General features: G+C 37.0%; 5 protein-coding genes across 12 annotated transcripts; 4 read left to right on the top strand and 1 right to left on the bottom strand.

Moving 5' to 3' along the window:
• Positions 1-21,960: 21,960 nt before the first annotated feature.
• Positions 21,961-24,708, top strand: LOC113762733 (peptidyl-prolyl cis-trans isomerase CYP18-1). The gene is made up of 5 exons (XM_027306304.1): positions 21,961-22,134; positions 22,257-22,331; positions 23,004-23,165; positions 23,933-24,091; positions 24,411-24,708. Exons 1-5 carry the CDS (start codon positions 22,132-22,134, stop codon positions 24,492-24,494), a joined length of 483 nt encoding a protein of 160 aa, XP_027162105.1. The 5' UTR covers positions 21,961-22,131; the 3' UTR covers positions 24,495-24,708.
• Positions 24,709-25,397: 689 nt separating this feature from the next.
• On the top strand, positions 25,398-35,849 carry LOC113763588 (myosin-9). 3 transcript variants are annotated; one of them, XM_027307434.1, is made up of 13 exons: positions 25,398-25,776; positions 26,685-26,869; positions 26,956-27,059; positions 28,296-28,376; positions 28,704-28,807; positions 28,924-29,010; positions 30,656-30,858; positions 31,691-31,892; positions 32,026-32,076; positions 32,229-32,327; positions 32,445-32,504; positions 32,931-33,052; positions 34,376-35,849. In XM_027307434.1, the coding sequence occupies exons 1-13, from the start codon at positions 25,477-25,479 to the stop codon at positions 35,592-35,594; spliced, it is 2,817 nt and encodes a 938-aa protein (XP_027163235.1). In that variant the 5' UTR covers positions 25,398-25,476; the 3' UTR covers positions 35,595-35,849. The 3 variants fall into 3 exon arrangements, with proteins under 3 accessions (XP_027163235.1, XP_027163234.1, XP_027163236.1); XM_027307433.1 differs by having other exon boundaries at positions 32,928-33,052; XM_027307435.1 differs by lacking the exon at positions 28,296-28,376 and having other exon boundaries at positions 32,928-33,052.
• Positions 35,850-37,053: 1,204 nt separating this feature from the next.
• LOC113754054 (protein LITTLE ZIPPER 1-like) lies at positions 37,054-37,693 on the top strand. Its single transcript, XM_027298376.1, has 2 exons — positions 37,054-37,257; positions 37,361-37,693. Exons 1-2 carry the CDS (start codon positions 37,148-37,150, stop codon positions 37,581-37,583), a joined length of 333 nt encoding a protein of 110 aa, XP_027154177.1. The 5' UTR covers positions 37,054-37,147; the 3' UTR covers positions 37,584-37,693.
• A 2,531-nt stretch (positions 37,694-40,224) lies between these two features.
• LOC113763377 (kinesin-like protein KIN-UB) lies at positions 40,225-51,336 on the top strand. Of its 4 annotated transcripts, none has more exons than XM_027307153.1 (19): positions 40,225-40,474; positions 42,250-42,350; positions 42,475-42,597; positions 43,282-43,467; positions 43,607-43,828; positions 43,933-44,089; positions 45,189-45,338; positions 45,558-45,646; positions 45,858-46,061; positions 46,688-46,810; positions 47,351-47,485; positions 47,620-47,754; positions 47,979-48,114; positions 48,200-48,292; positions 49,539-49,664; positions 49,800-49,925; positions 50,341-50,484; positions 50,638-50,781; positions 50,868-51,336. In XM_027307153.1, exons 1-19 carry the CDS (start codon positions 40,354-40,356, stop codon positions 51,026-51,028), a joined length of 2,676 nt encoding a protein of 891 aa, XP_027162954.1. In that variant the 5' UTR covers positions 40,225-40,353; the 3' UTR covers positions 51,029-51,336. The 4 variants fall into 4 exon arrangements, with proteins under 4 accessions (XP_027162954.1, XP_027162953.1, XP_027162955.1 ...); XM_027307152.1 differs by having other exon boundaries at positions 40,225-40,486; positions 49,542-49,664; XM_027307154.1 differs by having other exon boundaries at positions 40,225-40,486; positions 50,653-50,781.
• Positions 51,337-59,477: 8,141 nt separating this feature from the next.
• Positions 59,478-60,473, bottom strand: LOC113763989 (AT-hook motif nuclear-localized protein 22-like). 3 transcript variants are annotated; one of them, XM_027308001.1, is made up of 2 exons: positions 60,218-60,473; positions 59,478-60,148 (listed from the first exon to the last, which is right to left on the bottom strand). In XM_027308001.1, exons 1-2 carry the CDS (start codon positions 60,471-60,473, stop codon positions 59,478-59,480), a joined length of 927 nt encoding a protein of 308 aa, XP_027163802.1. The 3 variants fall into 3 exon arrangements, with proteins under 3 accessions (XP_027163802.1, XP_027163803.1, XP_027163801.1); XM_027308002.1 differs by having other exon boundaries at positions 59,478-60,220; positions 60,293-60,473; XM_027308000.1 differs by having other exon boundaries at positions 59,478-60,473.
• Positions 60,474-66,967: the final 6,494 nt, after the last annotated feature.

Genomic DNA, 66,967 nt, shown 5'->3' with positions numbered 1-66,967 from the left:
TTTACTAATGGAATCTGCTTGTTTCTCAGGTCCTTCACCTTCCGATCCAATATTTGAATGAGTCGTTCTTCATAGGTTAAGGACTCGTCGAGTTCAATATCTTCTGGTGGCAAAATGTGAGTCAGATCCGGATGGTATTTCTTAAGTAAAGAAACATGGAAAACGTCATGGATCCGAGACAAACTAGCTGGTAATTCAAGTCGATAAGCCACCTTTCCTATTCGCTGGAGTATATTGAAAGATCCTATGTACCGTGGTTGCAACTTTTTCCCTTTTCCTCCTCTAATCTTTCCTTTCAACGGGGTAATTCGAAGAAACACCTTATCTCCTATCTCGAACTCCAAATCCTTCCTCCGATGATCGGCATAACTTTTCTGTCGGCTTTGGGCTGTTTGAAGTCTTTGGCGGATCACCTTTACCCGTTCGTAGGCTTTCTCAACCCATGGTATTGTAGCCGGATCTATAATCTTTCTCTCTCCTACTTCATCCCAATGGATTGGGGATCGACATCGTCGTCCATACAAGGCTTCATACTTGACTTGTGGCTATTGCGGAAAGGCCAATCATACCGAGAACGATTGTTGGTGGAAAGGGCGGAAGTGCTTGATTTGTGGGAGTGTGACATCACACACACACGGAGACAGTCACGCGGAGGTAGTATTCCGTAACTGGAGGGAGCTAAAACAAAACAAGCAAATGAAAGAGGAAACCGAACTAGTGGGCCAGCAAAAGCTTATGCATTAGGCACCCAAACAGTTCCGGACTCGTTTGACGCAAATGAAGGTAAAATTTCGAGGGCGAAATTTTTTTAAGGGGGAGAGGGTGTGAGACCCCGTAATTTTCTCATTTTCTGGGTTTTATTCTATTTAATGGCATATTTTCTGCATTTTCTTTATTAGGAACATTTCTAGATAATTTTGATGAGAAAATATTCTTTTTTAGATGATTTTCTAGTATCGGTTAGTTTTTGAGAAATTAAGAGCGTATACCGGACGTGGGAGCCGCTAGTGCCGAAAGTTCGGAAAAATTCGGCCAGTTAGGTTAAGTTTTGGATACCGAATTTATTTTATCAGGTGTTAAGAGATAATTAAAGGTTGTTATATGGATGAGAGTGGAGAGACAAAAGGATAACTCTAAGTTAAAAAGGTGACAAGTGTCACTTTCTTACTAAAGGGTGGACTATGACCATTTTATCACCTTTACTAAATCACCAAAAATTGACCCAAAATTCATCTTCTTCACAAGCTCCTTGGCCGAATTCCATAGTGTGAGAAAAGAAAGAAAGCTTCAACCTTCAACTTCCATTTCTTGCACAAATCTTGCAATCCAACCATCCAAACTTGAAATTATTCCATACAAACCTCTAGCTAGGTAGGATTGAGGAAGTTGGTGGAGTTGTTTTGGAAGCAAGAGACTTAAGCTACTACCTTTTGTGAGTTATCAAGGTATGGTGTGTAAATATTCATTGTTTGTTTCCAATAATGGTGAATTCATGACTTGTGAAGGTTAGTTAAGTGATTTTGTGGAGGTTTTCATGACTTTTGGTGGTGTTTGATGAATTTTTGATTTTATGCAATAATTTTTCTGTTTTTATATGTTTCATGTTGATTGGCCATGTATGATGGTCTATTATGGGTTAGAATGAAGCTTTGGTATGATAATTGTAAGGATTAGTGGAAAATTTCTGGTTTGAAGCAAAAATTCCAGATTAGGGATTTCTTTGAGAACTGATTGTCTGGCCTGGTACTATTTGCGAATCAGGTTAGGAGGACCTGAATTAGCCATTACGTTAAGAAACCATGAAAAGTTTTAGAGAGAAATTCCTATAGTCTGTCTACAAAATTCACCTCAATCGGAGTAACTTAGCCTGTGAAAAGACTGAAATACCCCTGCTACCCTGTTTCTACCCGAACTTGAGAATTGCTTCTGTGATTGGCTAATTTGATTGGGAATGCTTCTGATTTGGTTGTTGATGTCTTCTTAAGAATTGTAACCTTGTATCTTAGCTGTTGGATGGCTATGGAATCACTTGATTTGGACTTAGGTAACCTGACTTATGATGTTTGAACCAGAATGCGGTTGGTGAACCTGTTTTTGCGGTTCTGGTTAGCGGTTAGCGGACTGCCTGCCCAGCTCTCGCCAGGACTAACGGTTCAGTTTAGAGCGATCTAATGTGTTCCGGGACTTACAAACGCGCGTAAACGAGTCAAAATGTCAAAATAAAAAAAAACGAAACCGGAGTCTGCCATGAATAGTAACGGACACGTCAAAACCCAACCAAACATCAAGCAAATATTTACATGTTGAAATTTAGCAGATACAATCCAAAGTGGCATACCCAAGTGATTCAAAAGTGGATACAAGTACGGTTTGCCAAATCAAAAGGGAAATGGACCCAAAAGTACATTTAGAGTTTCAATCAATGAGCTATACAAAAGATATGTCCAACTAGCTGAATTCGGCAACCAACTATCAATTGCAATCCAAAAGTATTTATTTTCCTGTAAGGAAAACAAAAGGAATAGGGTGAGATTACGCCCAGTGAGATAATACCACTCAAGCAGCAAAATTCACATAAGCATAAAGCTTTTCATTCCAATTCATCAAAAATAAGCAAAGGCACACATCAAAAGTGGTGATAAAAGGATACGGGCGGCTCTCAAGAGCCCTTTTCCTCGTTTGAATTCTTGATCGAACCTCATTGACTCTCCGTCAATGTTTAAAAGTAACCAACCGTAGACTCCACTTTACTTCCATTCCTTCCACCCAACATACCCCTACCAGGCCCGAACTCCAAACACTTGCACTGTGGTATTACTCGAGTATACTGGAATCGAGAGTCTCTCATACTACAAGATTCCATATAACAGTCCCCAAGGTTCATTAATTGGCACGACCAAGCCCTCGCCGGCTCGATTCAATCAACTACCAATGGGGTTGAACTCAATGGTAACAATCATGGTCGTTGGATACTCGTCCAAACGACACCAAGTCATGTACTTTCATTTCATGTAACATTCCATGTAACATTCCAATAACATGAGAAATAAGTGAGAGTGATAACGTACACCCTCACTTCAATCATTATCGATGGTGCAATAAACATTTAACTCATCAAGTTCAAGTATCAAAGCCATATAGTAACACATAAGTGAGTAGTACACTCACCAAACTTGAAAATGATATTTCATACACCTCCGTCAAAGGAGCGTCGTGAACCACCGTCACGCCCTAAAATATGCAAACAAGTACAATGAGACTCGATAACGAGTCATAAACCAGTACCAAATACGACCAAAATAGGATTCCATAAGCATACATAAGCATTAGAGGAAACGAGAAAAATCCGGAAATGGAGTAAGTGTTAACCCGGAAAAAAAATAGTTTTTGACATCATTTTACGGTTTTGGTACCAATGGCACTACGATTATCCGATGAAGGTACAAGATCCACCGTTTCGAAGCTCAGAGACAGGGCTACAATATTACAGAAGGTCACACAGCCCAGTTTTGAGTGTAACCAGGTCAAAAATGCAATATACTACACCAGAACCGGAAAAACAGATTCACAGAACGCATTCTAGTGCAAACATCATAAATCAAGCTACCTAAGTCCAAATCCAGAAATTCCAAAGCCATCCGAAAGCTAAGGAACAGGGATACATTTCATCAGAAGACCTCAACAACCAATTCGGAAGCATTCCCAACCCAAATGACCAATTACAGAAGCAATTCTCAATTTCGGGTAAAACCAGCGTAGCAAGGGTAATTCCATCTTTTCTCAAGCTACGCTACTCCGATTGACCTGAAATTTTGTAGGAACCTCTAAAATATCATTCCCTAATGTTTTAACCCAAGGCCAATTCGGCCTCTAAATATGAACTACAAAATCGGGCAGAATGTAATTCAAAGAACCCTAACTTTCCAATTTTTCTTCCAAAACAGAAATTGCTTGCAATTTACCACCTTTTCCACCTTCTAGCTTCTTTAAATACCATTTCCAATCTTCATACATGACCACATAATCATATTCATATGAAAACAGGAAAATCCCCAAAAATTATAAAACTTCATTAATTCAACCAAAAATCAAGATATAATCCATAAAAGTGCATCTTATACTACCACCAATCATGATTTAAGCATCATTAGAGGGAGGAGAGGGGTCCTTCTCAACTTACCTTAGCAACACAAGAGAGAGAGCAACTAGTCACTTTAGCCTTCCAAACAACTCCACAAAACAACTCACTATCACTCCCTTAAGTGTTTTTATGGAGCAAAAACAAGATTCAATGGTTGATTTGGTAGATTGGAGCAAGATTGAAGCCAAAAACTTGAAGAGTTTTCTTTCTTTTGTTGCTTGAAGAGGCCGGCTATGAGGAGGAAGAAAAATGGTGAATTTTTGGTATTTTTTTGATTTATTTGGTCAATTGGTAAGAAAATGAATAGTGGTCATAAGGTACAACCAACCAAATGGTGACACTTGTCACCCTATTTAATGCATACATATCCTTTTGTTCCCTCTCACACCAATCCATATAACAACCTCTAATAATCTCTTAGCACCCGATAATTTAAACCCAGTATCCAAAACTTAACCTAGTTGGCCGAATTTTTCCGAACTTTTCGCCCTAGTGGGTCCCACGTCCGGTATACGCTCTTAATTTCTCAAAACCTATTCGATACTATAAAAATCATCTAAAAACTATATCTACTCATAAAATTTATCTAGAAACTTTTTGAATAAAGAAAATGCAGAAAACATGCCAGTAACCCGAATAAAACCTAGAAAATGGGAAAATTACGGGTTCTCACACTCTCTCCCCCTTAAAAGAATTTCGCCCTCGAAATTTCTCACCTTGATTCGCAAACAGTTCAGGGTATTTCTTTTCCACCTCCCAGGTAACCTCCTCTATCCCATGATTTCTCCACTTTTCCCGAGCGGAAACAACTGTGACTAACTCCAGATCGTGGGTTGGATAGTTTTTGTTCGTGGGGTTTCAATTTCTTAGCGGCAAAAGATTTTACATTCTGATTTTGCGTCAACACACACCCCAAACCTTCTCTCCTACCCAAACGCGGCAATCCTTACAAACCATACCAGTGCTCAAATGAATGAGTAACACTGGGATCTACTAAGATTTTCGCAAATCGGTGAAATACCGAAATCGTACCTTCCTCAATTTCAGAAAAATCGGGGACCTGTTGTGGCTCCAGTGAATACACTCGAGCCGCTACCTTAGGTTTGGTCCTCTCCACCATGGCGGGTTCGGAAGTAGTCCTAGTCGATTGCTGACTCCCCTTTCCATCTCGTGATAGGACTGGACAAGTAGCGAGTTGATGGTTTGCACTTCCACAGCGCAAACATTTTCCCTCCTTCTTCCAGCAATTGTTCTCCGAGTGGTTTGACTTTCCGCAATACCCGCAAGGTCCGCATTCTGCAGAAGCCAAGCCTCCTCTCTGGCCTTTCCCCACTTGGCCGCCTCGTGACGGGCCCTCTCGTGACACTCCCGGCATCCTTTCTCCTCCCGTTCCCCGCCCAAACTTGGAAGGGGTACTTCACCCCCCTGCCCGAACTACTTCCAGGAAATCCTCGCTTTTTCGCCTGGAAGTTCCGGACTTGCAATCGAGCACTCTCTACCGTTGGGCCTTCTCCACGACCTCGCTAAAAGCGTTGATTTGAGCCACTGCGAGGTCTTTCTGAATTTCGACATTCAAGCCCTGGATAAACCGCCTGATCCGCCGTTGCTCGGTCATGATCAGCTCAGGCGCAAATTTGGACAGGCGGGTGAACTGGCTCTCGTATTCTGCCACCGATTGAGCCCCTTTGGCGGGAGTCGGATGAACTCGTCTTCCTTCCTCTCCTGAACTAGAGGAGGGAAAAATTTCGCGTTGAATTCTCTTATGAAATTTACCCAAGTCCTGGGCGTTTGTTCCCGCCCCATTTTTGCCGGGAACGGGCCGCCCCTTCCAGCTGGAAACGGCAAAAGTCACCTGTCATTCTTCGGTATAGTGCAAGGCAGTGAAAATATCGACCATCTTCTCGAGCCACCTTTCGGCGACATCCGGATCGGGTCCCCCAATAAACTTGGGTGGAGCAACCTTTTGAAATCGTTCGAGAGCTCTGTCTTCGCTCTCGATGTGGTTGCCAGGGTTTCCAGGATTAGGGTTTGGGTTTTCGCCCTGTTGCTGCACCACTTGTGCCAGCAAATTGGTCATTTGCTGCATAGCGGCAGCGATTTGCACATTGGGGTCAGGATTAGGTCCAGATGAGGGTTCCCCAGTACCCCTGTCCGGTGTCGGTTGTCTATTTCCGCGCCCACGTCCCCGTCCACTCCGTGTACCTTCCATGAAATCTACTTGGTCTAGGCAAATGTATTAAACCAATATAATATCAATGCATGTAAGTAAAACCCAAAAACTTTTACAATAACATATATATACATTCCAAACAAGGTTAAACAACACACATATCAACAACCAGTCACGTCAAGTACAGTCAAGTCAAGTACAAACATGGACAATCCGCGAGGGAATGGCCTCATCAAAAGAAATATACACGAAGCTAATCCAAACGTACAAAACGATTAGCTAAGGCTCTTTTCCCTATCGGCCCTATATACAGGAACAAAACCATCCCAAAACCTAGGAGTCGAGACCTAGTCCGTCGATGGGCTAGTAGACCTACCCGACGGGGTGGATTCAACCCCAGCCTCGGGTCCCGCACACGAGTCCTCGTCACTCACGCCCTCGACTACGTCGGCGCAGAGGTTTAGGATCGATGCGGCTCGAACCTTAATCTTTCGAGCTCGCTTAGTCTCGCGCTCACGTGCTTCCCTAAGGTGAGTGCAGAGGTCATAGGAAAAGAAAACAAGTCTTAGGTGTGAATTTCTCCATGTACCCGACAATCTAGTTCTCCTCCAGAAAACCCTAGCCAGACGAGTATGAGATCCGTCCATGATAACACTTCCATCTCCAATCCTCTCAATCGGTCTAATTACTAGGTCAAATGTAAAGACCTTCCGTACCTTGACCTTTGCCATCAAGACTTGCCTCAAATTCAATCAAGATACCAACTCTCATTCTAGCGCTCTCCACCCTTTAGTACTCAGGTCCAAGAATCTAAAATAAGATAATTCCCAACTCGAGCCGGCCGGTCCCAAGAGTAAATCATCAATATTATAGATTCCTACCCGACATACATATCTATCTTCCTCAAGTTTCATGATAAAGATTTTTACACTTATAACATGCCCGGTTCATAACTTTTGCTCAAAGAGCACTTAACCCTTTTAGACACATTCACCAAAAGCAGGACCATAACACCACTTGGCCCCAAACTCACTCCGCGCAGAGACCACGCGAAGTAGCTCTGATACCACCTGTGACAGCCCCACCTTCCCCTAAGGCGAACCAAAGGGGTTAGCGGACTGCCTGCCCAGCTCTCGCCAGGACTAATGGTTCAGTTTAGAGCGATCTAATGCGTTCCGAGACTTACAAACGCGCGTAAACGAGTCAAAATGTCAAAATAAAAAAAATGAAACCGGAGTCGGCCATAAATAGTAACCGACACGTCAAAACCCAACCAAACATCAAGCAAATATTTACATGTTGAAATTTAGCAGATACAATCCAAAGTGGCATACCAAAGTGATTCAAAAGTGGATACAAGTACGGTTTGCCAAATCAAAAGGGAAATGGACCCAAAAGTACATTTAGGGTTTCAATCAATGAGCTATACAAAAGATATGTCCAACTAGCTCAATTCGGCAACCAACTATCAATTGCAGTCCAAAAGTATTTATTTTCCTGTAAGGAAAACAAAAGGAATAGGGTGAGCTTACGCCCAGTGAGATAATACCACTCAAGCAGCAAAATTCACATAAGCATAAAGCTTTTCATTCCAATTCATCAAAAATAAGCAAAGGCACACATCAAAAGTGGTGATAAAAGGATACGGGCGGCTCTCAAGAGCCCTTTTCCTCGTTTGCATTCTTGATCGAACCTCATTGACTCTCCGTCAATGTTTAAAAGTAACCGACCGTAGACTCCACTTTACTTCCATTCCTTCCACCCAACATACCCCTACTGTGAGAACCCGTAATTTTTCCCATTTTCTAGGTTTTATTATCTTTCATGGCTTGTTTTCTGCATTTTCGTGATTAGGAAAAATTCTACATACTTTTAAGGAGCAGATATAGTTTTTAGATGATTTTTCTAGTATCGAATAGGTTTTGAGAAATTAAGAGCGTATACCGGACGTGGGACCCACTAGTGCGATAAGTTCGGAAAAATTCGGCCAACTAGGTTAAGTTTTGGATACTGAAATTAATTTACCGGGTGTTAAGAGATAAGTAGAGGTTGCAATTTGGATTGGTGTGAGAGGAAACAAAGTGATAGACTTGCATTAAATAAGTGACAAGTGTCACCATTTGGTTGGATGACTTGTATGACCACTATTCCATGTCTTACCAATTGACCAAATAAATAAAAAAAATACCAAAAATTCACCATTTTCTCCTTCATCTTGGCCGAGCTCTTCAAGCAACAAAAGAAAGAAAACTCTTCAAGTTTTTGGCTTCAATCTTGCTTCAATCAACTCACTCAACCATCCAATCTTGTTTTTGCTCCATAAAACCACTTAAGGGAGTGATAGTGAGGTGTTGTGTGGAGTTATTTGGAAAGCTAAGAGGACTAGTTGCTCTCTCTCTCTTGTTTCTAAGGTGAGTTGTGAAGAACCCCTCTCCTCCCTCTAATGATGCTTAATTTATGCTTAGTGGTGGAATAAGATGCAACTTTATGGATTATATTGTGATTTTGGTTGAATTGATGAAGTTTTGTAATTATTGGGGATTTTTTTCTGTTTTAATATGAATATGATTGTGTGGCTATGTATGATGATTGGAAATGGTATGTAAGGGATATAGGAGGTGGAAAAAGTGGATAATTGCAAGCAATTTCTGTTTTGGAAGAAAATTGAAAAATTAGGGTTCTAATGTTTTACATTCTGCCCGGTTTGTAGCTCATAGTTAGAGGCCGAATTGGCCTTGGGTTAAAACATTAATGTTGTAGGGAATGATATTTTAGAGGTGCCTGAAAAATTTCAGGTCAATCGGAGTAGCGTAGCTTGAGAAAAGTCGAAATTACCTTTGCTGTTCTGGTTTTACCCGAAATTGAGAATTGCTTCTGTAATTGGTTATTTTTGCCAGGAATGCTTCCGAATTGGTTGTTGAGGTCTTCTGATGAAATGTATCCCTATTTCTTAGATTTCAGATGACTTTGGAATTTCTGGATTTGGATTTAGGTAGGCTGATTTATGATGTTTTCACTAGAATGCGTTCTGTGAATCTGTTTTTGCGGTTCTGGTGTAGTAGATTGCATTTTTGACCTGGTTACACTCGAAACTGGGTTGAGTGACCTTCTGTAATATTGTAGCCCTATCTCTTAGCTTCGAAACGGTGGGTCTTGCACCTTCATCCGATAATCGTAGTGCCTTTGGTGCCATTACCATAAAATGACGTCAAAAACTATTTTTTTTCAGGGTTAAAGCTAGTTCCATTTCCGGATTTTCTGGTTTCCCCTAATGCTTGTATATGCTTATGGAACCCTATTCGGGTCGTATTTGGCATTGGTTTATGACTCGTTATCGAGTCTCATTGTACCTGTTTGCATGTTTTAGGGCGTGACGGTGGTTCACGACGTTCTTTTGACGGAAGTGCATGAAACACCATTTGCAAGCTTGGTGAGTGTACTACTCACTTGTGTGTTACTATATAGCTTTGATACTTGAACTTGATGAGTTGAATGTTAATTGATTGAAGTGAGGGTGTACTTTATCACTCTCACTTATTTCTCATGTTATTGGAATGTTACATGAAATGTTACATGAAATGAAAAGTACTTGACTTGGTGTCGTTTGGACGAGTATCCAACGACCGTGATTGTTACCATTGAGCTCAACCCCATTGGTAGTTGATTGAATCGAGCCGGCGAGGGCTTGGTCGTGCCAATTAATGAACCTTGGGGACTGTTATATGGAATCTTGTAGTATGAGAGACTCTCGATTCCGGTATACTCGAGTAATACCACAGTGCAAGTGTTTGGAGTTCGGGCCCGGTAGGGGTATGTTGGGTGGAAGGAATGGAAGTAAAGTGGAGTCTACGGTTGGTTACTTTTAAACATTGACGGAGAGTCAATGAGGTTCGATCAAGAATACAAACGAGGAAAAGGGCTCTTGAGAGCCGCCCGTATCCTTTTATCATCATTATTGATGTGTGTCTTTATTTACTTTTGATGAATTGGACTGAAAAGCTTGATGCATCTATGAACTTGGTTGCTTGAGTAGTATTATCTCACTGGGCAATTAGCTCACTCTATTCCTTTTGTTTTCCTTACAGAAAAATAAATACTTTTGGACTGCAATTGATAATTGGTTGCCGAAATGAGCTAGTTGGACATATCTTTTGTATAGCTCATTTATTGAACCCTAAATGTACTTTTGGGACCGTTTCTCTTTTGATTTGGCAAACCAGACATGTATCCACTTTTGAATACTTTTGTATGCCACTTTGGCTTGTAAATGCTAAGTTTCAAGATGTGAATGTTTGCTTGATATTTGGTTGGGTTCTGACAGGTCAGTTACTATTCATGGCCGACTCCGGATTTCATTTTTTTTTATTTTGACATTTTGACTTGTTTAAGCGCGTTTGTAAGTCCCGGAACGCAATAGATCGCTCTAACTGCACCGTTAGTCCTGGCGAGAGCTGGGCAGGCAGTCCGCTAACCCCTTTGGTTTGCCTTAGGGGAAGGTGGGGCTGTCACACCTACCGGGCCCGAACTCCAAACACTTGCACTGTGGTATTACTCGAGTATACCGGAATCGAGAGTCTCTCATACTACAAGATTCCATATAACAGTCCCCAAGGTTCATTAATTGGCACGACCAAGCCCTCGCCGGCTCAATTCAATCAACTACCAATGGGGTTGAGCTCAATGGTAACAATCATGGTCGTTGGATACTCGTCCAAACGACACCAAGTCATGTACTTTCATTTCATGTAACATTCCATGTAACATTCCAATAACATGAGAAATAAGTGAGAGTGATAACGTACACCCTCACTTCAATCATTATCGATGGTGCAATAAACATTTAACTCATCAAGTTCAAGTATCAAAGCCATATAGTAACACATAAGTGAGTAGTACACTCACCAAACTTGAAAATGATATTTCATACACCTCCGTCAAAGGAGCGTCGTGAACCACCGTCACGCCCTAAAATATGCAAACAAGTACAATGAGACTCGATAACGAGTCATAAACCAGTACCAAATACGACCAAAATAGGATTCCATAAGCATACATAAGCATTAGAGGAAACGAGAAAAATCCGGAAATGGAGTAAGTGTTAACCCGGAAAAAAAATAGTTTTTGACATCATTTTACGGTTTTGGTACCAATGGCACTACGATTATCCGATGAAGGTACAAGATCCACCGTTTCGAAGCTCAGAGACAGGGCTACAATATTACAGAAGGTCACACAGCCCAGTTTTGAGTGTAACCAGGTCAAAAATGCAATATACTACACCAGAACCGGAAAAACAGATTCACAGAACGCATTCTAGTGCAAACATCATAAATCAAGCTACCTAAGTCCAAATCCAGAAATTCCAAAGCCATCCGAAAGCTAAGGAACAGGGATACATTTCATCAGAAGACCTCAACAACTAATTCGGAAGCATTCCCAACCCAAATGACCAATTACAGAAGCAATTCTCAATTTCGGGTAAAACCAGCGTAGCAAGGGTAATTCCATCTTTTCTCAAGCTACGCTACTCCGATTGACCTGAAATTTTGTAGGAACCTCTAAAATATCATTCCCTACAACTTCAATGTTTTAACCCAAGGCCAATTCGGCCTCTAAATATGAACTACAAAATCGGGCAGAATGTAATTCAAAGAACCCTAACTTTCCAATTTTTCTTCCAAAACAGAAATTGCTTGCAATTTACCACCTTTTCCACCTTCTAGCTTCTTTAAATACCATTTCCAATCTTCATACATGACCACATAATCATATTCATATGAAAACAGAAAAATCCCCAAAAATTATAAAACTTCATCAATTCAACCAAAAATCAAGATATAATCCATAAAAGTGCATCTTATACTACCACCAATCATGATTTAAGCATCATTAGAGGGAGGAGAGGGGTCCTTCTCAACTTACCTTAGCAACACAAGAGAGAGAGCAACTAGTCACTTTAGCCTTCCAAACAACTCCACAAAACAACTCACTATCACTCCCTTAAGTGTTTTTATGGAGCAAAAACAAGATTCAATGGTTGATTTGGTAGATTGGAGCAAGATTGAAGCCAAAAACTTGAAGAGTTTTCTTTCTTTTGTTGCTTGAAGAGGCCGGCTATGAGGAGGAAGAAAAATGGTGAATTTTTGGTATTTTTTTGATTTATTTGGTCAATTGGTAAGAAAATGAATAGTGGTCATAAGGTACAACCAACCAAATGGTGACACTTGTCACCCTATTTAATGCATACATATCCTTTTGTTCCCTCTCACACCAATCCATATAACAACCTCTAATAATCTCTTAGCACCAGATAATTTAAACCCAGTATCCAAAACTTAACCTAGTTGGCCGAATTTTTCCAAACTTTTCGCCCTAGTGGGTGCCACGTCCGGTATACGCTCTTAATTTCTCAAAACCTATTTGATACTAGAAAAATCATCTAAAAACTATATCTACTCATAAAATTTATCTAGAAACTTTTTGAATAAAGAAAATGTAGAAAACATGCCAGTAACCCGAATAAAACCTAGAAAATGGGAAAATTACGGGTTCTCACAAAATGGACTGAGTAGCCTTCTTCAACATTGTAGCACTATCTCTTAGCTTCGAAACGGTGTATCTTGCACCTCCATCCGATAATCGTAGTGCCAATGGTGCCAAAACCGTAAAAATGATGTCAAAAACTGTTTTTATGGTTTAGAGCTTAAGTCCATTTCCGGATTTCCCTGGTTTACTCTAGTGCTTATACATTCTTATGGAGCCCTATTTTGGTAGTATGTGGAATTGGTTTATGACTTGTAATCGAGTCTTATTGTGCTTATTTGAATATTTTAGGGTGTGACTTTCATTTCCGGTCATTTTCCTAGCTAAATTTTGTACTTGAATGACTTTGAGCCTATTGAACGGCTATTGAACTTAGATTGTTGTGTGTGTACCTTTGGGTTTGAATGAGGAAAATAATGAAGCCATAAATGGCTGGAAAATAGGTAAATACAAAGGGCGTGCTGCCCAAATTTTTGCTCGAGGGCTAAGTTTCGATTTGAACTTGTATACTTTTGTTTGGCCAATACCATGACCGGTTTTCCATTTTATATCATGACGTTTTGTCTATACTAGCTGCTTGGGTATGAGTTGATTTTGAACTATATAAACGATTCCGAAAACAATATTTTTAGCCTATCTCGTTGGAGTCCGAGTTGTCTTTGGTCCAAGTGTTTTCCGCCGGACATTTTATAACCCGTTTGAGTTCGTTTTGCATTTGGTTTATCAAACCCTGGTTATTTCCGTCTGTGACGACCCCACTTCCCCCTAAGGCGAACCAGAGGGTTGGTGGGCCGTCTGCCTAGCTCTCGCCAGGACTCACGCAAGCACACTAACCCAAATCCTTCCGAAGATTAACCTAAGCTATTGCAATAGCGATTCTTCCAAAATAAATCGATTGCTAACACCACATTAACTTCAAAGATAACAGCATCCGAAGTTAGCCAATCGACGGCTCTTAATCACTTCACGCGTTACTTACAAGGATTAAAGCCATACCATCCCAAATACATATAATTTCACGCAGACCGAATATATACATACCAGCCAAATGACAGAATTAGGGTTTACACATTTTCCAGCTTCAAGTGGCAACCCAAAACAAAACTATATCGTTTAATTCAAATACATTACAAGCCACAAAACGAAGTAATGAAGTCCAAATACATTCTTAAGAAGATATAAGTAGCTCAAATTTCTCAAACCTCAAGACCTGTCAAGGAAAACAAATAAACGTGGGGTGAGCTAAAGCTCAGTGGTGCCCCAAAACATGCAATCAAATAAACAAATAGCAAGTATTGATTTCGATTAACGTAAACAAACAGGAAAGCGAATAACAGTACAAGGTAGGATACAGGGGCTCTCAGCAGCCATTTGCCTTGCTTGATCAAAAGTTATCGTAGTTGACCCTCCGTCAACTCTCACTACTTACGGTCCATCTAGATTCTCTTATTTTTCTTACTCCGGCCACCAGACATACCCCAGCTCCGGGCCCGCACGACAAAATAAAGGAAGCAGTATACTCGAGATATACCCTTAGGAAATTGGGAGCAGTATACTTGCGTATACCCTCAGGAAATTGGGAGCAGTATACTTGCGTATACCCTCAGGAAATTGGTCGAGGGATTCACCCAGCGACGTCCAACACGTGGTTACCAGGTCAGGATAAGAGGCCCTCCCACCATTAAGGTGTGGTACATTCCCCTGCCTAGTGATTTAGTACTTGAGATAGGATAAGAGGCCCTCCCACCCTCAGGTGTGGTACATTCCCCTACTCAGTACTTAGCACGTGAGATAGGATAAGAGGCCCTCCCACCCTAAGGTGTGGTACATTCCCCTACTCAGTGCTTAGCAAGTGCAAGCATGATGCTCACGAAAACATTTCAAACAAGTCACCACTCGAAAGGCTAGTGTGATAAAGTACACACTGCTCACTTCGATGGATCAGAAAAACCATTTTTCGATTATCACATATCAAGTCAAGAAAGCACTTTAATCAAGTAGACATAGAACAGGCAGGGACACTCACCAAGAGTGAAGTTACAGATCAAGCTGGGAATCGAAATCCGCGTCCTCGCTAAACCCTAAAATTTCAAATTTAGAAACTATAAGCTGGCTATACCATTTCTAAGGTTGCGTAGGAAAGTTACTCGTATGTACAACTAATTTATTTTCTTGAGATAAGTCGGCTACCATTTAATATTGGAACTAGAAAAATACTTTGTAAAGTTTCCTTAAAGTTCCCTTTTCTTGTAAAAATGTTACTAGAATTATTTTACGTGAGATAAGGTTTCTTGCCGAACAAGTCTTCTACGCTTTTAGTTAAAGTTAGTAAAAACTCACATTTTTTTTGGAACTTTTCCTATAGACAACTAGCCAAGGACAAGTCTTAAAGAAAGAAAAGGAAATAAGACAAGATTTAGGGTTTTAAAAACTAGAAAAGTCATTTTCTATAAATATTAAGGCTAGTTTAAGCTAAAGGAAACTTGTCGGGTTGGCAAAGTTTAGGCAAAGTACTAAATACTGAATTTTATCGTTTAATTTTAGCGTAAAAATATTTTTGATTAGCTTGACCAAAATTGCTCGAGCTCACAGGGTCAAAACGACTTTCACAATTTTGATTCCCTTTCGAAATCACAATTATGGCTCAAATTTGTCGATATGGTAAAATCACTTATCAAATAGCAAATCACTAGGGCTTCTTCAATCATTAGCCCTAGATTTCAACAGATTCATTTCTGCTATAAAAGTAAAACAAGTGACCAAGGCTTCGTCAATCATTAGCTCTTGGTTTTGGCAAGCTCATATCACATCTCAACTTAATCAAAATAAACATAAGGCCTCCCAGCAATTCCAGCAGTTTAATTTCATCAACTTTGACACTTATATAAAATCATTCAAATGGCCAAGAGCTTCATCAATCATTAGCTCTTGACATCAAATACTCAATTTAAATCACAACTCCATTCAAGACAAAAGAGAACTATATCCAGCTTGAGTCCCAAATGACTCTAAGAGTTCAAAATATTTTTCTTTTTTTGTTTCGATAGTCAAGAAAAATCTCAGCAAATAATTCTATCAAAACCGTAATGCACGTAGAATTTACTCAAATAGCCAAGGGTTTCATCAAGCATTAACCCTTAGCATCCAACAATCATTTCTTATAACAATATGGCCAACATTTCCACTAAACTTTTATTATTCAGAAACAAGGATAACTTGAACATTTTCCAGCAGTTGTTATTCCAAACTATCACGAATTCCATCTCAACATTTTTGATTAAATCCTCCAACATATCAAATGTTTCATAGCGAAACAACTTACACTGCTTAAAATACACATCTCTCATGCATTTCTAAACCATTACATTCCAAGGGAAAATTCCAGAAATCAAATGAAGAATTTCTGCTCAACCTCTCGGTCATTAATATTTCCAGCACTTGCGTGGTCATAATCTAGCTTTTCTTTCGGCTAAACCAGTGTTTTAAGTACTCAAATTCCTCATGCAGATGCTTGACCAATTGATTAACATTTCTAGCTCAGAATTAAGTTCAAACACGGTTATAATTATCCCCAAAATTCCAGAAATTTCCCAGCTGTCCTCGGATGATCATGAATGCAACTGATTTCATTTCATTTTTATTTTCTTGGTTAGCCGAGCTACTTAGCCCCATGAAGCCTTAATCATCATGTTGGTTAGCTAGATAATCATAGGTATCAACTTTAATATCACAATGTAGCAGATTAGGAACTACATTTCCAATTTATGCTCACGGAAGTTCCATTTCATCAAAACAGAATTTCTTATACTCCTTAACTCATCATCCGAATGCACAAAATTAACATGCAAAGCCATAGTCAGGTAAATCAACTAGTGATTAGTCGTATAATCCCCAATACAGGTTCAGATTATCAAATTTAAGCAGATTACAACTGCATATCAGTCCAAGCTCGCGGCAGAAATTATTCTACCAAACAGATTTCCCTTTTCTTTCTCATTTCATCATCCGAGCATATAAACATGGCATGCATGTCCTAATCATCATGTTTTCACTTAACTAATCTAAGTTTCGAATTTACCTCGGCTAGGAACTCAGCTCACGCACAAGAAATCTGAAAAAAAATTTATGTTCTCCCTCTCGGCTCTCGGCTCGCTCGTGACTGGAGGTTGGTTTGGATTTCAGTGGTTGCGACTGGTGGAGGTTGAAGCTGGATTGCAGCTGGTTGATGGTGCAGAAATGGATGGAACTCCCACGATATCTCTCCCTCTCTTCCTCCTAGCTCGCGGCCAGAAATGGAAGATGTGTGCAGCTCACAGTTTTCCCTCTTGCTCTCGGATGAAGCTGATCTCCCTCTCTCTCACTCTTTCGCGTCGATGTTAACGAGGTGAAGGTGAAGTGTGGTGGTGTCGCGGTATTGAGGAAGGAGAGAAAATGGCTTGCGGATGGAGGAGGTTGAGTGCATGAGAGGGTTGAGTGTGGAATTGGAGAAGATAGTGCATTGGCCGGATAGGGTGGTGAGTGATCATGCTGTCCGAAAATGTGTTTGGATTGCATGGAAATTTTGAGATTGTATGGAGGGCATTTTAGTCTTTTCACATCTCTTCCTAATATCCACTTGAGTTCCTTAATTCTAACTTAACTCCAAAATTTATCCCGAATATAAATTAAGCTCCTAATAATACACTAATCTTGCAAGGCTTCAATTATCATAATTTTATGTCTTAAGTATGTTTAGTATACTTGTGTCATTTTTATCTATAATTTGTTGATTGCATCTTAATAACCTTTAACATTATTAACGATTAAAGTTTAGCTATCGGAATTTAAAGAAATTAATTGTTAAATCAATGGAATAATTTACCTTCGAAGTATTAATTTTAGCATAACAAGACCAAGTAGTTTATTAGTTTAGCGGAAGTGTATTATTTTTCACTTAAAATTATGATCATGCACTTATTTACGAGCAAATAGATAAATAAAATCATTATATATTTATATAGTTTGTCGACGCGATAATTTCTATTTTACATATGCTCCTATTCTACACTAGGAGAAAGGGATAGATTCAAAAGGGTCAATGAAAATTTGACGGAGATTAAATCGTCATTAAATCAGACGGGTGCATAGTGAAATTTTCAAGAAGGCACTTTCGAAAATTTCTTGAACACGTTACCACACTATCTTTTTATGAATCACATCATAAAATGATAATTTGTTAAAGAAATGCAATCCGAATGATTAACGTCAGTCTCCAAACCAGTAAAAAGAAAGATTAACATTAGACTCCAAAGGCCATCCACATCCCCGTTTTGAAACGCCAAAACAAGAAAGCAAAACGGGATAGTAGTAACTAGGGGTGGCAAAAGACTTAAAAACTGGAAAAATTGGAAAATTGGTTCATTGGGCAGTAATTCTTAAACACGTAATTACCTGTAGTAATTTAACCTCTATGCTCAATCCCTTATAAGTTCTCATCTCAAGTCACCCCAATCAATCTTTTTATTTCTTGTTCAATCCCGAATTTTGAAGATAATTTTTCAAATTCCAAAGTGATTGCAAGACCGGGTAAGCGATCAACTCGTTACTGGACTGGAAAGGATCGATTAACAATTTACCTAAACCGACACGACCGGTTTAACCAGTAATAATAACGCAGAGGAAGGGAATTTGCCTTCATTATAAGCTTCAGAAAACTCTGGAGTCTGGACGCTATCTTAAGGCGGGCAAAAGAAACTGACCTGTACAATTGCAAATAAAAGCCAATGCTCTTGGCAACAGCTAAAACAAAAACTAAAGACTGTGGCAGCAACTAACGATTTTTATCAGCAAACTAGAAAACGACTTCTGATGTCGGTGCATTTCCTTATACTATATAAGAATGAGTTGTGGTTAAAGAGAGTTTGAATTTCAATTGTGTGGATAAAGGTTTTTGGAAATATGGAATGTTGTGTAGTTTTTTAAAAAGTTTTTGGTATAACTGAGGGAAGCATGTGTTTAGATATATTTATCAAAATACCCTCATTTTGATACATTTAAAACTTTGATTTATGAAGACATCTGGGTATTTTTGGAATATGAAATTATTTTGTAACCGTTTTTGCATCAAGTACAACTCATATAAGCTTATGTATTGGTATAATTACTGAAATGTGTGATAGACACATTTAATTGAAGTGTGTCTTTTGTTGTACAATTAACACAGAGACATATTAACACGTTGTGCAATTAACAAGTTACTACAACTAGCCGTTGGAGGATATTCCTTTGTTTGAAAACAACTTATATCTGCTCTTAAATGATTTTCAACTGACATCTGTAGGGATTTTTTGGGAATGATAAAATTGTAAAAGTATTGATAAAGTAAAGTATACAAGTGTGTGCTATAATTAGCATGTACTATTATTAGTCTTGTCATATTTGATGACTATTTCTTTCTAGAATGTATTATTATTTATTCAATGAAAAATCCTCTCTAATTACACGCACCAAACAAGATAGTTTCTACCTATTGTTACTATCAAGCTAGTTTCTATCCCTTTTTACTGTCTAGGCAGTATATTATGCTAAAACCAAATTAATTTGAATAAATTTACCAAAAACTCTTTCTATAATTCATTAACGAGTTGCAACATTGTAAGTTAGCCATTAGCATTAAAACGTATTAAATTGCCAATACTTATATTATATAGCCGAGTTAAGAATATGCACAATGCATAGAGTAGTTTCAACACTCGATTGCCTCTTTCTCAATATCTTATATGTCAAAACTCAGTCAGGAAACCAATTGAGAGGTAAATTTGGACAAGATCGTTGCCTTGAATATTTATAAAAATTATTATTTTTCCACTAAGAGATATATTCTTTCGTCCTTAAAAAAAATTTGATGAGTTAAAATGTTTTTCAAATGCTGAATAACTAGCCAAATGATAGGATGCATATTTTTGTACAGATTTGTTTTGATGGCATATGCTAAAAATCACATTGCACACGATGCTAAGGAGCTGGAACTATTTGGAGTAGGGGGTTTCATTTTGGCCATAGACTCGCACCTATTACATAAATGAACAAGCATTAGAATGCATTAAATCTGTAGATCCATTAACTAGGATCCTAGTTACAACTAAGACAAGCATTAGAATGCATCAAACCTCTTCTGCATCTTTAAGCAAAACTCTTTTACAATACATAACTGAACAAGCATTAGAATGAATTAAAACTGCAGATCCGTTAACTAGGATCCTAATTACAACTAAGACAAGCATTAGAATGCATTAAACCTCTTCTACATCTTTAAGCAAAACTCTTTTTGGACTTTGTGAGACAAGCATTATGATGTATTAAATCTCTTTGAAGGAATTGAAACCTAAATACTTAAAAAAGACGGTACAATCTAAAGAGTTAAAAGAGAGCCATGTAAAAGCATCTCTCCTAGTAGCAGCATATAAATACACCCTTAGTCCCACAAAGTTGGCAACAAACTCATCAGCCCACCACTACAAAGTAGCAGTATCCCTTGAAGAGAAAACCACAACAATGGCTATCTCAACCATGACACTAGTTGTTGTTTGGCTATCCATCTTGGCTGCACCGTGTTTTGGAGACGATGGTACAATAAGCATCGGGGTGCCATGGAATATCCCATGCTTGCAAGCCGTGGTGAATACCCAAGGCTGTATTGATGAAATTGTGAATTCTTTCTTCAGTCTACAGCCCCATATACTTGGTCCTGCATGTTGTAGGTCTGCCCTTAGCATTGATGACAATTGCTGGCCTAAAATCTTCCCTTTTAACCCTTTTTTCCCACCACTGCTCAAGAGCTTCTGCAGCACACAATTACTCCCACCACAGCCATTGCATCCATGAGTTCTCGCGGCCTTCCAAATTTACAGGCTATTATTGGAAATAAGATCACGTAATATTGCTCGATTAATCTTATGGTTTCCCTTGTTACAAGTTACTTGGAATAACATTGGAAAAAAAAAAAGACCAAAGTAACTTTAATTTTATAAGATGATAAATATTTTCGTGCATCCCAGAATAAAAATTATAACATTTTCAATGACACAGAAGGAATAACAAAAGAAAAGTTAAACTTTATGTACTATTTTAATTTTAATATTATTGGGCTTCATTGAGCTAATGCAAAGTCATATCATAGTAGATATGATTGCTTATAGTAGGCCACCATCAAACTTGTATCGTACCTTAACCTTGGAATGGCTAAACTTTCTCTAATCCTAAATTTTTTGTAAACAAAATAAAAAAAATTAAGTCAGATCAGAAGCAATCAAGCAAAAGCATCAGCAGCAATCAAAATATTGTTTGAATATATCATTCGTTTAATTTTTTAAGTAATAAACGATTTCCTTGTGGTCTTTTAGTCAATTTCTTTTTCTTATTATTCTGCTATTTCATTGGATCATATTTGATTAGATCATTTCCCATCATTGATGACAGCAGTTCTATACTCAACTTTGACTTGATTTTTCCTGCAAAGAAATTCATGTTGTCCTGTTATTTTCTAGATAAATCAAAACTATTAAGAAAAAGAGAAAATTCACATAGCTATAAACTCTTTCTTATTTATTCTTTTTATTTTTAAGTTTTGCACAAACATACTTGTATCTATATACTTTCTTTCTCACACACGTAAAAGTAGATATTGCAGGTAGTCTTTGACTCATTGATTCTTCAGTTTAGAACACAAATTGTTAGGGGGTATCTGCATATATACTTCACATGTAATTTGCCTATTACAATTTTATAACAAGCACAAAATTGTTTTAGATGTATACCGAGTTTGAACAAGAAAAATTTAATCCACGATGATCTCAACGAGAAGCATTTTAAAGATGAACTTTTTTCTTTTTCTTTAGTGTTAGTAAGAGATTTCAAATTCGAAACCTCTTATTTACACTCCTCTTCTCGTACCATCCAATCAATTCCTCCGCTCTTTTAGAGACGATTAAAAACAAACTTCCAAATTTTATCATGAAAAAAAAATGTAGTAGCAGTCAAGAAAGAAAGAAAAGAAAAAGGATAAATTTCTTAATTAGTTAATCTAGAGGCTCACCTAAAATACCATGCAAGAAGGAAATGACTCGACAATTTGTTACCCGCAAACCACTTCTCTTTCCTTTTTGTTAGTTTATGACCAAAGGAGCTTTATATCCGTCGCATGGTTTTGGATTATTAATAGTTTCATTTCTAGGATTCGGACAAGCAAGCGAAAGTCACCAACCAATCCAATCGTCTGGTTCTAGTCTTGCTTAATAACATGGTACTGCTTACCATGCTTAGCGTAAACTAGTTTGCTATTAGATTCTTTGTGGCATTTCATCGAACAGTTTGACTTCGTTCTTACGCAGTCTGCAAATACTTTTTTTTGTTCTCCCTTTTCAGTCAGTGACGCTTCATACGAATCTCGGGGACATCAAGTGTGAAATCTTCTGTGATGAGGTTCCTAAAGCTGCCGAGGTTGATACTCATGTCTAATGTTCTTAACTAATGTGCAACTTCAACAGTTTGATCGTTCTCATGTATCTCAGTTGAATTAAATTTCAATTCGCACGATTAAAGTAAATAGTATGAAGTTGGCTTTGTATGTATAGCTTTTAACTGCAGGTAGTTACCTTTCATTTTTTTGGATCCAAGAATTGTCTGGTTAGGTGGTTAGTAGAATTCCTTGGGTTTGTTTTTTCTTTGGGGGAAAACGAGCTTCTTTTTTTTTTTGTGGGAGGGGTTTGTGTCTGTGTGTGCGAGGAGAAGGGACATAGGCAGAGGAATTTGTCCCAATATTGACAAGCAATAAACAGTAACTGAATTTTCTGATGGATTATGTCAAGACTAGGGGATTCAGGAAAAATATCCATCTTTTTTTTTTTTGTGGCAGTGATTGATTGCATGCCTCAACATAGCAGCTTAATTTGTATTGGGTGCTTTTTTTTTTTTTGTTTTTAATAAGGCTGTATTGTACTGGCTACTTTTATTAGCAACAGATTTATGGACTGATTAATGTGTCTTAATGGATGAAAATATTTGCATATTTGCATTTGGTACTCAACTATAATGTGTGAAGCAAGTAGTCTACTGATCAGACTCTTTTTTGTCAATTGATGAGTTGCAATAAGATTGCTCCTTTTGATGCAGAATTTTATGGCGCTATGTGCTAGTGGCTATTATGATGGAACCATATTTCACAGAAATATAAAGGGGTTCATGATCCAAGGTGGTGATCCAACTGGTACAGGCAAAGGTGGGACAAGCATTTGGGGTAAAAAGTTCAATGATGAGATAAGAGAGTCTCTCAAGGTAATTGCTTAAAGAACTCATCTGCTATGACTATCTGTCGTAGTTCGTTAGTTTGTGCATTTCTGTTTGAGTGTAACTAAAGGAAATAATAAACTTCAGATAACAATTAACATCTGTTTTCCATTTTAGCTAATTTGAATTTGCTGTGATTACTTAAAAAAAAATGCTAAGCATGGAAGATACAGAATAGGAACAGAATTGGTCTCTCACATTATTTGATTCTCTGAGTACTCTCAGACCTTCAAAGAATGCACTAATGTTGCTTCAACTGATCAAATCAAATTAAGATGGTGTATTATTTGTGTGGATGAATTTGACTGGTGAATGGAGTAAAGCCTGTATGTAAGTAGAAAAAAAGGTGTGAAGACAGGGATAGGTCACTCAAACTACATTGAAGTCAAAAAAAGAAGACAATAGATTGCACATTCGTGTTATTGTTGCCCTTTTATTTCTTTATGTTGTCGTCCTCCTGTCTGTTTTTGCTGTTAATTCTATATATGGGAGTTGTACCTCTGTTGCTTTATTTGTTGTTGACAAGATACTGATTGAAAACGTAGGAAACTATTCTGAGGCCCATGTAATAGAATGCTCAGGTTATTCAGTACAGTATACACGACATGCAACCACTTGGCCATTTAGATACTAAAGAATCCATTATCCGCTTAGCTATAGCTGGGATTAAGATCATTATGCTTTTAACATCCTCCAAGCCTAATGTTGATTTTGTAATTTTATAGTTTTTGCTCATCACTTTGTTCATGTTCCAGCACAATGCTAGAGGAATACTATCAATGGCTAACAGTGGGGCTAATACTAATGGAAGCCAATTCTTTATAACTTATACAAAGCAACCTCATCTCAATGGGCTTTATACTATCTTTGGGAAAGTGATCCATGGGTTTGAAGTCCTTGATATAATGGAAAAGGTGAGCTTCAGAGTTTGACGTGTTCCCTCTATAGGAGTTCATTGCACTAAGTAATACTGGCAATTTCCTTCCTCTTAGTTTTCTTTTTTCTGTATATTTTTCTTCCATAGTTTTGCTTCCTGGAATGTGGTTCACGCACAATGAACAACTTGTTTCTATATCCTCATCTTTGATAGTGTTCTGCTGATGCTTGAAAAGCTAGTAGTACTTATCATGAACTTGTAACAAGAATGTTCAAGTATCATATTTTGCAAGGCTAGTGGCTGTTTGAGAAAACTTAAAATTGTGACAATTCTCAACTTCTTGTGGAACTATGCAGACACCAACAGGACCAGGAGACCGACCTCTGGCAGAGATTCGGATGAATCGAGTGACCATACATGCCAACCCACTTGCTGGCTGATACTATCTTAAGATCATCATTTTGGTGTGAGCTTAACTGCTATCGGGTCTCATTAGATTTATGTGTCCATAATGGAGGTGAAAACTGATTATTGATGATCAGAGGGAGAGAGAGGTCTCTGGTTTGAATTTGTTAATCTGAACTCCGCAGAATCATTTCTAATGTAAATTTTCTATCTGAAACGAAACTTTGGATCTAAACAGTTTTGTGGCTCCCTCATTTGTTTCTAGTGTTGAGAGATTTCTTTCGGAAGTATGAAGCGGTTCATCCACTTCCTGTCTAGATGGCATGCCAAATACGTAGTAGCCCTTCATGCCAGAATCCTCAATTTTGAAGTGAATTAGTTAGAATGCGCAGTATGCTCGAGCGAAAAACTATCGTACTTCAGTTGTAAATACCAAATACTCTATCTGCTCTTTTCCCTCAATGAAATGACGTACTAATCTACTATCCTAATTGTGCTTTTGGCACGGGGGCCGTCCATAGTTTTTATGTATTTGCATAGCTATGGCCACAGAAATGTTGCCGAGTTATGATTATGTATTGAAGTAAAATTTGACATTTTCACGGCAAATGAATGCCTGAATTTGGACTAAAGTCTAAACAATATATTGCCTTTTTTTTTGGATGTTAATGGGAAATATTTGTCCATATAATTTTATATGGATACTTTATAAGCAACATTTTTATTTTTTTAACTAATTTTTTGTCTCGCATATACCTCATTATGGAAAATATTACGCTGAATGATTTCTCTAAGTAATGTTTTAGCCAAATTAAGGGTGATCTTGATGTTCGTCATCAGGCCAAATTCCATTACCTTTAGAAGGGTAGAAGTGTTACCATTCTATTACTCTCAAAATGCAAACCTTCCTAGATACGCTCCCTAGAAACCGTTGTATATTAGGGTTCAACGACAAAATTTTGCGCCATTTTTAACCTCTTCCCCTCAACACACAAATCTCTCCACTCTTATGGTTCAATGGCGAAGGAAGACGAAAACCCAGCGACCCCAATTGCCTCAAAACCCAGTCCCAACCTTAAGAAAGACCAATCTCCGGCAACTGTGAACTCCCAATCCAGTTCTTCCCATCCCATGAATAACACTTGCGCCAACAAAAATGCCAATGATGATTCCACCCCGCCCAAAAATCCCCTGACCCCAAAAGAGTTTATAGTTTCTGTGGCTGCTAAAATTGCCTCTCAGCCTCTTCACTACTCTGATCCTGATGTCTGGGGCGTCCTTACTGCCATTTCTGAAACCGCCCGGAAACGCCAGCAGGTTACATTATGTTTACTTCTCTCAAAACCCGCTTAAATAAATAAAACCCTGTTTTTTTTTTCCAATTGTTGTTGCCTTCTTTGTGTGTTTATTTGTTTGGTTTGCATGTTGGTGGGCTTGACTTGTCGATTGATGTAAAGGAAATGTCGAAGAGGTTGATTTGTTGGGATGCTGTAGATGACCGTGTGTTTTTGGTGTAAAGAAAGAAATTTTATCCAATTAAGAATAATTATTTTCACAGATTTCGATGAGCAAATTGGGATGAATGCTACTTAATACATGTGATTAATCGAGTTCAATTGACGTATTTATTTTAATGTGCATGTGTATCACGTATGTAGCATAAAGTTGTGGGATACATGTTTTTTAGGAGTGTCTTAACAATGTCATTTCTGTGTCTAGAAAAAGGTTCTGTTGCTCCAATATGCTCCCGATGCTTGTAGTTCTGTATTGTAGCTTTGGATGGTTTGGTTGTAATTGTCAAGTACTAGCTTTTGCAATTATATGTGTTATCATTTGATCCTTTGACTACGCTAGTGATCAAGCTGGCAAGTTTGATCCTTTGACTACGCTAGTGATCAAGCTGGCAAAGTTCGGATCTTTTGACTATGTAATCTATCCCCGCCTGGTGTGTGCTTAACTAAGTAGCAAAATATTCATAGTTAAGTGGTTTTGTTGCTTAATATTCAATGGCTGGTTATCTTTCAATCCTCTTGCATTTATGTCTTCTAAAATTTGTAAAAGAATCCCATGTTGTTCTCAAATGGTAAGCAAAAAAGATCCTGGTGGAGTTTATTTGGACCAGAGGTGGTTTCTCTTGTCTGTCAGATACCCTGCTCTTCATGGTTAATCTACTCTTTTAGCTGTCAAATTTTGGAACTTTACTGACTTTGGAAGTGGTGTACCAGGGTATTAATATGCTTTTAACCTCTGATGAACACTGCATTGGGCGAGTAGTCAAGGATGTCACTTTCCAGATTGTATCACCGGCAGTTAGTGCAAATCACTGCAAGATATATAGGAAAATAGTTGCTGCTGGAGATGGGAATAATTCCTCAAGTTTTTTCACTTCTGTCTTCTTGAAGGATTCTAGGTTCTTGACTAGCATTGTTAATGGAGCTTATCTGATGCACTTTTGTTTTACCTTTTCTGATTTTTTTCTTTTGGGGACATTGGCAGTACAAATGGGACTTATCTTAACTGGGAAAAGTTGAATAAAGGTAGCTCTGAAGCTACACTACGTCACGGTGACATCATCTCATTTGCATTTCCTCCGGATCATGGTAAGTTGAATGGTCGCATCATGTAGTCATGCTTCCTACTTTAGTTTAAACAAGTGCTTGGGTATATAATCACATTACTGGTCACTTTTAATATCGTTCAGATCTTGAAGAGTAGCATATTGGTAATTTAATTAACTCTCCTTTCTTTCTTGAAACCAGTTAGGTGTCTGCTCAATTTTTCCTTTGTTCCTGGAGAGGAACTTTTGGTGTTTCTGGTCAGTTAGCCTGTAGTTCTAGGTACTGTTATCTAAAGGCAACCTAATTAGAGGTGCTCATGTTTGATGAAATTCTGTGAGTTGCTTCCTGGTTCATTGTCATAGCCTGCTTTTTCTCAGATATGTGCTTGTTATAATATCATGCTAAATGCCCTTTTGCCATGAACAAGTTTTCAGGATTGTTAAATTATGAAAGTTGAGCATTCTTTTTATGAGAAATTTGTTTGACTTTAAGTCAATTACGGTCTTTAGTGGCTTTTTTTTTCCAATTATGATGCGTCCCCTTTTAAATTATAGAGAGGATTCTGTTTCACTGAGTGCTTAATAAGCATTTGTCACTTCTCTATATTATCGTCTTTTACAAGTAGCATTTCGTCCTTTCTGTATCTATAAACTACTACTTAGATTGAAATTTACTCCTTAATGCTTCTTCACTATTAATATGTTGTCTCTAGCATTTTGTTCAACTTTTGTTGTACTGTATCTGCAGTCATTCTAACTGTTCTTGAAGCCTTTCAATTAGACATATGCCCATGAGTTGGATTCTCTAGCTCAAGGAATATTGTTTGAGTTGGAAATTCACTGCAATTGTTCTCTCAAGGATATCCCTAAAGGAAAATTAGATGATGGCTCAAGTCATCCTTCTATCTTCTCTTCATGTAACATAATTTTGTTTTTTAATACCAATGTATCAGAAATGTGCATTTCCTAATTTCTGAAACATTCCTGCAGCTCCTGGCCAGGGCAGAGGTTTTTGGTAGTTCAAAAATTCTACTTGTACAGTTATCCGTGGCTGGGAAAGAAAGTGTTTTAGCTCAGGACCTTTATTTTTCTCACATTTTTAATTTCTAACTTTTGCTTGTAGAATAGCATATGTTGTTTTTCAGCACAACTTTTGCATTTTGTTTTCCCATTTGGATAAATCTGTCTGCTGTCTAGCTGCTTTTTTCTCTATCCAATTCTTTATTGTGCTCATTGGAAGCTAAAATATTGTCATATGTATTCTTGTTGGATTCTACAGTGTCTGCAATTGCTTTTGTATTTCGAGAAATTCTAAAATTGTCTAACCAAGGGGACGGTGCATCTCTGAAGAGAAAAGCAGGTATATGATTTCCAGGATAATTGACAAATGATGTATCTTGCATGTACTGTTGAGACATAGAAGACAAAACTGTGAAAGTTTGGATACTTATATGTGAGATTTAGTGAATCTTAAGAACGGTTTATCTGGCTAAACTTGTATCTGATGATTGAGCTGCTGAAGTTTTAATTTTTGTTACACTTGGTATTTCAAAATAGTATATTAGTACAGACCAGATTTTCTTTTAAGGATGGAAAATTTCTCAGATATGTTTGGTCTGATAATCTGTGCATGAGTTGTGCTTGATTTGTAATATTATGCTTATGGGTTTAATGTCGCAATCTGAAGAGGAGCCTGGATCTGAGAGCAAGAGGCTTAAAGGAATTGGAATTGGTGCTTTGGAAGGCCCAATTTCCCTTGATGATTTTCGGAGCCTGCAACGGTCGAACACGGTATTGTGCTCTAAATTGTTGAATCTTTGTAATTGATTATTTAGTTTAGTTTATGTTTGCTATTGGTCAAATGGCTTTCCTTGTCTTAGGACTTCTTTGTAATCTACCACTGACAGGAACTGAGGAAGATGCTAGAAGATCAGGTTGTGACAATTGAGTCGTTGCGCACTGAAAATCGTGCAAGCATTGAGCGCCGTGAAATCGTATGCTGTTCTTTGCTTATTTAGTGCCTTCCCCCTGCAAAAGTCCTCTTTCCCTGTCTTTCAAGCTTTTAATGTGTTCGTTCAACAAGGCCTGTCTATAGCTAATTAAGCTTGCTTAGTGTGATTCCTCATGCTTTATGTTTTGAATCCAGTTACACCATGGAAACAATATGAAACCATGTAATGTGTTCTGTGGTCCTCTAAATTAAAGTTTTTGGGTGATATTAGCCTCCAATTTGCTTTAAAAGATCAATGGTTTTGCATTAAGCGAGATCAGTTAGTCTTGGATTCTGTCCCTAAAGATAGCTGGAAGACTTTGTAGTCATCCTTAATGTGAACAGATGACTGTTAAATGACTTTTACATGCTTGGTTTTATTCCTTTAAAGTTTTGTAGGTTTGTAGTTGCTTGTGCTGCAATTTTTTTTTCTGGAAAGTATAACGGGATGGATCTTGTAAGTATACTACACCTGGATGGCATGATTGGTACACTTTAAAATGTTTGACGTGTGGGATCTACATTTGTGTTGTTTGTACAAGAAGGTGCTGTATATGCTTTCTCAAGTGCAAGGTGGTTCTGATGGCGAGAGAGAGGGAGGGAGGGAGGGAGGATGGGAGAGAGAAAGATGCATCTGAGATGGATCTATGGCACCTGAGAAATCAGAGATGCGTGTACTAAAGAGGGAGTGATTTTCAGAAGAAGGCATCCTGTTTGTACGAATAGACGTTGGCTTGGGGTTTGTGCATCTAAGTGTCTAGCAATATAACATGGAAATTAAGGATTCCTGTTGTGTTGGTTCTCCGTGGCCCAGGAAGTATTTTGTAATAAGCCAACAGGAATAGACCTTGGTATTGGACTTGTGTATGTAAGTGCCAATGTGCGTGCATGGTTTTCGGTCAGCTGGATGTATCTCAATAGTTTCTTCTTAGCTGGGTGACTCCGGTGAGCTGCCATTTGGAATGTAACTTATAGTCTGAGCTATTGCCAGCATGGGTTGATAGCTTGTGCCCCATATGTTATGGCTTAGGGCTTGGGTGACTGACTTCAATCAATTGGTGAATGTGCAATATGCCAGTCTTGTTGATAACTTGGCAGGCCCATTTCCTGTTTGTCATGCATGATAGGAGGATGCCCTTCTAAAAGAATTTTTTGTACTCATTTTACAGCATTCTCATGTTATTGGCATACATAAAAAGGTGCTGCGCAATTGAATATATGAAGTGGAATTTGGCTGTCATTGTTTTGCAGAGTTGTTTTGGTTTTTCCGCAAGGGATTTTAAAGTTTTGAGATCTCTCTGCTTAAATGCATATTTTAGGTGTTGCTCCTCCCTTCCCCCCCCCCCCCCCCCCCCCCCCCCCAAAAAAAAAAAAACCTTAAGTAAACATCATATTTGACTTAGTAACAACAATATTTGTGAGAAGGAGTCTAGTATGAGATGTTTTGCACAGAAACAGTGATAGACATGGATGACATATATAGGCTTGTCGTCTGTGCCATGACACACTTGAAGACATATGCTTCAGTCCCCAAGTGGGCTGGGGTTTGGGGATTTAGCTAGAGGGAGCCAGAGATGACCCAAAGTTCAATTTTCCAAGATTTCTTGCCCATTTAATCTTATTAAATTTTTGTTTTAAAACTTCCACAGGAAATGAAAGATCTGAAAGAGTCAATTTCAGAAAGTTACCTTGGTCAACTTAAAGAATTGCAACAATTGTTGGAGGCCAAAGAGAATGAACTAATAGAATCAAACAGAATATCTTCTGAGCAGAAGCATGCTGTAGAGGACCTTAATGAAAGACTTGGTGCATCGATGCAGTCATGTGCTGAAGCTAATGAAGTAATAAGTAGGTAAGGCCACACGTTCCTTTTACCAGTTACCGGACTCTTTAGTTTTGCTATTTGAGTGATGTCTTCGATGTTCTTTCTTGTTTATTAATGAGTATAAATTGTCACCTTTTGATAAAATGCCATAAACGTTTTAAAATTTCCTAGTGGAATGTCTACAGTTTCTACTACAGGTGAAGGTCTAATCTTATGGGAAATGCCCATGGTAATTACAATATAGGGCTAAATGGTTAAAATGTTGTTAGCTGGTTATGAGTTTATAATTCATGATACAGGGTTTATCAACTCAGTATTAGCAGTTTCATCTTTACTTACCTTGTTTGCAAGAGTAAATCTTTTAAATGAAAAAAGCTACCAGAGATAACCCAAGGACTAGTGAAATTCTTAAAAATTCAAAGGACTAATGAAGTATATTCTTTTTAATTAAAATCAAACAGCTTTTTCCATTATCAAAGCATATTTAACATGTAGCTTATATTTTCAAAGCACAAAATTTTAACTTCCAAGTGCATATCATAATACCTTTGATATACGAGAGTTTCTGATAAAGTAGAAATTTCACTTATGCCACACAAGATCTCAAGAATTCCAATGAGCATATTCGCCTTTTGTTGAACAATCGTGGTGGTTTTACCATTTACTATGCTTGCTCTCCAAAATCATTTAGCATTGTAGGTCTGGATTGTGGCACAATGCTTCGTGGGATAGATTATATTAGGACAGAGAACCGTATCATACTGAAGTGCTCTTTTTGTTGCTTTTTCTCGAGTATCTGATGTTCATAACTGTCACAGTTTGTAAAGAAGCATATTTAGTTTTTGTTTGCCTGGTTTAGCCAGAAGGCATCTATTTCAGAGTTAAAGGTCTTATTAGATGAAGAACGTGAACAAAGAAGAGAAGAACGAGAAAAGGCTGTAGAAGATCTGAAGATCTCAATACAAAGAATCCAGGCTGAGGCACAGGAGGAAATGAAACGATTGTCAGATGCTGCAGCAAAACGGGAAAAGGAACAGCAGGAAGTGATTAATAAGCTCCAGGTGCAAACAGTATCTCTAGACTGCAGATTTTTTTGAATTTGGTGATTTTTTTGAATTTGGTGTAATATTTCTTAGTTCCATTCTTTTTAGTTATGTTGGTATCACCGCTTTTTTTTTTTTTTTTTAATTTCAGGAATCAGAGAAAGAAAGGTGCTCTTTGATGGAGACTTTAAGATCCAAATTGGTACTCTTTTTGTTAATTCATTATGAGAAGCAGTTACCATCATCTCGTGCAGCAATCTTATTCTTCTTCTATTTGTGTGTCTTATCACTGCCTTTAGTTTAAAACAAAAAAAAAAATCTTATGAAATTCTGGTAATTGGTTGTTTTGAACAGGAAGACACAAGGGAGAAACTGGTTATGTCTGAGAATAAAGTTCGCCAATTAGAAGCTCAAGTTCGTGAGGAGCAACTAGCGGCTGCTACTAGAAGAAAGGTATGGTTGGCCCCCAGATCTGAAGACAAAATTTCTTAAACACATGCAGCTCACTTTTGTCTTGGTTTCCAATTTTATAAGCTAATGGTTATACATTTTCTTCTTGTAAATCTGCAGAGAGTGGAGGAACTTGAGCTGGATACCAAGAGATTAAGAAAAGAACTAGAGAGTGAAAAGGTAGGAGCTTGCATCACAAATTTTCTTTCCTTGCATGGAATTACTGTTGTAAATGCCAATATGAGGCTAAGTAAACTACCAACGAATTGGCTTGTGTAAATTCAAGAGCAAAATAACTCGGTTTAGTGTTGCTATGTGGACATTAAAATAAAGGAGTCTATACATTACAGAATGGGGCAATTTGGGTCACCGTCTGTTGCAGAAGGTAGAATTTGCATATGCATGTGGGATGGGATACTTCTACATCTTTCAGTTGAAATGCTCAGGGTAATTCACATAGATTTGGCCTGAAGTAACCTACTGTTGAGAAAATTTTTTATAAACTCTCTGAACAGTTCTCGCAAAGGTGACTGCATTTTGATGAAGTTGTTCTATTTGCTTCTTTTTTGTTTCCCAAGCTGAGGTTTCTCTTGCTGTTGGTAGCAGGCAGCTCGAGAGGAGGCATGGGCAAAGGTTTCTGCTCTTGAACTAGAGATCAATGCTGCAATGCGAGATCTAGATTTCGAAAGGCGTAGATTAAAAGGTGCTAGAGAGCGAATTATGCTTCGGTAAGAATAGATGAGTTCACTTGCTTATTGGTATTTTTGTTGTCTACCTTTTGAAGTAATTGGATTAATATAAGGGCTTAATTGATGTTTGGCTCTGAAATGACTTAGTAATGTTTTTATATTCTCCTGATGATTAGGTGACTTTTTTCTTTGGGTTGATATTGGCATGAAATTAAGTATCCATTTTTTGCCTATGGTAGAATTTATTGAGACTTAAAACTAAATTACCCTTTTAAAAACTGGAGAAGATGTTGCATATAGTGGGAAATAGGTTTGCATTGCAAGTTACTTTTTGGCTTGGTAGCCATTCATGTTGTACTGTGGTGCATATAAGTTAATTCACATGCTCTGTCACATAAAGTTTTGACTCCTTCCAACAGCACAAGTGATTTATTTTCCAAGCATCCCGACTCTTTTAATTCCTTTATACCCTCCTTTTACTCTTCTTGAAGGTTCACTGCGCATTTTGTTCATTCTTTGACAAAATCCAAAAATAAAAAAATAACGTGCTAAGTTTCACAATGTTTACTTTCCAAAATCAATCCTTTTGTGTTGTCTGGGATTAGAGTAGTATGTTGACTGCCAGAACTACATTTTTCTTGTTTTGAAAAGTTGTATCTTTGAAAGCTTTTAAATGAATCATTTATATGTTTCTTCTATGACCCTGGAAGAAGCGGCTGGAGTACCACCATCCTAGCAAGGGAACTCAGCTAGTTTGTCAAGGAACTTGTGTGTAGCTTGCATCCGTAAATATTTATGCATGTGTTTTGTGTTATGATCATGGGTATCTTTCCAATTAAGTCTGCAAATACTGGAAACAGTATCAGTTGACGACAGAATGATTTTAAAGAATATTGCTTTTCATTTTTCTATTAGGAAGCTGTTGCTGTCTCATTAAGGGTGCCATATTCTTCTTGGGTATGACAGGATTGTAACTGGTTTTATTTCTTATTTCCTTTTTTGGGTAAATCCAAAATTTGTTGGGGCAGTTGTTTCACATGCTAGATTAGCAGTTTCAGTAGTTTAATGCCTCTGCACTACCCTCAGCGCCCTTCCATTTAGCAAGTCTGCAAGTTTTTATATTATTCACTGTTGTTATTTAATGTTTAAGTTGCAATGGGTCTCTGAATTTTACTGGGGTTTTGGACGCAATGGTACGAGTGCTTTTACCTTGTAATCTTTTGAAATGGCTAACCTTGCATAATTTTATGTGCCCTGCCTGTGAACCTGATTATTTGTTCATGTAATTTGGATTTGATACTCTGAAGTTCGGTAATACGTTCTAATTTAAATGGTGCGTACAATGTGCATGTTTTCATGTAGAGAAACCCAACTCCGGGCTTTTTATTCTACAACGGAAGAGATTCAAATCCTGTTTGTAAAGCAGCAGGAACAGCTAAAGGCAATGCAGCGGACATTAGAAGATGAAGAAAATTATGAGAATACATCCATCGATGTGGACCTGAACCTACCTAATGGCCACATTCAAAGATTTCTAAGTAGAGACAAGGAAGTATATCAGAGTGCTGCTAAGGGGGAATCGAGTACTTCTACCCAAAGGTATGGTAGAGATCACAATGAGACGTCAAGCGATGAAGTCAGTGTAACCGAGAAGCATGACTGCAATATGAAAATACATGGTAATGACGATGACACACAGGAGGTGGAATTCAGTGGTGCTCAACATTCTGTCAAGGGTGGCTTTGGTTCTGAGATTGATGGTGTTGGGGCAGCACGTATTCTAGAGGGGGATCCTGTTGGGACTGAGAAAAATCTCGAAACTGATGGCATAGGAACATTGGCTGTTTCGGTGGGAGACCTTGTTGCAACTGAAAGAATCCTTGAGACTGAAAGTCCTGGACAAAATCGTGGTGGTAGCTTTGATTTAAACAAGTGTGGGGCACTGGGAGAGGACACAATGCAATTAGAAGATGAAACAAATGGAGAAGCTATGTGGCAGGCTGAAATGGTTCCTTCGGGAAGCTTGCATCATTCTCAGTGCAATAAGCCTCTTGAGGTTGAGAACACTATCTTGGACACGCAAACTGGAGATAGCATTAAAACTGCAGATCTATTGGCTTCGGAGGTTCCTGGGAGCTGGGCTTACAGTACAGCTCCTTCAGTCCATGGGGAGAATGATACTCCAAAGAGCAAAGATAATGATGATGGTGCTGCTGCTACCTTGCATGACTCAGTGTGTGTGATAGCTGAGAGTCAAAATGTCCCATCTTCCAAGAGTCTTGGTGCTAGATGGAACAAAGAACATGAGGCTCTCAGTAAAATGATTGGGATTGTGGCACCGGATTTGAAGGAGCAGTTTAGATGTGCTGCAGGAAGCAATTATATCAAAGAGGGAGCCGAAAGAGGAGATGTTTCCGACTCCAATACAGACGGTTGCTATGATGATGATAACCACGAAGTAAACTCTGAAGGTGAATCAGATGCAGAGACGATTGGCGGTGGTGGAGAAAAGGAGGATCTAGAATCTGATCATGGAATGGAAGAAGATGATGAAGCTACGCAGGATGATTCTTATGGATAACTGAAGCATGATCATTGCAGAGAACAGCTTTTCCTAGCCAGGATGGGCAAAGAGAACATATACCTCTCCTTGTTCACCATGACTACAACTCATCAGTTTGTATAGAAGAAAAAGTGTATGATAGCTCTGAATTCTCGTTGCAAAGGTTTCCTCTAGGATGTCAGATTTATTAGGATTGTAAATAGTAGTGATCTAACTTAATTTGGAAATGATATGGTTTACTTGCCAAGTTAAGAAAGCTCCCTACGTTTCTGAGATTGTTCTTCTCGTAACAGCCATTTCTGTGAGGCAGTAAAGTTCATATTCAATTTGGTAAGTTCCTTTTTCATCTGATACAGAGAATGAGCACAACTATTCTCGTCATGAACAGTAGTCGTAAACAAATGAAATATTCTTTTTACTTTGGATTTTCCCTCGTTAACTGGAACAACTTTGTCTGGTTTTAAGCCTTTTTCCGACTGGCTGGTGGTTTTAAGCCTCTTAAGGGTATGAAATATAATAAGTACGTTACCCGCTTACCCTAGGGGCGTATGGTATAGGTAATTTAGAGACCTCTCGAGCTATTATTCATGGCTGTATTCTGGGATCAAACCATCTACAGATTCAAGTAGTTACTTTCAACCTAATAGCGGCCCCAACAGTCCAAGCTTATGGTAATTGCTTGCGCAATATCAGACTCGAGTAGTTACTATTTTAAAGCTAAAGTGGAAAAAGAAACAAGAAAGTACGACTTTTCGTGGATGGAAGAAGAACCGGAGTTACACAACTAGAAACTATTTGTTTCAGAAAAAAAGAGAGAAAATCACGATCCAGTTAAGCTTCTTGGAAGTTTATCCACGTCCTTATCATGTCGTTATACACTGTGTGAACTCGGAAGTGGACTAATGTGTCAACTGTGCTGCAAAATCCATGTCCTCCTTTCCTCCTTTTTGGACCCTTGACCATATTTGTCCAGGCCTACTTTGAATAATGCGTTGTTTTCACCATATATCATCATGACTGCTGTTGAAACCGGGGTTGGATTAAAGATGCAGGAAGTAACACCCAAATTGTAATTGTCCAGAGATGTCAAAAGGGAAAATTTCTATATTTCGAAAAAAGATGCTTCAAGCTGTAGCTTGAAAGGGTGCATCATGTTTATTTTCCGTGTGCCCGCCTAAGCTGCTAGCTTAGCCCAGAGTCTTTGGACGGGTAAGAAAGTAAAGGAAAAGGGCCAAAGTCTTTCTTCTTCTTGCTCTTGTTCATCTTCTTGATATGGTCATTGGCTACTTGCAGCTGGCCTTTGTAATCATGAGCCCGTGTGTCATCATTGCTTTGAATAGCCCTTTTATTTCCGCCCTTCTATCCTCCTTTCTCACCAAGGCAATCATCACACGGACATCAAGCAGCCAGCCATGCTTCGTCTCCCTATATAATTCATCTGCATTCAGATTCAACTCATCTAACAAGAAGTAAAAATTATCCCACTTGGTTTCTTTTACTGTCGACTTTCACTTTCTTTTCTCTACTAGAGGGTTGCTGGCTGCTGCATCGCATTTGATAAAAAAAAAATCATGTCTTCTAGCCTGTCGAATTTGGAATTATTTCATGATCCCTCTTATCCAACCTTATCAGGGAGATTCCGCTCAATGAGGCCTAAGGTTCTTGTTCACAGGCTAAATAGGTAAGTTCTCACAACCATGCAGCTGAACATGGCATAAAAGACCCTTTTTCTTCCTCTGTGTTCTGTACTAGGTCGTATTTCTAAGAACGTTTGAATGTAACAGGAGTTGGAAGTTGTCGAAGAAAGTAAAAGAAATAACCAGGGCCGAGAAGTTGAAGAGAGAAATGCAAGTCAAGAACATGAAGCTGTACGTGATGAACAAAATCATTGTTGAAGAAAATGAAAGACTTCGGAGGAAAGCTATGACTCTTCTTCAAGAGAACAAGATTTTGCTGGCTCAGTTTCAGAAGCTTCCTCATCCAGATAGTAACACCATCAAATACTAGATACGTTATAGCAATAGCCAATTAGTATATGCTATCTTCTTACAGTTAACATGTTATCTGAAGAAGACGGACTTATATAGACTTTATTCTTTAGTCCTATTGATACAAGAACTTAATTTCATTCCCCTCTTGTTTTCGTCATTTTGGTTTCCTTAGGAGAGATTGCATTTTGTTCATTCTACTGTAGTCGTAGTCTGTCAAGAGGTGCAGTAGGACTACTTGCATGAGTCCCCATGCATGGTTTCAAATTCTGAATGTTCCTCCAAAACTGCCTTTCTATTTAAAAAAATTCTAATTCAATTAAGGAGATAACTTTGGTAAAAGATCAGAGCTACTGACTACTACTACTCCGTTCAGTTTGCAGCCGTGTTCATCCAGCAGGGAAGAATCAAAGGTTCACAGTTAAGTTGTGTAAAAATTAAAGAGTATATCTTATATACACTGACAGTGTACACACTATCATGCTTAGGATATGGATCATGTATCCAATGGTGAAAGTGTATACATTATCAGTGTATGGAAAATTAATCTTTAATTAAATGACATTTAATTTTTTAGACTAAAACTTACTCAAAAAAATAAGTTAAATTATTCATTTATCACTTAATATGATATACATTCAAATGCATGAAATTTAGTACTTAACGATTTAATAATTTAACGGATTTAAACTTTAGATTTCAGTCCTCAGACTTCGATTTTATCAAATGCACCCATAGTTTTTGCCAAATAAATAATTAGTACATGGTACATATTTGAACTCCAAATACTATTCAGAATAAGATAGTAATATTCTAGACATTTCCAAATCAAATACATCCTTCTGAATCTCATTAAAACAGATGGGCAAGAGCAGAAGTGGTTATGAAAATCAAACTCACATGATAACTTCAAGAATAAAAGAAAAGAAAAGAAAAGAAAAGAAAATCCAACCACTGCATTAGTTGTTATCAGAAAGCTGTCTCATGCTATTTCTTGAATCATGTCATGGCCAAAAAAATTTGGACCAAGTAAGAATTTAACTCCAATTTCCTCAAAAAAAAAAAAAAGGAATTCAACACCAAACTTTTCCAAAAGAATTATAAATAAAAATAAAAGCAAAAAATTGATGTGTACAATGGCCTTTTGGGCCAGCATCAAAAGCCCAATGTCTGGCCTCAGTCTGGAAAAAGAACATGGGTTTCCAAATTAAGCCCATCATCTAGAAACATGTCACGTTCCGAAGTTCTTCCACGTCCGAGCCCACATACCTTTCAAGCTCTGACACCACGTCTAAATCTCCTCGCACTTCTTTCAAGACTGTTCCCAAATGAAGTGGGGGGATGTCAGGAAGACCATTTTCGTCATTTTACACCACACGACTGGTCGGCGAGATTTTCATGCCACCCACGAGGGCGGTTGGCGATCCATCCACAGACAACCAGCATAAAGGTACGTTTGGTCGAATTAAAATGTATCCTACCGGGAATGATTTTCCCGCCGATGTAGTATGTGTATATGGGACACGTCATGTTATGACACACTAAATTTTCGCACTTGGTTGACACACAAAATTTTGAAAAAAAGAAAAGAAAGGTAGGTCGATTGAATTGCTATTTTTTAGAATTTTAAATTTTGAAAAAAAAGAAGGTAGCTCGATTGGATTGCTATTTTTTAGAATTTTTATAAAAAAATAATATACTATATTGATTTGATGTATATAAGATAAAAAAGTGATTAAAAATTATATTTGTAAAAAAATATAAAAATTTTTGAATGAAAAATGACCTTCCAAACAAGACAGACGTAGTATGAAGTTCAAAAGACTAACAGTTAATTTCCTTCAAAAGTAAATGGCAAACAAAAATACTTTAATCACTATAAAACTCACAACAAAAGGAAGCGATGAAGCATAGAGTTAAATAATAAAAACTAATATCTATATAATTCATTTAAACTGACTTTTGGATATTGGAAGGGAAACAATTATAACACGTTCTCTGTTCAATTACAAATATTAGACAACATGAAAACGCATGTTTCAAGTTAAATGTTAATTCTCTATTTATGATTTTCAATAATTTCTTAGTTAATTTCCTTTTCATGGTAGATATATAGAATTAAGTTAACGACGTTCTCATCTGAACCTAAAAAAAATTAAAGAAAAAGAAAAAGAAAAATAAACAAAATGTCGTATTTCGTAACAAAAATCCAATAGTCTCATTTTCGAGGAATTTTTTCTCTAAACAAGCGGAACAAAAAATTACTAATCCTCAAAGATTAGAAACTAGGAGTATCTTTGGATGCATGCTCATGCTCATGGTGCAACTGATAACTGATAAAGGGGGGAAATAAATATTCTCCAGTCTGACCAAACAGTACCTTTGATTGCAGTCTAGTGCTCTCAACTCACTTCACTTTTAAGTCTTACCAGTCCCCGCTTCACTGTCCCCTGCATTTCAAGTCCTCCCCTTTGGACCCCATTCCCACTTCCACTCACGCCAGTTGTCTAACGCCATTGCGCCTTACCATAAATTCATTCGTTAATACTTTTAGTAGTAATTAATTAATTATTATTAATTAATAGAGAACTACCTCTATATCTGTATGAACTTGACCGTCAATTTTAAACTTCAAAATCAAAACTACAAATCCAACTTGACCAAGAAATCTTTAAAAAAAATTGAAAAAATTCTACACACTTTAGTAAAGTGTGTGGCTTTGTGTGTGTATATATATAAGCATTAAGAGAGAGAGAAAGCGTTTAGTTCACTGCTTTGCTTTGTGAGTAATGGCTTCAGGTAGAAATGGTTTTCCCAGAGGCCCGAATCTAAGGAATTCATCATCTTTCAAATCCAAGCTCCCGCCGTCGTCCGCTGTCCGCCGCAGCAGTCCTGGTGCGCTTGGCGCCGGAGCTGACGCCGGTGAGTTCCGTTCAAAAATCTTTTTTGACTCGCATTTTACTAGTCCGTTCGGTTTTATTTCTCACTTGTTTTCCTACTTTCTTGCTATATGCTTCTTTCAACTGCCTTGCTAGTGCTTGGAAGTTGAAATAGGTTAGGATCGAGTTCTTGAAATGAGGTGATCAATTTAAATGACAACTAACTTTTTTCATGTACTTTCGTATTATAGTTTTTTTTTTTTTTTGAAAAAATTTATTGACTGAGCAATTTAGGAGCTGAATCTTTAGTTGATTAGCATACATGAAGGCGATTTCGCAATGTGGCTGCAAAATATTGCCTTTCAGTTTGGAAATTTTAGGTTTAGAAATTAATGGACTCAGTCGTACTATTTCTAAGTCGGTAAGCAGCAATAAAGAGTGATTCTTTTTATACAAGTTATTCCTAGAAGACATGTCTGGCTTTGGAGAAAATATCAAGTGCAGCCACCCGAGATTATGCAGCAATGCTCATGTATGGTCGAAGTTCCTAAGTTTCTGCCAAAGCATTCCATAATTGGGGCGGCTTCATTGGGAGGTTGTTGGGCGGGGGGAAGGGGTGGGGTGGGGTTTCATATGCTGTAAAACAAGGGTGCTATAATTACCTAGAAAATTTTTCCTACATGGATATAGGTACTCGAGAAATAAATGAATTTTAGTATGTGATAAACCTAGTCTGGTCTAATTAAGATGCTGAATTTATGTGGGAGGTGAATTAGATATTAGTTGCAAAGGCATGATTTTTATATTGGCGAAAGGGAGAGATTAGATTAATATTTAGGTTAAGATAGATGATTTAGGTATGACTAAGACACTCAAACTATAAAGGTGGAAGATTTCTGCTGAAGGGTTTCTAATGTAAGTTATCAGCTGTTAACATCGGGTGTTGGTTATTTGTGATGTTTTACTAGCCTCATTGTTAAACTTGGATTGTGTAATTTATGGAACCAACTTAGTTAGATAGGCATGCAAGGTGATTCTTGGGGCTCATTTTTCTTTACAGGTGTAGATTTACTGATAGTTTACCTGTGAAAACCTCGCTTCTAAAGACAAAACTAATGCCAAGGAAGAGATGAGAAGAAACTTGTAGCAAGCTGGCTCAATTGTTTTTAAATTGTAACTAGGACATTTTATACTATGGTCAACATGCACAAGTGTGAATGATGTACTGTGACATTGATGATTTTGAACCTCACTTGGGATGAGCAATGGTTCTCAAATTAGTGGAGAAGGTAGTTTATCTTTGATTGCTTTTCTTGTCATTAGAGCAAAAAAAAAAAAAGGGAAGTTATGATTCTGTCAGACCTTCTGCTCTGGTTGTCATGAGGAGCATATGAGACTTAATAAGGCACAAAAGTGCATTTACATGTACTGTTTATCTCGTGTATAACAAACTGACCAAAAAAAAAAAAATTTCAGGTGCCTTTATCGAGTTATGTTGGATTTGAAGAGTTAGTGAGAAATTAATTGGATGAATAGTGATCACTGCACAAGTTAATAATTGAAGCTAGTAACATTGGGGTTTTTTACAATTTATCTCTGAAAGTGAAATAGCTTATTCTCATTTTTATTTGTTTGGAAATCATATACCTTTTAGTAGAAAGCTCCATGCTTCCATGTTGATCCACCATTATTGTGCTTATTGTTGACTTGAACGTCCAAAGTGCTGTCTCTGCTCATCCTCAAATAAATTGTACAACATGAATATTCTTATAGTAACTTTTGCCTTGTGATTGTTTGTTTGAATAGTTTCTGGAAGAGTTAGAGTAGCTGTAAGATTACGGCCTCAAAATGCCGAGGAGCTTGAAGCAGATGCAGATTTTGCTGATTGTGTGGAATTGCAACCTGAGGTATTCAGCATCTTCCATTGATACAGTATCTGTGGTCATCTCTTTGGCTTGTCTTGTTGGCATGTTCTTGTGCATGGATGATAGCTTCATCATAACGCTGTTATTCTTTCATTGACTCTACCAGCTTAAAAGGCTGAAACTTCGGAAGAACAACTGGGATTCAGATACCTATGAGTTTGATGAGGTGCTTACTGAGTATGCATCACAGAAGCGTGTCTATGAAGTTGTTGCTAAACCTGTTGTTGAGGTGTGTTCTGTGTATCATTCCCTTCTTTGCCATCTGCAGCTGCTGATTGACAAGTTTTTGCAATAATAGATAAAATTTCTGTAGTCCATTTTCATTTGAAAGCTAAATTTTCTGCGCCCAGTGGTGTCAGAGGGGAACAGTTAAGGTTCTAAGCGTAATCACTTTATGAAGCTAATGACTTACATTTTAGATCAGACTTGATCCTTGTGGTCCTTTTGTAGTGCAGACTTGCTCCTTATTGTCCTGTTGTAAAAATTTATTTACAAGATTAAACTTTGTGGATTCGTGGAGTAGGCTCTGTCATCTCCAAATACTGTAATAATGGGGAAAACATCCAAAATGAACCACCTTCTGGGTCCAAGTCTGCGATCAGGTCGTAGGCTTCTTGATTCTTGAGACATGAATAAGTGTCTATCCTTGTAGTGTCAGAGTTAAAACACTTGAGAGGCTATTGTTTATCCCATTCGTGGTCATGGAACTGCTTTAATGAAACATTTGATGAGATGCTTTTAGTTATAAATCCTCTGGGCCACCTTGAGTATTTTCTGACACATACTTGTATTATCTTGAGGAAGAAAATAGTATTATCTTGAGTATTTTCTGACACATACTTTTATTATCTTGAGGAAGAAAATAGTTCACCAACTATCTTATTTATTTATTTTGAATTTCCCTTTCTCTTAGAGCGTTCTAGAGGGTTACAACGGGACAGTCATGGCTTACGGGCAGACTGGTTCTGGGAAAACATATACACTTGGAAGACTGGGTGATGAAGACACCTCTGCCCGTGGTATCATGGTTCGATCACTGGAAGATATTTTTTCAAATATCTCTCAGGAGACTGATACAGTCACTGTTTCATACTTGCAGGTTACCTTCATCAAATGTATTTTCGGATGATTCCACTATTGTTGCTTTATTAGTTTGGATCCAGTTGGCTACCTCACTACATGCCTGGCTAATTTAAATGATTTCCTGAAATTCAACTCACGTGCTGTTTTATATGCAGCTTTATATGGAAACTATCCAGGACCTTCTAAATCCAGCAAATGACAATATTTCAATTGTTGAAGATCAAAAAACCGGTGATGTTTCTTTACCAGGGGCAACTGTTGTGGAAATTCGAGATCAGCAAAGTTTTGTGGAACTTCTACGCATAGGGGAAGCTCATAGATTTGCTGCTAATACTAAGCTGAATACTGAATCTTCACGCAGTCATGCTTTTCTCATGGTAAAACATTTTATTTTGGCCACTTTTTCTTTATGTTTATTTATTTTGTTCATTGTTTATTCCTCTAAATGTGTATGCTTCAACTGTTTATCTGGTCTATACAGGTGCAAGTTAGAAGGTCTGTGTTGGGAAGAGAAAATGATTTTACTTCTGAACATGATGTTTCTTCTAATGGGGTTAACAACTTTAAGCCACCTATTATTCGAAAAGGCAAACTAGTTGTTGTAGATCTTGCTGGTTCTGAGAGAATCCACAAGTCAGGTTCACCTCACAACTCTTAACTTGCATCTCATACAGATGTATCTGATTTTTTAATTCTTTTTCTCTTACATCTAATATATTATACTGTTATATTTACTTGCACGTCTCACTGCAGCTGATCCAATGTTTACTCAATGAGTTTGTTTTTTTTTTTTTTAATAATGTAAATGAGAAGAACAATCCTCAGCTCTTTAAAATTCTGTATTCTAAATTTTGTTGAGCTGGAATTGGAAAATAATTACTTTGACGCTACGACTCGTTGCATTTCTTTTCTAAACAAGAAAAAAAAGTAAGAAATTGTTAACGAGATCTTAATTCTCAGAGACTTATTTTAACTTTGAAATTTAAGAGAATGGTCAAAAGTATTGTGACGGGCAATATCATAAAGGTGTACATGAAAGGCTTCCTTTCTTCTTAAACTTAAGGAAGTTGTTTGCTATACTCTCCTAAATCATATAAGGAGGAAGGTAGGTATGTCTCCACTTCACTGTCTTTATCCTAAACATGTATCTTACAGATACTATGCTGTAGATATGATAATAATGTGTGTCCGTATCTGAAAGAAAAAACTGGTTTGGTTAGTTATTGTGTGTATATAATTCTCATTGAAATGGAAAATGATTTTGCACTCCATCTTGCATGACGGTAGGATGGGTAGATAACAATGATTGCTCATTAGAAAGTGAAAGAGTTTGACCTGAGTTGTGAGACTGTTACATGGGCCATTTATTGTCCTTATGAAAATTATAAAATGACCAAATTTTAAATATTTGTCACTACTTGTGTCAATTTAATTCCTTCATAGAAGTGATCAAAAATAAAAAAAATCTGTTGGTACAGTATTAGGATTTGGACAATGCATCTTTTGGTTTCATGTAATGTAGTCTGTGTCCTGATAACTTGTAGTTTCATTGCCTAAAAGTGTCCCTGCCTTTAATTGGTTAAAACCACCTTGCCCTTCTGATATGATATTAACTTGTTAATATACATTAGGATGAAGTTTTGAACACCATGGATTATTAGAATGTCATACTTTATTTTTTGATTCTCTTCTTCTTTTGCCTGATCCGACTTCAGTAAACTTTTATTTGTTTTCCAGGAAGTGAGGGACACATGTTAGAAGAAGCAAAGTCCATCAATCTTTCGCTGAGTGCATTAGGCAAGTGCATAAATGCTTTGGCAGAAAATAGTGCTCATGTACCAGTTCGAGATTCCAAACTTACCAGGTTGCTTAAAGATTCATTCGGAGGTGGGCTATATGTGGTATTATAGAAATTCAACTACTCACATTCTGACTTGACTGACATGTCTGTTGGCATAAATTAGTCTTTCTGGCATGTGAAATTACACACCCTTCTTCCTTTAGCACCAGATGCAACCTGTATGCCACATATCCACATTCTATCAGTGTGCCTTTTAATATGGATGCCAGGAAAACCAACTTAATCATTTGGTAAATATGTTGTAGGCACTTCAAGAACTTCATTAGTTATAACAATTGGCCCATCTCCACGCCATCGGGCAGAGACAGCAAGCACAATTTTATTTGGGCAAAGGGTGAGTTGTTGATGGATTGATTACAGTTTAGGCTCCTCTGAATTTTCTACTTGATGAAGTTTGAAATCAATGTTCCCCAATTAGATCGCTCAAAATAATGGATTCACAAGATGTGCATTTTCTGTACGCATGGTGTTTGTTGAAATTGGGTCCATAAGTTACCCAATTGTTCATCATGCCAGTGTGGAATTAACATTTTCATTTCTTACAGGCAATGAAGGTGGAGAATATGTTAAAAATAAAGGAAGAATTTGATTACAAAAGTTTGTCTAAAAGGCTTGAGATACAGATTGAAAAACTCACTGCAGAGAATGAAAGACTGCAGAAAGCATGCGAGGATGAGGTAGAAAGGATTAAATTGGAAGCACAAAAGCAGATCTCTGAAGCTGAGAGAGACTGTGCAGAAGCTCTGAAGGTAATTTCAGTATATATTTTATCCTGCACCTTTCGGATATGTTTGAAGTGCAATGACTGACTTGGGAGGTATTATAATGTCCAAAATTATGTGTGAACACATAAACGTTAGCTTTAGCTTCTTTTGATTTTAGGATAAGTTCAATGAACTGATTCATAAGTTTTGGATGGTGATTTTTTTGGCAAATTGTGGTTACATGATGCAAATATAATTGGCATAAAATATATGGACATAGTTGGAGTGAGTCAATTAGCATCTTCTCATTTTAGATGGAGTCTAAATTCCTTTTTTAAGTGATATAGTTTCTAGAAACTATAAAGAAGCCATCAACTGGGGAAAATGAGTGACTACAAAGCTAAAACATGATTGCAGCTATTCTTGACACCAAAAAGAACATAAAAGTTAGCAACACCCTAGCTGAAAGATGTTGATTAGATCTTTGTATTTCCTACTTGATGTAATTGGTAGAAAGACTGGGAATATTTTGTTGATATTCATTTGCCTTGTTTGTCATTGTCAGTATGGGACTGAGAATTCAATGATTTTCAACTGACATCTTCCAGGTACTCTTTGCTGTGGCTTAGTCTTTGACTCATTTTCCTTTTTGTCTTCATTCTCATTTGAAGGAGGAAAAGATGAAATGTCAGATGGATTACATGGAATCCATTAAACAGCTTGAGGAGAAGTGGATGCTTAATCAAACGAAGCATGCCAGCAATGGTTTTATTGGCACTTCTCATGCTGCAGAGGTAGATGGCTTTGAAACTACTTCATAATATGTTTCACCATATCCCTTTCTAATTCATACTGTCCTTTTATCATATCTTCTGAGCAACAAATGCTGGTAATACATTCAGATGAACTTGCAGTGTAATGATTGTTATATTCTTTTGGTTCCCCTGGAAGAAAATGATATGATTCCCAACCTACTGTATTGGTATTTTTTTAAACCTAAGCTTCATCCTGGGGAATTCCTTACTGAATAACGTCTATAGTGGATATATTAACCTATTGATAATGTGCAGGTTGACCATAAAGAGTATTTTTGCATCGAGATTAAATATGGTATCATGGTAAACTAGAAGGAAAATAGGAAAGTAAAGTTATAAAATTAAAACTGTGAATCCTCCATTCATATATCAGATTTACTGCATAGGCTTTTTCAGTGGCATGAAGAGAAGCTCCAAGGATTTCGGTATTTCTTTCTTAGGTTTAGTTGAGCTTTATGATTAAATGGATTGATGAATGCTCCTTACCTCTCCTTATGATAATTATTGCTTCTCTTCTAGGGTGGTATGCCATCTGGCAACGACGAAGTCTCTGAGTTGAAAAAGTTGCTTCAAAACGAAGTTCAGCAAAGGAAAGCAGCTGAATTAGAAATCAAGAATTTGAAAGATTGCCTGCTGAAATCTATGAAGCCAGAGGTATGATGTTGACAATGGACAGAACTTGAATGATTTTGTCCTTTTAAGAGATTGTTGTAATGATGGAAATCTGAGTTACTGAAACTCAATGCCAGATTGAACTCATAGCTGTATCTAATTTTGATGTGGTGTAGCTGGCAGGTGGAAATGCTGATATTTTTAACCTTCAAAAAATGTTGGAAGAAGAGAGCCAACAGAGGAAGAAACTTGAAGAAGAAGTGATAGTTTTACGTCATCAGTTATCACAATTGACCTTGGAAGCTAGTCAGGTATGTTTAAAAAGAGCTTTAAACATGCTTATAGTGATTAAGTGAGACTTGGGTTGTGGATCTCCCTGACACTATTCAAATAAATGAAGGTGAAACGTATTAACTGATCCTGTCTTTTAATAAGTGCTAGAGGTGCTTGAGTAGTCTTCTTGCTCTGGTATTTCTGTTTGTTTAAATATGTGTAATTACATATTTTGCTTGATCAAGTTGTACATTTTTAACAGACTACTAGCTGTCCAGATAGAAGCAGAACAGGGAATGGCTTTGTGGGTCTTGATTCTGTGTCTTCACTGAGACATCTGCAGTTTAAAGATGCAAGTGATGGAGAGAGGCCATCAATTTCAAATCTCCATGAAAAAGGTAGTGCTAAATATTTGACAAATTCATTCATTTGTACATTCTTATATGACTACGTTGCACTCAGAGATGCCTTCCCTTTTGGTAGTTGGATTGCATAAGATATTATCCTTACTGGAATCAGATGATCCAAATGTGCGGATTCATGCTGTAAAGGTGGTGGCCAACCTAGCAGCTGAAGGTAATCTGCATTTCAAGTGTCATCATATTTTCCCTTTCTGTGAAAGTGGCCTTTCTAGTATGCTTCCTTTCTTTTCATGCAGTGAAACTTCCACTGAAACTTTAGGTTTTCATCAAAGGATTTATACAGTTGAAAGGTTTATGGTTATGCCACTGAGTTCATGTTTACTAGAACCGTTTGTTTTGGAATTAGTGATGAAGGAGATAAGATGACATGCTATATCTTAATGTGAAATTCAAGTTTCATGAAGTATTGGAAGAGAGTAGAATGGATGCAGAGGTAAATCCCTAACAGTGTACAAGGCTGAGAGGGGCTCTTGTTATTTTCTTTTGTCTAGGTTCAAGTGGGCTCAAACTTTTAATGAGTCTAATTTTTGACAGTGAGTGTCCCTTAAACCCCATAACAGATTCAAGTCTTGATAGGTTGACCAAAATTGAGATGGCAATTTCGCTGAATATGGGTCAAATTTTGAGTTTGGGTTAATAATGAAATTTGCAATTGCAAAAGATATTATTGATTATCTCATTGGTCACTCACATCTCTTGCATCTTGTCACATTTCTTCCATTAGCTAACATCAGAAGGTCTATCATAACTAGGGAAGAATTATATGATCCCATTGTTGATGTGACAACTAATTTGCATTCGTCAATTCCCATCAATCAGTTTTACTGCATTTAGCAGCCAAAAGATGATAGTTTCTATAATATTATTTTGCCCCAGGAATGTTTTTCTTTTTGTTTGGCCATGGGACCATTGCATTATGGACATGCCTTTGGTCACAATGGTCATTACATCGTCTGTTTGATTATGAATGTGAATTCTCAAATACTGCAATTTGATGGACTTCTTTCTAACTATGTATTTGTTCATCATTTCTAAGATTAGTTATGTTCACTAGCAGAGTAGGATTTTATCTTAAATTCCTATCCTAATCACCGAAAATTTTGTACACAATGGCTCATGAAATCCCATTTACTCTTCTGGGACCAATCTTTGTATTCTATCAATAGCTCCTGTGAATCTGGTGACTGTAGGATGATGTGATACTTTTGTGGTATGGTGAACAGATATTACAAGTTATCCAGCCAAAAAGTATGACAAAGTGCTGGGATTTAAACTATTGTAACTGTTGAATATAGCCCTTAAATTTGTGTTGGCTTGGCTTAGTGTTCTTGATGCTGTTCAAAGGATGTGTTTCAGATACTGATCCAAGAATTGACCTGTTATTGACATGTATACTTTAGAAGCAAATCAGGAAAAGATAGTAGAAGCTGGTGGTCTTTCTTCACTGCTGATGCTTCTGAGGAGCTATGAGGATGAAACTATTCGAAGAATAGCAGCTGGTGCAGTTGCCAATCTGGCAATGAATGGTAAAAGTTAAATGCATGCTTTAAGGATTCGTCATGTTCAATGCCAAGTCTTTGATGCAATTTCATTCAGGTGGACTTTATTATTATTTTTTTTGGGCATTATAGCAATGACTTCTTGGTTTCCTGTCTACTCAGAATTCAATCAGGAGCTTATAATGGCTCAAGGTGGAATCTGTCTGTTGGCAATGACAGCATCTGATGCAGAGGATCCTCAAACTTTACGCATGGTGGCTGGTGCAGTTGCTAATCTCTGTGGCAATGGTAGGACAATTTGCCTTTCCTGAGTCCAGTAGATTTCAACTGTTGATTGGTGCTATATTATATCTGAGAAGGATTTGCTGTTTGTTGAAGCAAAAAGTGAAGATGCTTCTTGGGGCATTCGATCTGTGGGATATCCTTCACCGTATTAATCTTTGGAGCAACTGTAGTCCTGAAAATGCTTGAAAACTGCTAGTATTGTTGGTAGATGTAGAAGAAACCCTTAGAAAATTTCTAGGCTGTCACCTCAGCATCTTTTACTTTTGGCTCTCCCTGCCTTTTGAATTTAGTTCTACTTTTGTTAGCTTAATGGAAGGATTGATTAGATTTACTTGGTCCGTGTTTGATCTGCAACCTCTTCCCTAGGATCTCATTTTTCTATGGTAAATTTTGATTCTGCTATGTATAATCTTTTCAGATAAATTACAGACAAGGTTGAGGTCTGAAGGGGGAATCAAGGCTCTGTTGGGAATGGTGAGAAGCCGTCATCCTGATGTTCTATCACAAGTTGCACGAGGAATTGCAAATTTTGCAAAGTGCGAGTCCAGAGCTGCAACTCAGGGTAAGTGTCCACTGCTGAATTGGTTAAAAAACTGATGGTTCTCATCTCTTCTCCCTGATGTGCTATCTTCAAAGACATGCCACCACTTGATTCTTGCTTTCAAAGATAATTGATCTGTTGGTCTTACATGTGCATGTCTTGATATTCTTGGAGCTTTTGCAAACTTAGGTACAAAACATGGACGATCTCTTTTAATAGAGGACGGAGCGCTGCCATGGATTGTGCAAAATGCAAACAATGAAGCATCTTTAATTAGACGTCATGTTGAACTTGCGCTTTGCCACTTAGCACAACATGGTGAGTGTGTACATAGTTGATTTTGTATGTCAAAGATCTGGGACTATTCTGCTAAAGCGAACAATTTTGCTTTATGTTTGTATCAGAGGTTAATGCGAAAGACTTGATCAGCGGAGGAGCACTTTGGGAGCTTGTGCGCATCTCGCGCGACTGCTCTCGTGATGACATAAGGGCTCTTGCTTGTCGGACCTTGACTTCAAGTCCAACCTTTGTAGCTGAACTGCGACGTTTAAGAATAGAGGTTTAATTACTCGTCAGTCCCTACTCTTCAGGACCGTACCTTACGACTGGAAACTTCTGCAACTGCTTTTTTCAGAGTTTCCTTGGCAGAGCTTCCTGGAGATTTGCCCCGTCATTCGCGCTTTTCACCGCGCTGCATTGACCTTGCAACATCAGTTAGGAGATTTGTAGAATGTTGTTAACCGTGACCAATTCTCAGTTTTGGAATGGTAGATCCAAAAAAGCGGTTTTCATGTCAATATGATGTAAGTTAATATTCTGTTTATGGAATTGGAATTATTCGGAGGAGAAGTTAATGAAATTATTTAAATTCTTTATTCTAGATCAAGCGCATATTTGTTCATAGAAAAACTGTGCACTCAATCAAGCTCCTTGTGCTTTTCTATTGTTGATTCGCATTGACTGTAAAGATCAGGGTAACTCATGCAGTTCCACATTCTAATTTTCTACTCTGCTGCTGGCTTAATCGTCTCAGTTGAAACTCTTTTAATCTATTCTCTGCTTGGAGAAGTAATTGAATCTTGTTTCGTGCAGGGGCTGGAATTCGGTAAAACTTTCTTACACTATGAACGATAGGCTGTGGCAAAGCCTTTTAAGTCATTAACAAAACTAAATGTTGAACCTGTTTTGGCCACTTTTTTTTTTTGTCGATATGATAGCTTCTTATACTATGGGAAGGGAACGGCCTGAAGAGATCCTGGGTAAACCGGAGGGGACTGAAGCATCACTGGATTAGACCGGTGCATTACACACCCGCCTGTTTTGGCCACTTTCGATCACTTTCAGCTATAGTTTGTCTATGAAGTTCCGTAATCTGTAAGCTAAGGGTTTGAGATATTCTCGTTTAATTATTTGACTAAACGCTTGAGCAAAGATAATTGGCCTTCTATCTCTTTTAATTAAGGGAAATGAGTTAACCTTTCTTCATCTTGGGCTAAAATTGATATGGCTATTGGATTTTGCTTTTTGAATCACTTCTAGGAAGATATAAGCAAATTCTCAATGTTAAAGCACAAAATCACGCTGCCAGTTGGTCTCCATTTAATTTGAGAAATAAAAGGTAATTCATTAGTCGAATACACAGTTCTGTATGCATTTTTCGATTTAGATTCTTCCAAAGCGCTTGGACTGATCTTCAGATGCCGAACTGTGTAGTGAAGCTAGACGCCCCTGCTTGTGTGGCTTTCCCTCTCGCCCTTTGAGCGCTGAGACCAAGATCTAAATATGTTGAATAATTCATCATCCAGAAAATGATTTTACGTTACACAAGTTACAAATAAAGAGGATTCCAATCTACTTACCTATACAATATATTAGAGGCTAATAATTTTTTGAATGGAATCTAAGAATCTCGATGACCGATAGAGGGCTAAAAAGAAGAGGAAAGTAAAACATTCTACATAAACCAAAGCCAGCAATTACAAGTTCCATCACCATTGTATATAGTTCTTAGCCCGTTACTTGAACGGGAGTGCAAATAAGTTGTTGAAAGATTTTGTAAATTTGTAAATTATTTTTTGTAATAATAAAATTAGAGTGAACATTTTTGTTTTTGAAGATGCAAAAGAATTTAGTTTGAAGATGTAAAAAAAAAAATTTTTTGGAGTAAACATCTTGTGCAATAGAGTTGTAGAAATATTGACTGACATTGATGATTCGTGCACGTGACTTACATACATAGAATGGTTCATATATTCAAATTCATTAAAAGTTGCTATAATTAAGAAAGTAAAAAAGGAAGGTAATTAATTGTTAAAAAAAAGAATGAAAATAAGGAAGTAATGAATTATAGGAAAAAATAAAAATTGTCCAAATTTTAGAATTAGTAACTTCTAATATATAATCAAGTCAAATACTATTATAAGAATAAAAAAAATGTGTAGAGAAATATATATATATATATATATATAAGCAAATATATAACGAAAAATTATAAGTTGATTGATAAAGAAAATTTAGTTAGATATAATTGATATGAATGTATATAAGGTAGAAATAAATAAATTGATTGAAAGTTACTACAAAACAAGGAAGTGAAAAAGGAAAGGAATTAATTGTTACCAAAAACTAAAAAGAATTTCAAAATTAAAAAAACACAAACATTAATGAAATCTGCATGACCAAAAAATAGATAGTCCACTCGATCGAAAGTTAGGATCAATGTTTTTAAACTCGGACCGGTCAGTGAACCGGAGAGGTGGCCGGTTCGCGGTTCGACCGGTCCGACCGGTCCAACCGGCCGGTTCAAAGGTTCTCTGTTTTTTTTTTTTTTTTTTTAGTGTTATGTACTAAGCAGGTTTCATTCTACACTTGAACTTTACCAACATAACTTAATTTAAGTTATGATAATAATAAATTTTCTAAAAGTTATACACAAAACATGGAATGATAAATATAATTAAAATATCATAATTCACCACAAGTTTTCATAAATTCATTATAAACATAAATAGATACAATCCAAATGTGCACCAATTATCACAAATAAAAACACAAAAAATAAATTAATTAAATATTGAAATTCTTTTACAACCCTTAAAAAAATCCATAAAAGAGTTCAAGTTAAGACAAACTATTTGAATAGCAAACTTTTATCAGTGGCATGATAAGCAACCATACCACCTTCACAATTTCATCAACTTAAGCTGAAAAAGTTAAAATTTTATTATAAAAATATAAATCTAATTGCTCAAACTATAAAAAACTAAAAATTTTTGAAAAACAAATATACAGTTAAACACATAAAAAATTAATTGCTACTAAACATTACTAATTAACATGTTATATTAAATTCAATGATCCTATACCATTAATTATTTTAAATTCAATTATCAATAGCTTCGATTATGTGCCAACTACCATATTTTTGACCAACCCAATGTTATTATTTGCAATTCCTACCCAATTCCTACACGGATGTGCACTACTTTTGCAAAAATTTCATCCTTAATTAATCGAATAAAAATAAAACAAAAATGAGGGAAACATATGAAAATTGAGGGGAAAAAGAAGAAAATGCAAAAAATCAACTAAAGATAATAATATAGAAAAAAACCTTGAAAAGAAAAAAATTAAACTTACTAAAATGTTGGAAAACAAGAAAAGTTGAAATTTTCAACTTGTTTACAATCTGCTAAAGATAATAACCAGATAATAATGGTGAAGACTTGAGAAAATCTTGTTGTGGATATTTGGGTTAAAAATGGTTAAGAAGAAAAAATTGAAAAAAAAAAATAAGAGAAGAACTTGATGTTTTAATATATTTTTTAGTCAAGTAGAATTCTCAACAAACTTAAGTACAGTCTAGCGGTAAGATTGTCATATTTAAACTTGGAGACCCAGGTTCAAATCTTAGCTACACCATTCTTGATATTTTGTTGAAGAATTTAAAAAATCGCCGGTTCACGGTTCTTAACGGTTCGTCCGGGTTTCAACGGTTCTCCATGAACTTCCGGCTTTAGCATTAGACCGGACCGGTGACATAGCCGGTTCGCAGTCCAACCGGTCGAACCGGCCGGTCCGGTCCGGTTCTGAAAACATTGGTTAGGATAGCCAACTCAGCAACTTTAAAAAGTCTGATAATCACTGTGTCTAAATGATAAATACAAATATAAGAATTTTTAAAATCAAGAAGATGGATTTAAGAAGTGAGAAGGGAGAAAAGAGATTTGAACCTGAAACCTCTAATTTTTAGAGTTTTAACATTAATCATTAGATTGAGGCCTCTTTGACTCATCACCATATACTCTCTCCGTCCATTTTGATAGGTTTGATTTTTTCACACAATTTAAGAAGATTTAGTTAACTTTGTTAGAAGAATAAATCTAATTTACTATTTTTCTAACATATCCTTATATTAAACGGGATATGACTAATTAGCTTTGCACTAAATAAGTTAAGTTATACTCAATAACATCTTATATTAAATAAGCTCATTTTAGAGAAACTACAACTTAACTATGATCTTCAATTAGAAGTGAAATATAGGTTGGAACAGATGAAAAAAGAAAACTAACCTATCAAAGTGGGATGGAGGGAGTATATTTGTATACTCTCTTCTTTTTTCTCATCTCCTATAATTCTACATTAAAGTATACTTAGTGGCTAGCTTCCGAGAAATGAGGAACAAGGCTCCACAGACTTTACCGCATTTTCATCAAAATGCCTTTAGACATTAAACATCATCTTCATAGTTCTTCCCCTTTAGACAATTAAAGTAAAAGAAGATAAAAGATCCAAGATGCATCCAACTTGTCAATCAATGAAGTGTGGGAATCAAAGGGCGGTAATTAAATATTATCATAATGATTAGGGGAATAATGATTAGGGGAATCGCTCAGGCGAAGTAAAGAAGTTGATGAAATCAATTAACTGCTCAATATTCGAATATAGATTAAAAGCAGAAACAGATTAGTTTAAAAAAAGAGTTCACGGATTAGCATTCAAGTGGAAATGAAGAAATGAGTTAATGAAGTCAACTATTTGACAGTGCCAACCAAGCAGCCATTTAATTAACATGGCGTTAGAGCAAAAGTTGGACCATCGCAATGCCCACTTTTTTTAAGCAATGTTGGGCATTGTATATGATAGAACTTAGCTTCTTTTTTTTTTTTGGCACTGTCGTATTTTTAAAAATTAATTAGAAGAAGAATAAGTACAAGAGAGGGTAGATAACATTAAATAGGAAAAATATATAAATACAAGGGATGAAAATAATTATTAGTATGTTCATATATATGGTAGGTTAGGTGAATTTCAGATGTATTAACGAATGTCCATAGAAAAATCTATTTTTTTTCATTGTATCCACTTGATTTACACTTGTATTTAGGAGATTTATGTATCTTTTACCATAAATAGTGCAAATAATAAAATCACTATAGTATTTTAATATAGGATTTTTTAGCGAGTGTTCGGAGATATTTCATTACACATAATTTACCTTATAAATGCATATATTTATGTTTATTACTCACTTTATATGGAAAAAGTAAACAGCCATTAGCAAAACTCTTAGATATGTGTAACCTCCTTGCTTTGAGATGCTTTCTTTGATAAGATAGAGATTTCAAAGTACTTTTATTTATAGGTTTTTCTAATGGGATAATATCAGATACCTCTCCTGAGACTTCTCTTAATATTACCTAGATCCCCTAAGATTTTAAAAATATCACTTACCTCCCCTACTTTTATTATTTGTGTAACAAATTTTTTAAAAACCCTAAAATACCCTTCTACTTGCTGAATAAAAATACTCTTAAATCACTTTGTTTACTTCAAGAAAATCATCATCTAAAAAATAATCGCTAGTAGTACTACTACACCATAATACTATAGTCCATAAAAATTTATATTTGAAAACTAAAAAAGATATTTGCAAAGAAATATACTTGACTAATTTAACTCTATATGCTCAAAACCAATTTCTTAAGAACTTTTAGGTTTTTTTCAACTTCTTCTTAGCCTATGCCTAAATCTTTAAATTGTATTGATCAATATAAAAATCAACACAAAATAAGCAAATAAACCATACCCCACATAACACAATTATAAAAGGTAAAAAATAAATAAAATTCAATTTATTATAATTTACAAACAAAAAATCGTATAGTCATCCAAAAAATTGGTAACATAGAATGTTGAAGAAAAGGGAAAGAAAAGAAAGTGACTTTTGTTTCCTTTTTTTTTTAATTTTTGAGCTCTATTTATTTGATATGTAAATTATGTATAAAGTGAAAGTTAATATAGTCTTTTTATAATTACTAGGGGGAGGTAAGTGATATTTTTAAAATTTTAGGATTGTCAAGTGATATTAGGAAAAATCTCAAAGAAAGTTTCTCATAGTATTCTTTTTCTAATTGGTGCTCATTGGGCACTCGTTAACACATTTAAAATTCATCTAACCCATTATTTATATATGCATACTAACAATTATTACTCTCCCTTGTATTTATATATTTTTTCTATTTAATTGTACCTTTCTTCCCTTATATTTATTTACTTTCTCTAATTAATCTTATATTTTTAAAAAATGACACTTGAAATATATTTTAACAGTAACTAATGGGCACCTGTTAGACACGCTCTTTATTTATTTATGTCGCAGATAAAGGTCATTCTTGCAAGATAAATCTTCATAATCTCACCTCCATTCTCTTGCTCCGGATTTATCCAATTACGAGCTTGACTTCACCGGAAATCAAAATATTTCTCCAAACAGATTCTAGAATTGGATTGCTCCTCAGTAAATTCGTCCCTTATAGCCTAGAGGTGCATGTGGCAATGACAACTAAACAATAAATTATTCAGTAAAGCTGCTACAGCAGAAAAAGTTATGTAATAAGATTATTGATAAAGTGATGCAGTGTCAAGTTAATTACCGGAAAGAAGTGTTAAGTAAGCCGATACAGATGTGGTCAAACTCTTTTAAGTAGTAGTAAACAACTTACTATGCCAAGAAAATGTTATTACTGAATTTATTGATTGTTTTAATAGAACGCGTGTGCTGACAGGTTAACCATTAATCAGGACATAATGCAATATTGAATTGGTCATCAAATTTAATGAGCACAAATGTCAGAAGCTGTTGGGAACAAAAAAATTGCACCACACCTGATCAATTTAGTACTGCTCAAGATCTATTGAAATTGAATAGGTGCAGCATTGGGATGAAAATCTTGGATGACAAATGGTTATTAAAGGTGAAAAAGAACCTAATGCCCTCTTAGAATTCCGCTGTAGATGAAGCGATAAGCTCTCAATCAAAGTAAAAACGTTTCCACTAACCGGTCCGAAGGAAAAAGAAAAGGAAACTAGGAAGGAAAACATGCCAGTAATGCTGAACAGCACCAGACGAAGAAGAAGAAGTAGAAGAAGAAGAAGAAGAAAGACAAAAGGTTAAAAAGAGGAGAAAATTTCCAATATCTAATAAGTTGCTGAAAAAATAGCGAGGAAGTTACGGGAGTTTTAGTGCAGTGAATCAGACCTAAAAACGTGCGCGCCCATTCATGAACATGAACCTGAACCCTCCTCGACAAACTGATTACTCGACCTCACTTGTATGTTCTTTGCCCACCCCACCATTTACTGCTCACTCTGCATCCAACCAGCTAGCTGCTCATGCACGAAAACAAATGCACCCACGTACGCACGCACACACTCTACCCAGCGAGAGACAGAAGCATATATGTATGTAGTTAGCAGCTACAGCCTATAGGAGTTTATATGCATGCTTGACTTGGACAGTTGGACTGGTTGCTGGTCTAAAATTGCAATTACCACTAGTTGCCTGCCTCGAAAAGGAGCTAGTTCAGGGCAGTGCACGTGTAACCCCAATGCCCAATGCTCATTATTGTGTCTGAGTTTGCAGATTTTTTACTGCAAAAACTGCAGACTGGGGGAGTATAAACCCTAAAAGGGCCAAAAACAGTCAAACAAAGAAAATCAAGAAAGTTTCCAGCCCCATACCTCTGTGTTCCCTCCACACCATGCCACCAGCCCAGTTTGCACGTAGTAATCAAAGATGTCGCCGTGTATATCAATTTTCTTGAAAGTTGAAACCGTAACCGCCTAAAACTGAAGCTTTTACTTTCATCCCAGAAACGCCTATAACGTTAGTAAATGCTTCATCTACTACTTGCGTTTCTACTCTACTTACAGTAGCAAAAGGAAGGCTGTATAACCGTTACCATTTGGAGTACTAGAGATGATTTCATTGCTAGTGCAAACAAGGAATGGCTGATGCTTTGTGTTTGATCAGTACCTGCATTTAAAAGTCTATTAGGTTCTTAAGGGCAAGGTTTAAAGTCCACTTCTTCCTGTTTCCCCTTCTACCAAATGTAGAAGAGATGTAGAAGAGAGAAGACCAGAAAGGATGGAGAAAGCCACGATGCGTTATGTACGAGTAAATGGGTGAAACAGGAAAAGTCAATAAGAGAACAGTGTGGATTTCTTAAAAGACGTTGTTTAAGGAACCTTTAATGGGTTGGTAGGGGTAGGGATGATTACTAAAATAGGAAACTTGCACAAACAACAATGGAAAAAAAATTAAAACAAGGTGCCTTTATTTTTTCTTTTGCAGGAAGTGAATGAATAATTATGAGACAAGTAACCAGAAGTACTGAAACAAGGAAGTGAGGGAGAGTGAAAAAAGAGGTTCTGCAGGAAGTTCTCCTCTTCTTACGCCTTCCACCAAAGGAAGAAGCAGCACCAGCAGCAAAACTTCAACAACTGTTCTAGAAATTAAAATAGAGAAGAACCCACAAAGAATTCATGAATTTGTACATCCCTCTTCCAAAAGAAAAAAAAAAGGCAATCTAATCATCATCAGATAATTAATTAACACCATAAACACAACTACCAGTAGGAGAAAAAAAGTAGGAGAAGAAGAATGCAAAATGATCGGATGATGGTCAAATCATGTGATCAAGATATTAAACCACAGAATTCCCGATATGTCAAAACGGAGGACGACCAGTTCCCCAGTAAGCGGCCTCAGCTGGTAATTGACACGAATTTAGGAGATTTGGAGGCATCCCATGAAAAAGGGATGAACTAGGATCAGGTAGAAGCTGTTGTGACTGTTGCGGCTGCTGTTGTCCAACAATTCCGGCCCCAGGCGATCCCAAAGGTCCACTACCCGGGGGAGGAACAGCCGCCGTTTCATCATCCTCTAATGGTAGTCTTTCATATGCAGCGTTACCAAATGATGCAGCCATGATCACAACCGGACCAGCCGCGAGTAGCGGCCCAACTACACTTCCACCAACTACTTGCCCCTGACCACCGGCTAAATATATAGTCAACCCAGAAGCCGCAGCTGGTGCTGGAGGGGGTAAGAATGAACCCGAAAGCGATAGGATTTCGAATCTTCCGTGTAAAGTCACGACTGCGCCCGGTGCAGCTGGCTGCCTGAGTGTAACATTATTAACGGTTCCGTTCCCACTCAAAATGCAAACCCCTCTTTGCCTTCTGGTCGCAAAATTTGATACACTCTCTTGGATGTCGCAGCCACTGGCAATTTCCATAACATGGGATCTGAGGGCATTTGCACTATCACGAGTGATGATGATAGGGGGTTTAGCCTTGTTCTTGGAACCGGCCGGCCTTCCTCTTGGTCTTCTTCTGACTTCGTCATGATTATTGTCTCCTCCGCCGCCGTTTCCAGCTGGGACGAGTTCTTTGTTCCCTTGATCACTTCCTCCAGTTCCATGGTGGGAGCCGGAGGTGGCGTTCATGGATGATATGGAACTGCAAGTAGGAATCATGAAACTCTCGTCTCGATCTCTTTTCTGGCTACCCCGGTTTGGGGTGCTACTACCGCTGTTTTCGTCCTCAGCCTTGTGGTGCTGATGGTGATGTTGTTGGAACTGATGAGGATGGTGCTGGAGCTGAAGATCCCTGGTATGAAAAGGTGGCGGAAGAGGTCGGCCGTGAGCTGTGAGCTGATCCATTTCTTGCAGGAACTGTTGTTTCGATGCTAATTAAGGGGTGCTGAGGATTTGGAACTGGAAGGTGCAATTTCTGCAAATATTTGCTAAGCTTACTTTTGTGGGACTCTATCTCTCTCTCTCTCTTTAAGTTTCTTGAAGAGGGAGGGGGAAGAGGGCCTGAATGAATTGAGATGATGCTATGCTAGTATGCTGCTACTAACCTTCACCTGAAAAGAGTTGGAAGGGCGTGGGCATGGGTGTGGGCGTGGGAGCATCGCTTACCGAAGTTTGAGCTGAATCAACCATCTTTCAGATCTTCAAAATTTCATGTGATAACCACGAATAAAATTCAGGTAAGAGGGAGATGAGGAAGTTAGCGAGAGAGAGAGAGAGAGATATGAAAGAGTTTGGGGAAAATGATGTTTTAAGGTTGGGAATATGGTAGCTAGGTGTTTGTTACTACAAACAAAGAAGTATCTACTGCTGGTAGCTAGCTAGTACTTTGTTTTGGGTTGCGGGGGGAACCTTTTTCACTTACCTTTTTTAGGGGAGAGGGGGGGTGAAGGAGTTTGGAGTTAGGGTTAGGTCAAGCCTCATTGGCAATCAGCAAAGCAGAAGGAGAGAGGGAGAGGAGATTGAATCAATGGACGGACGGATGGATGGATGGGGATCGAGTTTTGGTAGTATGACAGCGTGCGCATGGGCGGTGATGGGCCCCCCATTTCTCTCTCCTTTGTCCCTCACACGGGGGTCCCCCAGCACTCCACGTTCTCTCTCTCTTTCGCCCTTTCTCACACACAAAACTATACTGCGGCATCATTATTCACAATTCTCAAAACTCCCCAACTCTAGTGCACGCACACACTCACTTTGCTATAGTTGCCAGCCAGCCAGCCAGAGAGAGAGAGAGAGGGATAAAAGCCCTTGATCATGAGTGCATAATCAAATCATCTTGTCCCATTATCCCATCTTCTACGTACGTTACAGCAGCAAAGCAAATAAAATGAAGAGAAGCTATATATATATATATATATATATATATATATATATATATATGCATGATCAGCTTCAGATTGTTTGGGATTGATCAAAATGACAAAAATGATAACCTCATCTATCTACGTCTGATTTTCTTCATATATATATATATATATATATACACACTATAGAGAGTCTTTCCTTAATTAATATGGGCAATCCTTGAGAAAGCATCATGCATGTTCATTGATGATCTGAGCTTGATCTCAGGCCTCATTTCTTGAACATGGCACTAGCTAGTAGCTGCTTGACTCAATCGGTCACTAGTTTTTGAGCTTTAGGAGACCTTAATTGATAATTATCCATTCTTCCTTTCGGTTGTTCTAGCTGTGATAAATTCAAGAAAAGCTAGTAGCGGACGAGATCTTACGTAGTACAAAGAGAAGATTTTTGTTGGGAGTTTCTGGGTGAGGAGTTGTAGCGCTAGCTAGACCAGAGATGCATGCATGAGCGTTACGGAAGTTTCCCGGATTTCCCGATTAATGCTAAGGTAAGGAAAGGAGAAAAGAAGGAAGATCGCGACGAAGAAAGGAGTTGACTGACAACTCCATGAAACGGTTCCTCCTACTTCACTTGTACTCTTTAATGCACCAAACTGGAAGGCAATTCTTGGAGAAGGGAGAGGAGGACGGGAGGGAAAACAGAACAAAACTGAAGCCCGCCCCAAGGAAAGGATCGATCGATCCATGGAATCATGGATTATGGAGTGGATTAGATCAATATTCATCATACACCATTGGTGTATGGTGTTTACACTTAATTTAACTTTGCCCTCAACTTTATTTGCTGCTGCTGACCCCATTGCTGATTGGGTCCTAGCTAGTCATTCCTTCCTACTTGGGTCCGTTTTCAATTCTCCATGACCCCACATGCAAGTTGAGTTATAATTCTTGTTTTCCATGTCAAGCTAAAACTTGCAAAAGAAACACGGAAAAAAATTGTAGATTAATCTTCCTTGCACTGGATGCTAGTGTATATACTATAACCATTGAATGTATGATAGTTAATGTAAATTTAAATTTAAAATCTAAATTTTACATATGTATCATGTATTCAACTGTGATAATGTATGTACTGACAGCATATATAAGATTAATTCTAAAACTATTTATTTGTACATTCTTCGAAACTTACGTTCAGTTCTTCGAAACTTAAAAAAAATAATAATAAACTTACACACAATTCTAAACTATTAATTCTTCAAACCCTGATACAATTCTATGTAATTCCCTGATCACAAATTTTTTGAGCTATATCCATCCCTTATTTTTCACAACTCATGCACTTCATCAGACAAATAGCAACAAATTTGTATGTGTCTGTTGTCTCAAAATCACAACATCTCTGATGCTAAGGAAAAAAAAAACTGTTGTTATATATTATGTAGTACAAAGCACCAAAGTAGAAGATTTTGTAATGTATAAAAATATTTAAAAGTCAAGGAATATATAGATATATTCAAAACTTAAAAATGATTTTTCTGATTCTTAGAAGTATGTTAACGTTAAATCATATCGAGAATTCCCAGTGGGGACTAAGAAACATTTTTTTTAATTAAAATTGTATGCTACCATACACTATGGCAAGCAATCATGTCCTTCTGAATTGATGTTGTCACATAAACGTTTAATGTATAGGTGTAATCTCAACTAAATTGGGTCTACCAAATGTCTCTCAATCACTCATGGATATTTACTTTAGTACCAGGTCTGTAAGGGTCTGTTTGATAACATAAAAAAGTACTGAAATTGAATTTTTTCAGACATTCAGATATTTTTAGTGTTTGATAAATGAAAATCTATCTGCTGAACTTGTTAAGCAGTGCTGAACTTGTGTGTTTTTTTTTTCAGCATAAGAATCCTAACTGAATGCTTAATTCTGATAAGAATCAATAGAATTACTTCAACTACCTTATCTTATCTACCAAATCTATCCTTATTTGTTAATTATGTTCAAGATTCTTATCTAATTAAACAACCTAATATTCTCCATCTAACGGTTTTTAGTTTCTCTTTTCTCCCTTTTTAATGACTTTCACATCTTCTCGATACTTCTCATATAATATATTTCATCTTTTATATTAATTTGATTTAAAAATAAATATTGTCATTTTCATACCTAAAACAATTTTAAACTAATTAAATCATAGATTCTATTTCTTTTTTGAATGAAAGGATATAAGGGCAAAATTGTCAAATTAAACTTATTAAGCATCCAGTTATAAATATTTATCAAACAGTATAAATAGGTTTAGCATTAAAATTCAGACATTCATATATTTTTTTCAGTGCTTAAAATTCAGCAAATTAATTGTTTCAGTATTCAGATTTCAGAATTCAAACTTCAGAATTCAGATTCAATTTTATCAAACGGAACCTAAGTTTTTCCCTTCTATTAAATTCTACAATCTATGGAGCAAGAGGTTCCTCATGGGTCCACAAGGTGTTTGGTCCTTGGGAGATTGATGGAGTAAACTTCATCGTAACGTCTGTTTATCTTTTGACATCAACGACATGATCGAAAGTATCAAAAGAAAGACATCCAACTTTGGAAAATGACTCGAAATTAATATAACAGCAATATTCAGAAGTGTTGTCATCATTTGTCGTCGAAAGGCAGTAAATTAGTAAGGTAGCTTTCTTGGGCTAGACCCCGCGCCCGCTCTTCAATATCTAAAAGTTAACATTTGGAAGTAGGAAGACAGTAATAATTGTGTCCTTTAGAGTTGCAATTTAAATAAGAAAATGTGCACTTGCTATACAAATGATTTTATGAGTTTGTTGTTTCTTTCCGCTGGTAAGATCTTTTGTAATGTGAAACTTCAACTATCCCTTTAAAGTAGGGCTGCACACTAGTCAAGTTAGCTTATGAGCACACGCTAATCGGTTCGATCAAATCTCAATTTGAGCTTGAGTTGACTTGACTAATCAAGCAAGTCGAATATATAAATACTTGGCTCATCGGGCTAGATCGAGTTCATATATTTTTAATATTTTATATTTTTAGAGATAAAATTATATGTATGTCCCTATATTTTTATTATTAACTAGGATGAAATGCCTATTTTATCTATTTTAAAAGATAAAAAACAATGCTTTTATTTTTATTTGTGCTTGCGTGGTCTCAAATTTGAGATTGATTAAGCTCGAACTAGTGTTCACACTCGAGTTCAAGTTTTAGAATGAAAATTTGTTGAGTTTAAACTTCAATTTGAACCTAATAAAATTGAGTTGAGTTCGACTCGATTGGACTCGACTCATTTATACCCTATTTCAAAGTGTAGAAGGTGTTGGAACCAAAGACTGCACAATTATAGTTCTCACCATGAGATAGATCGGATTTCATCATGTTGTAACTAGATGTACCATGGCAATTATATATATCCGAAGTTTTATGCACATATAGAGGCATATAAGAAGGAAACCAGGTTTTGACATTTTTTTCCTTTGAAGGTTACATCAATCGTTATCAATGACAAATACAACTCAATTATTTTGTCTCACTCTAAGTGAGGTCAGACTCCCATATATTATATTAGAGAAAGGGGAAGATCAAAATTTGGACAAACATTTAGTACTCTTCTAATTATCTATTGAGAAGACCCGAGAAAAATAATTTGAAGCTAGAGAATCAGGTAATTATAACTAAATTTTGAACGATGATTAATTTCTCTATGTCCTATAATTAGGCAGTGCCTTCAAGTAGAAACTAACTCAATTGTTAGAGAAGAAAGTGAATTGTGTGCTGATAATAAAAGACACAATTGTTTCCCTTTAGAAACTGAGTGATTAAATGGTGCCTTGCCGGTAGGGTTACGGTATTAGCGACTCATATGGGGCAGTGGCAGCGACGCAGCGGCAGCTGCAGGCTCTGACTGGAAGGTGTGGGAAGTTTCTTCCAGATTGTAAGGAAGGCTGCCTGGCTTCAACCCTTCACGTACGAGTGAAAGTGATATGATCTACAGCTTCATTAATTAGCTAGCCTGCTATTATTACTACACTGTTGTCGTCTCTTGTGAAGTTCACATCCGGATGATCGATCGCCTCAACCGAAATGACTTTATTCTCGACAAAAATCGTCTTTTAGTACTCAAATTCATGCAAACCCCCCTATCCAGTCCCGTCATGCCAACTCATTTTTGTGAAGGCCGAACCAATTTTCATCTGCTCACCGCACCAATTCCTATTGTATTCCCCTTTAGTTTGCACGCATAGAATCATGACACAGTTAGTGCTTGTATGATGGGATGGTTCACATTACAAGTCTCGATCCGACGAAAGTGATTTCCATTGCAATCATAAGTTGATCATGACTGCAGGGACAAAAGAAAATGTAAAACCTCTGGTTTGATCTTTTGTTTTGATGGAAGATCAACGAAATCGATTCAAGTCTTTCTGCTTAATTAGTTGTTCTACATGTAGAACCCAAAAAAATTAATCAAAAAACTACAGGAGATAAATTTCATAAAATCAATATGTACGCGAAGATAATTTACACATACAAAAATATGTGCAGTAGACGAGGAGTATATCAATAATGTAATATTAATAACATCATAAGAACAAACCTATCAAACTTTCACTCCCCTCAAGTTGACAACACTAAATAGACTAGATGACTTGATAACAATTACAAGAAATTTTCTAATTAAATTTTTTATTTTTAAATGATAAAAGTATTATAACATGACTCCAATAAAACTTCTAAAATTTGACTTGACTCAAATGCTGCTAAATATTAATATAAAAACTTCTATTCTTTTTTATATATATATATTTGATTTAATGTGCCAACACTGTGTCATGGACTTCCATGAAATCTTCTTGACAGTTTATATCAGCTACTGCGCCCATTGATTGATCCATAGTTTCATGTCCTAACACTTACATACGACCGTGAAATTGATTGTGATATAAGTCTATTAACTAGGTATTCAATAGAAAAATTCATAAGAAAATTGACAAATCAAGCTTCCAAAAACTTATACCAAGTGATTGCAGAATTAAGTCATGACAAGAGAGAATTCAAATGTTATTTTTTCTCAAAAAAATGAAGTTAATTTTAAAAAGTATTTAAATGCAAGAAGGGGTAATAAACATAAATATGTATAAGTATATAATTAGTTGCTATAATTTAAATATATTAAGAAGTGTCCATAAGGCCCTTGATAAAAAAAAAATTCTTAAATCGTGCTCGATATTATATTTAAATTTCGTAATAGAGGCATTCCAAAACTGAGATTGATCGTCACTAAATTATAGAATCCAGCTACACATGCAAAGACACATCACTACCAATTCAATTCAATGAACTCTTCACCGGTCATTTTCACCGCTCTATTTCTCCTTTTCATTTCCCTCCAAGCTATCCGCTTATGCCAAAATATAAAGAAGCGTTAATAACTCTTTGCCTCCTGCACTTATGGGGGCGGCAATACTTTACCACCCTATACTTCAAAAATATGCATTCTGCCCCGT

This window comes from Coffea eugenioides, chromosome 2 (genome assembly GCF_003713205.1).
Source record: "Coffea eugenioides isolate CCC68of chromosome 2, Ceug_1.0, whole genome shotgun sequence".
NCBI lineage: Eukaryota > Viridiplantae > Streptophyta > Magnoliopsida > Gentianales > Rubiaceae > Coffea > Coffea eugenioides.
Note: the sequence above shows the minus strand (reverse complement) of the source record. Positions and strands in the feature narration are given on the sequence as shown.

Coding starts and splice junctions, on each gene's coding strand:
- LOC113763989 (XM_027308000.1), bottom strand. CDS start 60,473: ATGGATCAGCTCACAGCTCACGGCCGACCTCTTCCGCCACCTTTTCAT.
- LOC113763377 (XM_027307151.1), top strand. CDS start 40,354: ATGGCTTCAGGTAGAAATGGTTTTCCCAGAGGCCCGAATCTAAGGAAT. Junction 43,468..43,606: donor TCACTGTTTCATACTTGCAG/GTTACCTTCATC, acceptor TTTTATATGCAG/CTTTATATGGAAACTATCCA. Junction 49,665..49,799: donor TGCCAATCTGGCAATGAATG/GTAAAAGTTAAA, acceptor CTGTCTACTCAG/AATTCAATCAGGAGCTTATA.
- LOC113763588 (XM_027307433.1), top strand. CDS start 25,477: ATGGCGAAGGAAGACGAAAACCCAGCGACCCCAATTGCCTCAAAACCC. Junction 25,777..26,684: donor CCGCCCGGAAACGCCAGCAG/GTTACATTATGT, acceptor GTGGTGTACCAG/GGTATTAATATGCTTTTAAC. Junction 28,808..28,923: donor GCCTGCAACGGTCGAACACG/GTATTGTGCTCT, acceptor TACCACTGACAG/GAACTGAGGAAGATGCTAGA.
- LOC113762733 (XM_027306304.1), top strand. Junction 23,166..23,932: donor AGATAAGAGAGTCTCTCAAG/GTAATTGCTTAA, acceptor TTCATGTTCCAG/CACAATGCTAGAGGAATACT. Junction 24,092..24,410: donor TCCTTGATATAATGGAAAAG/GTGAGCTTCAGA, acceptor GGAACTATGCAG/ACACCAACAGGACCAGGAGA.
- LOC113754054 (XM_027298376.1), top strand. CDS start 37,148: ATGTCTTCTAGCCTGTCGAATTTGGAATTATTTCATGATCCCTCTTAT. Junction 37,258..37,360: donor CTTGTTCACAGGCTAAATAG/GTAAGTTCTCAC, acceptor TGAATGTAACAG/GAGTTGGAAGTTGTCGAAGA.